The sequence below is a fragment of the Carassius auratus genome, unplaced genomic scaffold (genome assembly GCF_003368295.1).
Source record: "Carassius auratus strain Wakin unplaced genomic scaffold, ASM336829v1 scaf_tig00026611, whole genome shotgun sequence".
NCBI classification, from domain to species: domain Eukaryota; kingdom Metazoa; phylum Chordata; class Actinopteri; order Cypriniformes; family Cyprinidae; genus Carassius; species Carassius auratus.
This window is the reverse complement of record NW_020525536.1, coordinates 357,914-430,002: the sequence shown is the minus strand read 5'-3', so window position 1 is coordinate 430,002 and position 72,089 is coordinate 357,914. Positions and strand designations below refer to the sequence as shown.

The window sequence follows — 72,089 nt, the reverse complement described above, 5'->3', positions numbered from 1 at the left end:
GAGAGGTAGATGGTTCCTCTGCGCATCTGGGTGCTGCGCGCTGTCTAGTGGGTTAATGTATAATTGTTCAACTGATAGTTTAGAAGCATGATGAATTAATTTAACCAAACGAGCTAAAGGACATGTTCATGACCCCCTCTCACGGAGTTAAATGAGAGTTGCATACCACAGAGTGACATATTAACACACTTCTGAGCATTTATGTCAGTATTTTATTTGTATTATTATTCCAAATTAAACAGAGAGATTATAATTTTAATGTTCACGTGGGTTTTGTACTTTGCACCTGATTTGGAAGACATCAAATGAAGCTATGGCTAGAAAAATAGATGTATTGATTATACTGAATATATATATATGCACACAGAATATAATAATTTTGACCTAGGAAAGCATGTGATTCAGAAGCTTTTGTCATTGCATCTAATTCCCATAGCAAACATATGAAAGTGAAGTAGCATATCTTAAATCTAAGGAGGAGAATGGGTTCTTCTTATGATTGTATATAGCACAATTTGACAACCATTGGTGCTGTATTTCATTTAAAGTGTTTCCCCTATGATTACAAGCCAGTGAACCATTTATAGTGCTATTTAGCACCATGTTTGTTTAGAGTGTATAGAGGCCTACATGTATCCTGGAATTCCAGGATGCAAAAATCGCTCCTAAATGAAATATTAATGTATTTCAACAATAAGATAATATTAATCAATCTTATAATATTAAGTTATATGTTAAACTGTATACTTGTCACATGACAGTACTTAATTTAATTAAGGGGTGATATTTGCAATCTGTGATATATTTTTAGGGGGATTTTTTTTGTACCTGGTTTTGGTAAAGGGTTTATTTTGTATTATTATTATTTTTTTAATACACTTTAACAATGTTTCACTTTTTGTTTGCAAAATGTCTTTAAATGCAGTATTTTGGGGGTAATTTAGTTTTTTCCCCTACTTCCTTAGGTGTGTTTAATAAAAAAAAAAAAAAAAAAAAATATATATATATATATATATATATTATATATATATATATATATATATATATATATTATATATATATATATATATATATATATATATTTATTTATTTTTTTTATTTTTTTATTTTATTTTTCTTCTTCTTCTTCTTTTAGGAGTAGATTTTTGGATTAGGTTTAGTGTATAAAATAATTGTTATCAGCTTTATATAAAAAAGCAATAGAAGTCTGTGGCATGTCCCCATTTAGATGTATAGAGGTCTGTGGGCACTAATTGCAGGGTTTCAGAATGACTTTATGCAGGTTTCGTGAGCAGCTTTGCCTGTGTGTAGAAAGGAGCTGAGATGCGGAGGCAGGAGAGGAGGGACATGGTGAAAGTGTTTAATTCACTAACTGTAACTGCCAATTAAACAGGCTAAAAGCTCTGTCATTTCATCTGTAACCTCTGTCCAACCTCATTCACACCCTCTCTCTTTCTCTCATAGTCCTGATACCAGAGATACAAAAACCCAGTGGCTCAAATTCTGCAGAAGTGTGCACTAATCTTTGTATGTGAGCTATGGCTATTTGTGATTATAAATAAGATGATAGAAAATAGACAGAATGTGCTCCGATCACAAATAATGATGTCTGAACTTAAACTTAAACTTTTCCTAAACAGTCCTGCATAACTTGTCAATTTATATATAAAATTATGATACAAACCACAGAATATATAAGTGTGTGGTAGAATATGCAAGAGATGGGAGTCTATTGAAGAAAGTCACTCTTGTGGAGTGTGAAATGTGTGTGTGTGTTGGTGCACCCAACACACGTGTATGTGTTAACTAAATCAGAGGAAGCAGCTTGGGTAATTAAGAGCGGAGCTGTTGTCAGGTGCCTCAATATGACATGAATGGCAGTTTGTCACTCTCGTCCTACCTCAAACGGCCTCTGTCCCTTGCTGTCAGCTGCTCTAACTGTTTAGCAGTCAGTGTGCTGGCAGAACAGAATTTATTTATTTTTTTCAGGTCTGATGTTTTGTCTGTTGACAGGTCTGATTTTTCAGCTCTGTTTCTGTGGATTTTTTTCTGGTTGTTTGCCAACCTGAGAGTGAATATGAGTTAGAGAACAGATTGCAATTTTTTTTTTATTCAGAATTATGTTTAAAATAGTTTTTATGGGGTCCTTGGACCTGTGGAACACTGATGGGCCAATTATCTGAGAATCACACATCAATGTAAAGTCAAAACAAAGTCAACCGAGCCCTTAACTTCTTCACAGGGGTCCTCATCCCCTCCCCGCTTCACTCTATCTCATTATTACCTGCTCCCTCCTTCAGAGAAATCTGCCCCCCTTCCATTGAGATTACGCTCCATACGCGTGTCAAAGCAGACTGTGCTGTTAGCGTGCTGCGATACTAAGCCTCTTTTACCTGAACAATGGTCTCCAGCCGAGCACACACTGCCAATTAAGCCCAGGGCTCTTACTCCAACCGCCGTGACTGCCCATGTTCTGGCCCGATCTCGAAGGTCCCTTCTCTCACTAAAGAGACATGTAGGGCAGCCCAAAACATGATTTACTGTATAAAAGCTCCCATGTCATGTAAACGTCAGTTTAGAGAGTTATAGTCTGTAGTCAAAAAGTTGCCAAAGTACTTGTGTGCATTGTTGCTTGTGTGCTGGAGTAAAGTAATATGTCACTTTTTTGTATGTAAACCACAATACCCGAGTTACTGTGTGTCTATTTTTCTATTTATTCACTGCTTTTACTGGTTCTTAGAAAATGAAATGTTGCATCAGAGCTAACAAAGCTCACCCAAAAATAAAAATATGCTGGAAATGTTCTCACTCTCAGGCCATCCGAGATGTACAGTGGATGAGTTTGCTTGGTCACAGGAACAGTTTTGGCAAAAGTTTTGAATTACATCACTTGCTCACCAATGGATCCTCTGCAGTGAATGGGTGGCGTCAGAATGAGAGTCCAAATAGCTGATATAAATCTAAATAATCCATAAGTGATCCACATAACACCAGTCCAAGAATTAACATATTTTTTAGATTAAATATCTGCATGTTTTGTAATAAACAAATGCATCAAGACCTTCTCAATTTCAAACTGTTACATTCAACTAGAATATGAGTCCTTTATTCATAATATTGCTTTCTCCTGTAAAAGTAATTTCATCTAATCAAAAGAGATCAAGCACCATCCACAAGCAAATCCAGTTCAAAACAAATATTCTGGTGGATTTTGTTGTAAAAGTACAACAGGGGAAGGACTTTTTCAGTAGAGTGTTATTATGCCACTATTGTGTTGTTATTATGGCATATGTAATGTAAAAATATGTATAAATGCATTTTTTTTACATTTCATATGCCACTTCAGTAATGTAGATGTCATTTCTGAGGGTGTAGACTGAAGCCTCTTGCGCAACCGATGTCATGTGCACACCATAACAGCCTTTTAGCATCAGAAATAAAATGATTCATAAATTGAAATCTGAGATTTCATTCTGTCTGAGTAATGCATATCAGCAGACAAACTTGTTTGGCTGGTGCTGAGTAATATATTGGCTTGTACAATGCATTTATTAAAGTTTAAACACATTAGACAGACAATGAGGCTGAAGTCTGCCATTTAAAAACATTTAGTCTTAAAGAGTCAAATTACTAACCTCAAACAAGATATACACCACTACCGTTCAAAAGACTGGGGCCACTCTCTCTCTCTCTCTCTCTCTCTCTCTCTCTTATTTATTTAAGGAAATTAATACTTTTATAATGCATTCAATTAATTAAAAGTCATATTAAAGACATGTACAATGTTACAAAAGATTATTTCAAATAAATGCTGTAAAAAATAAAAAAAAATAAAAATAATAATAATAATATTAATCAAAATAAACCTGAAAAGAAAGAAGAAATATTAAACAGCACCGTTTTTGCAAGTTACAAGTTTCTTGAACAATACAAGTGCTTCTCAATAAATTACAATGTCAAGGAAAAGTTAATTTATTTCACTAATTCAACTCAAATTGTGAGACTTGTGTATTTAATAAATTCAATGCACACAGACTGAAGTAGTTTACGTCTTTGGTTCTTTTAATTGTGATGATTTTGGCACACATTTAACAAAAACCCTCAATCTCAACAAATCAGAATACTTCATAAAACCAGTAAAAAACATTTAGTGAATTGTTGGCCTTCTGGAAAGTCTGTTCATTTACTGTACATGTACTCAATACTTGGAAGGGGCTCATTTTGCTTTAATTACTGCCTCATTTCAGCGTGGCATGGAGGTGATTAGTTTGTGGCACTGTTGAGGTGGTATGGAAGCCCAGGTTTCTTTGACAGTGGCCTTCAGCTCATCTGCATTGTTTGGTCTCTTGTTTCTCATCTTCCTCTTGACAATACCTCATAGATTCTCTACTGGGTTCAGGTCTGGTGAGTTTGCTGACCAGTCAAGCACATCAACACCATGGTCAATTAACCAACTTTTGGTGCTTTTGGCAGTGTGGGAAACCAAAGTCCTGTACCCAAATACCTTGACACGTCTGTATGCCTTGACCCCAGCAATAGTGCATTCCTTGTGAAGTTCTCTAAAATTCTTAAACCCAGTTTGCTTTGCAATCCTCATAAAGCTGTGGTTCTTTCAGTTGGTTGTGCATGTTTTATTTCCACACTTTTTTGTTCCACTCAACTTTCTGTTATGATGCTTGGATACATCACTCTGTGAACAACCAGCTTATTGGCAGTTAATTTTTGTGACTTACACTCCTTGTGAAGGGTGTCAATGATTGTCAGAGACCATTCTGAAGGCTCAGGAAACCTTTGCAGGTGTTTTGAGTTGATTAGCTGATTGGCATGTCATCATATTCTAATTAGTTTAGACAGTGATTTGGTGGGCTTTTGTTAAATGTGAACCAAATCATCACAATTTATTTAATAAATCGTAAATAATATTCCACTATATATATTATTTATTTATTTATTTATTTATTTATTTATTTATTTATTTATTCATTCATTCATTTATTTATTTTTATGCAGCCTTGGTATGCATAAAAGGCTTCTTTCTTTCTAAAAACATTAACAAAAAAATCTTACAGATCCAAAACATTTGAACAGTAATGTACAGGACACTTTGCACCTTAATAGACCCAGTGTAAAGTCAAAATGTGTTTCTAACCCACTTTCATTAACTCACTTCACCTTTCTTGCATAACTCAATCAGTTTTGGCTTCCGGCAGGTATAGATGTGTGTAGGCCGAGTGTTTAAGTGTGGAATGTGAGCATTACTGAAACACAACCCACCCCTGTGCACTGCCTGGGATTATGTGCTTGTGTTTCATTTCTTCTCTTTATTCTAATGAAACCATTAGATGATCAGTGAAAAGACAGATTACAGTGGAATGTCTAATACCTTCCCCCAGTCTGGCACCTACAACATAAACTTCACCGAGAACACACCTGATCTCAGGTGACACCCAGCACCCGACAACACCTCCGCTCGCCCACTCTGTTCCCCTCAAACACAATGGGCCTGCCGCCTAACCATTACATAATCCTCTCCTTGGCTTCTGATTGGCTGCCAGACGGATCATATGATGTAGATAAGAGAGAAGGTTGCAGGTTGAAATTTTTAATAGACAAAGTGTTCTACAGGAGCAGCGGAGCGTGAGGAATAGAAAACTTCCTGGAAGACTTGATAGGCAGCAAAGCACGACCGGAGTGATGTCTTTGTCTTTAATCTACTACTGAGGGTGTGTGCCAGTGTGTGTGTGTTCGGGTTATGCTGTTCCTCTTCTAGGGTCATTCACCTGGGCGTTTAGTCAAAAATATGTGGATGTAGGTCAGCCCAAGATATAATACTAAATGAAATGAAGGAGCATAATGTTCTGACTGTTAAAAAAGACCAGATGAACATTGACTGGCATAAAAAAAGAGCGATATCATTCATTTAGTTCATATCACATAAATTGCAAACACACCTCATGAAGGCCTCAATTGTACTGGCCTGACCAACGTCGTGTTGTGAAGGTAACTTTTGGGGAGGTGTGCTTTTGGGGAGAGAGTGGCAAATACATTTGTCAAAAGTTTTTTGGCTTAAGAGTTTTACATTTAGTATCAAACTATTTAGACGACATTAAACAGAATTTATATTGTGGTTTGCTGCCTATACAAAGTCTGCTATACACTTTTTTTTTTTTTTTTTACCATTATTTAATCTTTCAATGCCAGTCTATTCTTGTTAAAGCATATAAAAAAGTGGACAGTTCTTACCAAAAATAAGCTGCAACAGTGTGGAGCAGGAATGACATATTTTTACAGGCCAAAATCCAGAAATAAGTTCACATTTAAGCACTTTTGGTTGGTTTTTGTTTTTTTAATGCCTGAAATAAGGTAAGTGGTTCACTAAAGCTTGAAATATTTTCACATTTTATTCCATGGCAATAGAATACATCATAACAACCCCTTTTGATTTTTTTAAAGCTTTTATTTTTTGAAAAAGGTGGTGACAAACAGCTAAATGGGAAGATTTCAGGACATAAAATAATCTCTAGTCTACTTTTACAGCCTTGCTGTAATTATCATCATGCTCTTGCAACTAATCTAACTTTCAAACTCAAACTTTCAGGGATTTATTACTATTATTATTATTTTTTTAAATAAAGACTGAGAGTTGTCGGAAGATTAGTGGTGATGACACTGAAGTCATGAAACCATGGTGTAGTTTGAGCAAACATTTGACTTCTGACTCTTATAGTTAGGATTCAAAATTCATAAAAGTCTTGTTAATTTGTGAATGCTATCATGATGTGCAAAATGTGTAAGAATGATAAACTTTTGTAGATCACAGAGCTTATTTTCTGCAATAAACCAAAAGCCATTGGAAAGCTATTGGGTTTTTGTCAAGGGAACCAGGGTGATGCAAACTTTTTTGAAGGGATACCCTTCAAAAATACATAATCACTGAGCTCCTGAGATTAGGTTGTGTTTTGCATGATCAGAAAGTGCATACTGCTGAATCTAATTCAATTTCTTTAAAGACCACTTAATTCACTTGATTTAAGATTTTGTTTTATGTCTGCAGTCCTGTTTCTCTGTAGGGATTCATAACAGTCATGCAACCGTTCTAATCCTAAAAAGAATCTTATAAACTCTCAAGCCTGCCCACAAATCTCTTCTTATTTAGTGGTCTTAAAATATTTTTGAAAACCTGAACTCAGTACTGATCCATGAAAGTCAAATTGTCAAACATAATTTACTGATTTAGTAGTTGCGTCTGGAGTTTCCCCATTAAGTTAATCCCAAATACATCACAATAGCATAGATCCATTTCTTCAGCATACAATGTTTGGTGTCTGTAAGATTACATTTCATTTTATTTTTTGCAAAGAAACAAATTATTTAGCAAGCATGCCTTAAATTGATCAAAAGTGAGAGTAAAGGCAATATTACAAAAATAAATTGTATATTTTTCTATAATGTTAAAATAATCTGATTATTGGAATGAATTTTGAAGAATCGCGACAGCGAATAGTGGAATAATGGCTGCTGAAAAGTTTGTCATCATTAGAATTATATTTATTGTTTTCACTATATTTTTGATCTAATGTATGGAAATTTGAAGAGTTTTTCAGACATTTAAGTTAAGGCACCATTTAGGTGACTTGTGATGAGACTGGAACAAAAGAGGTGAATGTTTGATACGAGAAACAAAAATCAAGAGTTGCTCACTGTAATATTCAGCATAAATGCAGTTATGCTGAACAAGACAATGAGTTTGTCGTTGCAAGTGGAAACAGTCAGGCAATGAGCTAGCCGTTAGATCAACAGTCACAGAAACAGGCCGAAGCTTGTGATTATTTGAATAGATGTACCAATAATTCAAAATGATTAAAGTTTCTAGCTAGAGCCAATATATAATGCTTTTTTTGGCGCCAGAATGTCCACAAATTGACATTTGACATTGACAAAGTGTGCTTGTGCAATCTTCCTTTAAAATAAATCTTAATTGGATTGGTATTTTGATGCATGGTTTATTTTTTAGTTGTTGCTTAAAGTCACTGTGTCATCTTAGAATTAAGTTGATATAAATACTTTATTCAAAGTTGCATACAGTCCTAAAGATTTAAATTTTTTTATAATGATGCCATAACCATATTTGGTTCTCCAAATAACTTTTCAATGAGAGTTCTTATAAGAATCAATATTTTAATGGTGTGAAAAACATTTTGTTGAATGGAAAGGCTCCATGTATGTTAATGGTTCTTTGTGGATCCATTGATATAATTAAAGAACCTTTATTTTTGAAAGTGTATTTTGTGACAAAACTGCCATATTGGCTTCAGGATCCCTATATGTCATGAGCGATGAACTGTTTCAACTTTAAAGAATAACCTTTTCACCCTAATGGGGAGGACTTGCACCACTTCTGAGGGTTTTTTATTGAGGTTAACCTTTTAGCAACCCTTGCCATTTGAGCAACTTGTTGAAGAGTCTGTTTTTCCTGAATGGTCATACACACCGTCTTGGGACGTCAGCAGTTGGGATGATCTCCCATCTATCTGATCTCCAGGAGTGTCTCTGAGACGTAATGACAGAGAAATCCTTCAGTCAGATAATCTGACACGACATAAAAGATTTTAGACTGCATTGAAAGTGTTAGAGAAAACATGATCACATAATTGATAGCTTGCAAATCCCACACACTTGTACTGATCACTGAACATTAGAGAAAAACAAATGATGCAGAAAGTGTCTTGACAGGGGGAGGATGACAGTTTAACTGTCTCATCGTTCTAATCTTCCAACAGCATCCTTCTTGGCTCAGTCTGATTCCCTTTCTCTTGCTTCTCCATCGTTTTCGAAGCTCTGAATCCTCTGAATATTTGTCTTGAGTGTAAATGCTATGCTGCTGAACTGGAACTGAGGTTTCACACATGGCATTCACAGTCAACAGACAGTTAATGAAAGGTAAATGACAAGTGCTTTTGAACAACAATTACTCTATAATTCTGTATGACTCCACCCTGATGTTTGACATGTAAAACTAATTCTCAAGTGTTATGTTACATTGTCTATGGATCATATATTTCTTTGATTTGAAGGCATAACAGAATAATGTTTTGAGATGCAGAAGCACAAAGCACAGGGTTAATGTTTTTTAAAGTTGTCTAAATGATCTAAAAGGTTCTACATTTAATAGACTTCCTGTGTAACTATCTTTTAGTCAAATGTGAGATGTCTTATCAGACTAATTGTTGGGAATTCAGATGATTTATGGGTGTTGAATGTCGTCTATTTAAGGTGACCTCTTTCATTGAGAGAGGAAGATAAAGTAAATGTAGTGGGCGGGGGTATTACAAGTCAGGGGTCTTAATCATCTTTTCTAACCGTAGATTTTTTTTTTTTATAACACTCTTTAATATTAAGTTTATTCTATGGCATCACTGCAAACACACCCTTTCTGAAATCTTATTTTTGGTATTTTCCTATAATCAAATTAAAATTTATTTTTATTTATTTATATATTTATATTCTTGAAAAAATTACAGCTCAGTCTGAATGGATAAAACCATTTATCCTTTAAGATTTTTCTTGAAAGCTGAGGTTATCTTCCCTGTTGAAACTTCCTGTTACCATCCGTTCAAAGGTTTCAGGTCAGTATTTTCTTTATCTCACCAAGGCTGTATTTATTTGTTCAAATATACTGCGGTAAAACAGTAATATTGTGAAATATTATTAAAAATTTAAAATAACTGTTTTCAGTTTTATAAATAATTAAATGTAATTTATTCCTGTGATTACAAAACTGAATTTGGAGCAGCTTAACTCCGGTCTTCAGTGTCATCCTGCTCAATATTTTGTGAAAACAGAGATAATTATTTTTTAAGATAATTTTTTTATTATTTATTATAATTATTGTAAATTTAATGCATGCTTGCTGAATAAGTTAATTAAAAAAGGCAAACTTTTAAAAGGCTGTGTAAACACATACAATTAATAATATAATCAAAGAATGACTAAATGCTTTGCATTAATGTATGTGCATTTACTGTATGTGCGTTATGTGTGTTACTAGTAGACTATTCTGCTTTAATGACCTCAGGTGACCTCACTTTATATTCATAGTGCATCTGTGTGTGTCTGTTGGAGTGTTTTTGTGACACAACATCAGAACTCTGTATAATGACATGTGTATGACACAGGTATTAAAAGGAGAGGGTGACTAATGAGGACATAACCCATGTCCCCATTTTTCAAAATGCTTATAAACCATACAGAATGAGGTTTTTTTTTTTTTTTTTGAGAAAGTAAAAATGCACAACGTTTCCTGTGAGGGTTAGGTGTATGGTTGGTGTAGGGCCAATATACAGTTTGTACAGTATAAAAACCATTACGGCATCGACCCCAGCTGCACCCCCATTAGCCCAAGACCCAAAACCAGGCCAAATCTCAAACATCCCTCGTCCAATTGAAGACTTAAGCACCTTCACGCTGTTCATGTCCTCAAGTCTGTCATGATGAGTCCTAGATCACAACATGTTCAAAACAAAACAGTCAGGCCTAAAACTGCAATAGTAACACCTTAAATTACATAATGTGTGAGGCAGAATAGTCTCTAAAGTCTTTCAGAATATTTAATACAATTATAGTGGCTCAATCTGTGTTATTGTTTCAACTTGATTAAAAAGCCAGAAACATTGTTTTTGGTAGACGTCCGGGTCCTAAATTAAATTCAGGGGGTTCCGTGTAAATGTATTGTTACTCTTGTTATATAGACAAACCTGGACAATAATATGTTCATGTTGTGTACTAGAATTTGAACCTTGTGCGTGCGTCTTGGATGCCAAGTGTGCCAGATTTAAAAGGGTTAGATCTGGACAGGGGCCAAGTCTGAAGGGGTGACATGAGAAAGAGAAGGACAATTCAGAGGAGGAAAAAGGAACCAATCCAGAAATTACAAGCCTTTTACAAACCTGATGGGAAACGTTCCCGACACCTGCACGCGTACACACACACACATACACATACACATACACACACATAACATGAATGAAATGCCATTATGATATGCAGGTGATATGTCTCCATCTGCTGGTGGAAAGTTCTGCATCAACACCCTGACAAAACAAGAAAATAAAACACCTTCAGAAATGTCAGCTGAAATTAGTAGCCTACACGTTATATTATATCAGTAGACTGTGTTATCATATATTAGCATAGAAAGAGAGTACATGGCGACACAATCTAAACCCCCTAATTTAACTCCTAATCTCGAAGACTGGGATGTCGATTTCTTAACACAAATGTGATATGTATGTTTCAGAAGAACAAATTAGCAGAAAACTACATAAAATAAACCACGAGTCGCTTTTTCCTGAGTACGCATAGCAATAGCACAATATGATCTCAGTCGGTGGTTGACTTAATAAAAACACTTTTTATTGTGGTTTTGTTCACTTATTATGTGGAATGTATATTTTAAAAAGTGTTTCTTTTAAAAACCTTTGGATATTTGACTTTTGCTACAATAATTTACACGTTTCGACAAATTTAAATCCTCTTAGCAGGCTAACTAGGCTATTTTTGTAACCAATAGAGGACGCCAAAAGCCATTTTCTAAACTGAAATGTGAATTAAATGCATTGTGTTTAGGCTATACTTTACGAACCTAAATGCCTCACAGTGATTTGTAATAAACAAATATAGCACTTTAGGAAATAAAGGACATTAATTCTGATTTACAAAACCATTTTCTTTATTTTTGTGCTCATTTGTCAAAAAGTTTTTCTTTCTTTTTTTTCACCTTTTAACATTTAAATATTTAAATTCACCTCAAAATCTTCAGAATTTTCTAGTTAAAACAGGTCCATGACTGAGAGCTGTCACAGAAAACTAATAATTTTTTATAGATATTATATATATATAGAATGAATGCAATGTAGCATTGTACACCAGTTTTGTTTTTGTTTGTTTGTTTGTTTTTAGACAGTGTGTCTTTTAAGTATGTGAGCATGTGTGTGAGTGAGACTCAGAGAGAATGATCGGCAGTGCGGAGGGTTTTAACACACTTCATAAATTGTACTGTGTGTCAGTAAAGCTGTTTACAGCTGATTGTGGCTGTGATTCAGCGAGATCCCTGCAGCCTCTCACTGTTTGCAATGCAAATCAGTCCCATCAGTAAAGAGCAAGACAGCTCACAGACCATCTAAAGCTGATACACATGTTGATTTAAGACACACTAATATACACACACAAACACATATATTACATATATCACAAATTACATTCGCAAAACTACATTTTTTGAACATTTGCTAAAGAAAAATAATAATAAAAATAATAAACAAATAATAATAAAATGTCCACATTGCTGTATTTGGTGGTAGTAATCATATAAATAAGTTTATATGAAATTAGACATTTTAGATGGATGCTATGTTGTTGCTAGTGTGTTCTGGGAGGTTGTTAAGCGGCTAAAGTTAAAAGATTCTCCGACTTTTTTCTTGACTCAGGTCTGCCTGTCAGTGTCACTCTGAGTTCTGTAATTAACAAAAACCTCAAATTAAACATTTTAACATACAGTATCTGAATATTTATCATTTGTTTAGAATCTTTAAATTCTAAAGAAGAAGTCTTATGTTTTTGCTGCTTAATACCTTTCGTGGAAACCGTGATACATTTTTTGGGGCATTCTTTGATTAATGAAAAGTTGAAAAGAACAGCATTTATGTGGAATATAATTTTTTTGTAACATTATACATGTGTTTACTGTCACTTTTGATTAAATCAATGCTGATAAAAGTTGTATTTTTTCTTTTAAAATCTTATTTACCCCAGACTCTTAGTATCAGTATATAGTATCAAAATCAGTTTCCACAAAATATCAAGCAGCACAACTGTTTTCAACACTGATGATAATATGAAATGTTTCTGAGCACAATTCAGCATATTATGATTTCTAAAAGTAAGAGATCATTTTGAGTGCTGTATCTGTAATTAAATAAGCATCACTAATTTATTTATTTTTGTTATATGATGCCATAATCTAATAGCTGTACCTAATACCTCAAAATCATATTGATTTTTAAAACCTCTGTTATCAAATGCAACCATAATCTGTCTGGATTATAACCTTTACTTTAATCAGCACTAGTCCTTTATCTTCACATCTTGTGAGAAACTTTATTTATTTCTCTTCTCTCTCAGGCCCGCCGTCGATCATGTGCACATCTTTATCCTGTAACCCTACTCAAAATTCCCCTCACGCATGATGAGTTATCTGATTGGCTCTACAGCCACACACTGTGGTCCATCAGTGTTTTTGAGGAGCCCTAGTGGGTTTCTGGGAAAGAGGAAGCATAACTGTTTTTCTTGTCAGCCGATGTTTACTCAACAATGAGTGCAATCACACGGCTCAATGGCTTGACGAACCTCAGGACCCTGACTGCACCTTGAGCTCCCTCTCTTTCTCATTCCTGGGTCACTCTAGGAAATTGTGCCTTTTAAACATTAAGTCAAATAATATTTTATTTATTTATTCAAAATATTGAAAAAAAAATGAATACTGAGAAATTTGAAAGAAATTAACACTTTTAGTCAATAAGGCATGTATGGAATTTACCAAAAGTGACAGTAAAGACATTTATAATGTTATAAAAGATTTCTACTTCAAATAAATGCTGTTTTATATCAATCAAAGAATCCTGAAAAAAAGTATAATGGTTTCCACAAAATATGAAGCAGCACAAATTGTTTTCAACATTGATGATAAGAAATATTTCTTGAGAACCAACTCAGAATATTAGAGTGATTTCTGATCACTCTAATCTTCATGTGAGATTGAAGACTGGAGTGATGATGCTGAAAATTCAGCACTGAATCACAGAAATATATTGCATTTTACATTGTACATTGAACAGAGATGACATAACTGAATTCAATGATGAACTGCCTTTAACTATCATTTTGCATTATTGACACACTGTTTTCCAAATGAATGTTGTTCAGTGCTTTGACGCTATGTATTTTGTTTAAAGCACTATATAAATAAAGGTGATTGATTGATTGATTGTATTAATATCTGACCATGTATTTTTGATATTAAGCGATCTTAAGAGACATTTCAAAAACAAAAATAAATAAACAATCCTACCAACATCAAATCGTGTATTCATATTTATTTATCTGTACAAATACATTGTGAGTTTGGCATCAGCTAATCGTTGTTATAATCATTTATACCCATATTTATGCAAAGGACAAAAATGGTACACATTTAGTTGAACAATCCTCAGATATTTCCATCCTCTTTCACTCCTGTCTACACCCTTTGACTGCCTTCACTCCATCCTTACCTCTCTCTGTGTGTCTTTCTCTCAGTCAGAGCCGTAACCCGAGGCACTGCTCTGGCTTTGGTTCCCCTCAGAATAAATGTGGGGAAACTTTAGATTTGGCCCTCTGGTGAGAGCGTAACCCCAATTTCCTCCCAGAGAAGCAGAGAGCTGGAGTGGGGAGGTGGGTGGACGGGAAGTTTACCTTAAACTGGGGTAACCACTGCCCGTTTCCAGGGTGACGAGTGTCATCATCATTTCTCTCGTTCTGTTTCTCTCTGTGAGGTGGACTCAGTCCCCAGTGGTTTGGAGTAAGTGATTATGAGTTCAGATTGGGGAAAAGTGTGTCACGCTAATCGCTTGCTTATTTTTCCATTTCTGGCAATTACATATGGCTTCACTCTCACTTTGTCTGTTCTTCTGAAATGCTGTACTATTATTGACACTGCCACCACACTTATCCTTCATTCTGTTTCTTTTTTTTTTATTCTGCTTTCTGTCCTTTATAACTGTTAGCAAGGCATGCATCAGTATTAGTATTCCTCCTAACACCAAGTATGTTTAATGATTAATCAATGCCAGTGTGTGTTATTATTTTTAAGCATCTCAGTCTCTACATCAACTGGTTTCAGTCAATGCAATCTATAATTTCCGTGCATACAGGTGCATCTCAATAAAGTTATTAAACTCAAATTGTGAAACTTGTGTATTAAATAAATTCAATGCACACCGACTGAAGTAGTTTAAGTCTTTGGTTATTTTAATTGTGATTATTTTGGCTCACATTTCACAAAAACCTACCAATTCACTATCTCAACAAATTAGAATATGGTGACGTGCCAATCAGCTAATCAACTCAAAACACCTGCAAAGGTTTCCTGAGCCTTCAGAATGGTTTCTCAGTTTGGTTCACTAGGCTACACAATCATGAGGAAGACTGTTGACCTGACAGTTTTCCAGAAGACAATCATTGACACCCTTCACAAGGAGGGTAAGCCACAAATATTCATTGCCAAAGAAGCTGGCTGTTCACAGAGTGCTGTATCCAAGCATGTTAACAGAAAGTTGAGTGGAAGGAAAAAGTGTGGAAAAAAGAGATGCACAACCAACCGAGAGAACCGCAGCCTTATGAGGATTGTCAAGCAAAATCAATTCATGAATTTGAGTGAACTTTACAAGGAAAGGGTTGAGCTGGGGTCAAGGCATCAATAGCCACCACACACAGACGTGTCCAGGAATTTGGCTATAGTTGTCGTATTGCTCTTGTTAAGCCACTCCTGAACCACAGACAACATCAGAGGCGTCTTACCTGAGCTAAGGAGAAGAAGAACTGGACTGTTGCCCAGTGGTCCAAAGTCCTCTTTTCAGATGAGAGCCAGTTTTGTATTTCATCTGGAAACCAAGGTTCTGGGGTCTGGAGGACGGTTGGAGAAGCTCATAGCCCACGTTTTTTGAAGTCAAGTGTTAAGTTTCCACAGTCTGTGATGATTTGGGGTTCAATGTCATCTGCTGGTGTTGGTCACTGCACCCGTTTACCAAGAAATTTTGGAGCAATTCATGCTTCTTTCTGCTGACCAGCTTTTAAAGATGCTGATTTCTTTTTCCAGCAGGATTTGGCACCTGCCCACACTGCCAAAAGCACCAAAAGTTGGTTAAATGACCGTGGTGTTGGTGTGCTTGACTGGCCAGCAAACTCACCAGACCTGAACCCCAGAGAGAATCTATGAGGTATTGTCAAGAGGGAAATGAGAAACAAGAGACCAAAAATGCAAATGATGAGCTGAAGGCCCCTGTCAAAGAAACCTGGCCTTCCATACCACATTTTCAGTGTCTTCAGTGTCACATGATCTTTCATAAATAATTATAATATGCTGATTTGCTGCTAAAGAAACTTTTACTATTATTTTCAATGATGAAAACAGTTGTGCTGCAAACAATTCATTTTTATTTATTAACATTTGTAACATTATACAGTAAATGCCTTCACTGTCCTTTTGATAAATTTAATACATCTTTGCTAAATGGAAGTCATCTCCCAAAAAAAAATTAATGGTAGCCTATTTTAACACATTTAACCTTGACACTGATAATAAAATGAAAAAATATGCACAGTTTTTTTTTTTCCAGGTTGTATTGTCTTTTATCTTGTGTAGTTTTTTTTTATGGTTTTTGAGGAGGAGGTCATAATGCGCAACCTTTCCAACCGGTTTTGTTCTTCTGTCCATGACCCTTACAGACCAGACCTGCGTGCCAGCAGTTGAGCACCATTGCTCTACAGAATGACGTTTCTTAAGCTTAAGCTTCGAACAGGTGCACAGAACCCTGCAGCCGGCCAAATGACAAGTCCCATCATACAAAGGTATTAAGTGGAGAGTGGGAATTTCTCTGCTTCTCAGGGTCTTCTCACACAAAAATGGAAAAACACACACATGGTTTTTCTCTCAGTGGCTAAAACAACAGCCTGAGAAAACTATCTCGCTGTATCTGCAGACTGAAAAAAAGAGCCTTCTTTCTCTCATTTTCTGCACCCTGTTTCGTCTTCTGTCCGGACTTCTCATCCGATCAGGTTTCCTTCCCAGAGTCACTCGGCACAGCTGCGCGCTTCTTTTAATCCTTTCGCGCACACACCGCTATCATCTGTATTTAAAAGGATCGCCAAGAAAACAGAGCACTTTTAAAGAGAGAATCCCATTGATGCATTCCAGGATTTTTGAAAACACCAATTGAAATCAAGGAAAAAAAATCTCTGTGATTGTAAACACATGGGCGGAATTACCATAGAAACTAGCTAGCTGCATTAGCACTAACATCATGTCAGTTGCCACAATTACAGTGAACTTTACAAGAAATTTGCCTCAAAAGTGACTCAAATATACCACTGAGACCTTTCTTAAAGGTTGCTACAGAGTGCATCCAAAAGACAAGCTCTTAATAGTTTTTAAAGCTGAGGTTATGTTCGAATGAGTGTGTCCGGCTAGGCTATCAAGCATAGCACATAAAACATAATGACCCTACCTGCAGGAAACTAAATATAGATGGTGTTTTGATTACGTGAAAATTGACATTTTAAAGGAGATTAGGATCAGACCACTAAAACAACACAGCAAAGAGCTGGGAGGCAGAAGCTGGGAGATGTAGCCACCTTTACATGCTCAGCGTAGCACGTAACATGCTCACTTTTTCCAGCTCGGGCTACTGTGAGTGTGTTTGTGTGCGGGAACATCACTCCGGTGACCAGTTTGGCTACTCTTAGCCTTCCTTTCACGCGAACACTAAGTGGCTGACCCCATGACCCCCGTCTCCTTGGAGCACACGGAAGTCCTTTCTTTGCTACGGCAGTTGGGATGGATGACATCATCATCGGAGAGGGTCCCATTAATGACTAGCAGGGGGATTGGCTGTTTTTTCCGACATTATTCTGACATTACCTGAACATTATTGTTGTATTAGTAGTGTCATTATTAGGCCAGGTGTGTTTTCACAGTGAGCAAACGCTTCGTCGCTCTGAATGGACACTATGTAGGCCAAGTATGAGATGGGACAGGGCGCCGCTTTGCCAGCATCAGTCTTCTCACACGCACATGTCCCATGAATGTACAAAAGTCAAACTAAGTTCACAAATGCAACATCTTCGAAACGGCGACATAATGTGCATTTATGCACAGACACCAGTATTCATTTTTACAAATTTATTTTTACTTTAGTCATTGTTTTTATGTCTTGATGAAAATATCCCTTGTCATTTTCATTCATTTTAATTTTACTAAAATAACAATTCATTTCAGTTCATTAAAATTACATTTTACTTGACAAGAAAGTGCTAAATTAAAATGAATATTCAAACATTTTATATGTATTACTTTAAACATTAACATTTAAAAAAATCCTGACTTCATTGATTATGATTAAATAAAACATATTTTCTAGATCATGCTGTATTATTTGTTCTTGTCATATTTTGGCCAACAGTATGTTTTATAAAAAATTTTCCTTATGGTCCATCTCATCTTCATTTTTGGTGACACATAATGTACATTTATGCATCTACCGTACTCCAGTATTAATATATATATATATATATATATATATATATATATATATATATATATATATATATATATATATATATATATATATATATATAAATCTTTTATTTTATTTTATTTTAATACAAAAAAAGTAATTTTAATAATGAGAAAGTGCAAAGTTAAAATGAATACTGAAACATTTTATTCATTATGCAAAATCCTGACTTGATTATAAATGATATAATATATTTTCATAATTTTTCATTATGGGCCATTGGGCCATTGCATTGCATTTTCACTATTGGTGACACAAAATGTATAAGTATGCCAGTATTCATTTTTATACATTTTTGTTGTTGTTGTTTAAAATACATTTAAAAATCCTTTATATTTAGTTGGTGTTTTATCATATATTAATACATTTTAGTACATTTTAGTTAGAAAAATTTGACCAAATATTCAAACATTATCTATATGAAGCTAAACATATCAAAGTAACAAAATCCTCAATGTTTGATTATAGATTTTGTTATATGACCATCATTTTGGGATCATTGTTCAGAACTTGAGATGTAGACTGATGTATGCTTGTGTATGTTGGTGCACCGGAGAATTATCTTATTTAGCGTACTTTCAAAACTTTCAAAATCACTTGCACTCTCATGCGACGCCTGGATCACTGTGAAAGCTATCATGTTCAAGAGAGCATGGGGATCCTGAAAGCTCGGGCCAGACATGACAGTCTTCCTCTTTTAAAAGAGCATCGTCATGGAGACGCTTCCGACACCACACAGCATTAAATGGCAGAGCCACATGAGATATTCAGCTGCACACACACACACACACACACAATAGCAAATGCGTGCAATTAAAGAGGTGTTTTTCATTTCACATCCACCTGGATGCAAGAGTCTCAGCGAGAAGCTTGCCAACTGATGGACTTGAAGATAAGCGATCAAAAACAGATTCGATCTCACGCATCTTCATGTCTGATTAAAGTTAAATGGGGATGTGTTGAGTCTGGTCGCTATACACACAGATCTGGCCTCACCCTAAGGATTTTGGGTAACGGAACACTGCAGATCCACATCTCAATAAGTGTAGAAACAGGTTTCCTCTCTCTTGCTCTCTCGTTTCATCCTGTTTCTTTCTTTCAATCCTTACTCTTCACTTTTCTCATACCATAACAGATTTTGCTCTTCTTCTTGTTTTTTTCTGTATCATGTCCATAAGACTTAGGTTTTAACTAAAGAAAACAAGATAATTCACCCATAAAACAAAAACATATTTACTCACCATAATGCCATTCCAAACCATGACTTTTTATTTACTTCTCTAAAACACAAAAGAAAACATTTGGAACTTTTTTAATTCAGTTGGAGACAGGAGCTTTCAAAAGCATTAAAAGCATCATAAAGGTGTTATAAAATGTGTGTGCTAGACCTCTAAAGCTGTACAATAGCTTTGTGTTCCAAACAGACCAGATTTAACTTGGTGATCTTTTTCCCTTCTAATGGGCTGAAACCAAATAACTGAATAGTAAGTTTGAAAACTGATACAGTCTGATTTGTGAATTAATTGGTGAATCATTCAGGTTTCACAAACTGGATGAAATGATTAATTGAAAATATATTTTTTAAAAGAATAATTCTTTCACAGATTATAAACATTGCTACTGTTACTTTAATTGGTTCTTCTAGACAGCAATGAAATTAGATGTACATCAATTGGACACATTTGCTTTAAAGTTGGTATGGAATGAAAACATTTTTTGACCTTGTCCTTTGTAATTAAAATACCATAACTTGATCCAGGTTATTATTCTGAGAAAATACCTTTTAATCTCACAAATTTCTTCAGATTTTCAAAAGATATCCGAGTTTGAAGTCCCATACTATCCTCAGTTTTCAAGATTTCAAAGTATACCATCAAAGATTTTTCATCAAATTATACCAAGACCAAATAATCTGAGCTATGTGAACCATTTAAGCTCTGCACTGACTGTATAATGTCAGTTGTTGTCAAAAGACAACTGTTGTCTATTTTCTATTGTCTTATTAACATTTTGTCTATTTTTACGTCTTCTAAGGAATTGTTGGAACCCCATTGCGCCTCTTAAGCGATGAAAGAGCAATACATTTTTTCTCTGGTAAAGACAAAGACACTGATTATATCAGTACACGCACACATGCACGTCTCCTGGCTTCCCCTCTTTGGTGTCCTCTGATTTTCCAAAACATCTTAGCGAGGGAGAAAGAGAGAGCGAGAGAGGGATCATCGTAGGGTCTCTGTGGAAATTTTGGTGTGGTAGACAGGCCTGCGTGGTCTGCTCTTTATTTAACAGTGGGAGTAAAGAGAGATGAGCTCTGTGTGTGCAGATAAATATAGTGTGAGAACAGGCAGTCTGCTGGGGAACTGTTCACAACCTAACACCACCTAACTTTCTCACTCCAAGAGAAAAGTTGAGTGAATTACAAGATGCAGGTCATCGAGGACCATCAATACACACACTCATGTGGCCAGATACAGTGTAGTTTATACACAAGAGATAGGATTGCATGCCAAAGAGAGATAAACTACCTATAAACCCTGTCCTCCTACACACACACTCTCTAACCTGTGGAAACACAGAGGGTTCTCAGTTAGAAGCTGACCTTCCGGGAACTTTTGGTTGTGCAAGTGTAAGCCAAGAAAGACGGACAGAAAGAGACAGAAGTGACACGCACATTCAAACGTGTCCAGCTGCTCCCTCGGGTTGCTATTAGTTGGTAATCATAATGAAGATGAGAGAGTTGGGGAGAGCGGCTTCAGGGCGAGCCACAGTGGAAAACCTGCAGAAATGATGTCAGAGCAACCGCGACCACCGATTGGAGTGGAGATTCCCGGCGAGAGCCTATAAAACCGGGAAAGACAACAGCAGGAACCAGCGAAGGCAGAGAACGTGAGAAATTCCAGGAACTGCACAGTGTCCATCTGTCCATCCCCGTGTGACTGAAACCGAATCAGATTAAGGGTAAGGAGCCTTGGAGAAAGACCAACCTGCATGTTCCTACAGGGCTGTGTGAGTGTGTGTGTGTGTGTTTGGGTGGAAAGGTGAGCAGACAGGTGTTGGAGATGTATTTGAAGACGTTTGTTAGGAGTCGCAGTTGAATAATGCTGGTTATTGGTCCAGAATCTGCTGTTTGATAAGCAACTGTGAATTTGTTTGAGCTCCAGGGTTACAGATGAGCCAGTATCGGAAACATCCTGTTGATGTTGCATTACTGCAATAGTGACACAGAGGTGTGAAATCATGTCTGGTATCAGAGAGCTGTTGAGTGTCTTTGAAAGAGCGAGTTTGTGTGTGTGCAGGGTGTCCAGTGAAGTGTGTGTGGGCAATGGGAGATGGCTGGAGTTGTTTATTTTTGGGGACGGAAAATGCTAAAGTTAGCCCATGTTGCTGGACAATGCATTTTCCCAGTCGTGGGGCAGGACAGGGGCTGCATCTCAAATGCCAAGGACGGGACACTCTGGGTCAACTGATAGGTGGAAATGCATTATTGGGCATTTTTGTAAAATAATCTACAATCCTGCAGAAGAGATTTAAAAAAAAATCTAGGAGGAATACTGTGGCAGGTGTTCATATTTGGTGAGAACATTTGGGTTTTGAAACAATGGGTTATGAAATCCATGGATTAGAGGATTCAAGGTCAGAATTTCACAAACTATTTTAGCTATGTTTATCTAAATGCTGAAAAAATAATTTATGTAGAAACAATGTTCACTAAAACATTTCTAGCAAACTTCACAATTAATTACAAACACATGGTAAGTAACACTTTAAAGTAGAAATAAATCATATTTTCTTGCATGCTAAAACATACTCTAACAATCTATATTTTATTTCTAACTTAAAAATATTTTTTACAATGTATCTACATATAGATTTATGCATTTAGCAGACACTGTTAAGCACTATCTATCTATCTATCTATCTATCTATCTATCTATCTATCTATCTGTTAGGTTACCTATTACTATGTGGTAGAGGTTCTTACCAGTCACTGGACTTTGCATTTATTTAATTTATATCAAATTCATTTAAAAATAAATGTTTAAAGGAAAGTGTCACAAATATCATGTCATTTCTATAGTTGCAATTTAGCACTTCTCCAGCAAGCGGCAGTCAAAATGTAAGATTCAGTGCAGCATCATAATCTGAATACTGCGGTCAAAAATCTAAATAAGTGTAATGGCTAAGACACTGGTCTTCTAATATTATATATACTGTAAATAAATTGATCATCACTATAAAACATTTACTTAAGTGATGCGAAACTACAGTAACATGCAGTCCCGCCGTAAGGATGTTTTTGTGTGATTGTGGTTAAGAGTGTGTTTTGGGGACACACAGGTAGGGGTGCAGGTCAGAGTGTGTGTTTGGGCTGAGTTCATGTGTTTGTGTAGAGGGTGTGTGTTAGAAGCATTCTCACACTCTCACGGCTGCCGGACCGCCCAGTCAGAGTGTATTTTCACAGATGGAGTCTAGATGAATGTAAACACCGCCCTGTATCACAGTAATTCAACACGGTGCTGAAGCTGAAGTGTGTGTGTGTGTGTGTGTGTACGCTCAATTTACAATGCACTGACACAGAGAAATAAAAACTGTAATCATTGTAATCGTTGTAGCATATTAGAATGATTTCTGAAGGATCTCGAGCAATGGCTGCTAAAAATTCAGCTTTACCATCGCAGGAATTTTTTTTTTTTAAATAGCCTGTTAAAATAGAAAACAGCTGTTTTAAACTGTACAACTATTTCACAATATTACCGTTTACTGTATATTTGATCAAATAAATTCAGCCTTGCTGAGCATAGGAGACTCAAGTCCCCAAACTTTTTCATAGTTTTATATAATATTGGTTGTCAATAATCACCTTGTTAATTGTATTTTAATTGTATTGTAGATGATGGGCTGTGGATGTGTGATGCTCTCCGGTCTGCTGACACTGACCTTGTTCCACTGCAGTGCAGAAAGCCTTCACGTACCCCAAGAAAGATCAGAGGTGAGTCCAGGTCTCGCTGATATATAAATATACATACTGTATATGAGAGAGAGAGAGAATTAGGTTATATTATTTGTTTTGTGAGGGAAATTCACCCTGCCTGTCTTCAGAAACACAAAAACAGACTTCATGTAGGTGATGAGACTAACTGGTACAAGTGAGAGATGATAAACTGTCATCAGTCTGAGTGTTCAGTAAATACAGTAGGGATTTCCCTAGAAAGTCTCCCCAGGAGAACGCAAACATCACCTTCTCCTGAACATAAGCTACCTGTCTGACAACTGACCCACGTGGTCACCCAGTCTCCCTGTTTCTCCATGTGAAATAAAACTTTATTATTGTGTCTTACATGATTAGTATTTCCATTTCTTGGTAATCTAGTATGTGGAATCATCTGTTGTGGAGGGCCGCAGTGTCCAGCGAGGCCAAACCGAGCAGAAGACATCAGGAGCCGTGAACGCTAAACTCCTCCTGCACGACCAGCTGGTCCGACTGGAGAACGATGTCATTGAGACCAAGAGGAAACGGAGCTTTCCCGGATCCAACACGCCTCTTGATCGCCTGTCAATCAGCAATATGGATCCCAAAAGCAACAAGCAGAGGTAAGAGACAGGAGTAAAAGGAAACTATCATCTTTTTGTATGGAAACAGAAATAAAAATAATTCCCTCCTTAGACTGCAAAATAATTGAAATAACTAATACAATATTATTTTTATTATTAAAATATTTAATGAATAATAATGAAACCATATTTTACACTTTGTAGTACATTTTTAAATGGATACTTTGGATACCTTATTGGTGTTCTTTAACAATAATTGTTCATACTGTATATGTCATGCATATTGTCTCAAATGAATCATAGCACTGTAAATTTTCTTTTTTAAGTCTGAAAAACATACAAAAACACATTTTTTAATGTGCTATGATCCCGAACAGATGATGAACCGTAGGTAGCTTTGGCTCGATCATATACAGTTTTTATTGGCAGAAGTCTGTGATGCACAGCTTGATAGCTTTGCGTGAACCTGTTTGTGCTTTTACAGTTCACTAAGTGCAATTAATGTTTTGTCTGTAGCCTACAGTTAAAGTTACTTCTATTTCTTGGGTGGAGTCACTGTGGTGTGGATGGAGGTTTTGTTTGACATAATAAGTGTCTGATGCTGATTTATGGGAATGGACAGTCCAACTGTGCTGATGACTGTACCATCGGACTTCCAGTCAATGATCAAAACTGTTTTATCACTGTGAATGATTTGATCTCCCTGCTGGAGAGAACATGCAGCGTAACTCAGCATGGCCTAGGGCTCCAACAAGGCTCTATCTAAATGATCCTCAGCACTTGATAAGATCAGGACAGAAGCCAAGAACAGCAGCGAAAGCACCACGCCATGCATTATCAAATCTCAACCCCCAAATCTTCTGTCATGAGCCTGATAAACACATGAAATCTTACGAAAACCACTGCATAGCTATGTGACTGTTCCATGTGTCCTCAGCAAAGATATTCAACTTGAAAGTCAATGTTGGATTTTGTGACTAGACTTTCACATTTTCTCAAGAAATCTTCCATATCTTTTTTTCCAAATCTTCCAGGTTTTCCAGATAAAAATCAAGAGATTACTGTAGAACAAATATGGGTTTAAGAAAAACCTTTTTGATTCATCACTTTGGAAATGAAAGGTTTTTCACTAAGATGAAATGTTACAAAAATATGTTAATTTTGATTCATCACTTTGGAAATGAAAGGTCAAGTTGAGTGCATTGCAAGTTGTCCATGCTTTGTATATAGTAGGCCTATTTGATTTCACTTAATTGGCTGCTATTGATAACCAGCTAGAAGAATAAGGAAGTGCAGTAAATGGTAAAAATATTTGTGCTACAAACCAGTGTGTTTACAATTATGGCAATAAATTAATATCATTTTAGAAATATCAGTTTCTTAGAAATATAAAGTAGCATAACCAGGTGTATTGTACAGATTAAAAAAATGGAAGTGGGTGAAACTGGAAGCCTCGCACATTCAAGTAACAAATGGCCATGCCCGCTCTTACAGTACTTAGAAAGTAAGGTGGATACACAGAGTGGTATGTTAGTATGCTATTTTTTTAACACATCCATACATGATACTTCCTCTTTTTATCGTTTTATGGTGGTTGGCAAACCAGCTTTGGGTGCATATACTACCACCTACTGGGGTGGAGTATGGAGCATCGACCTTAAAGGGTACATAACATAAATAGTTTCACCTAATCTCATGTTAATCTTGAGTACCTATAGAGTAATACTGCATCCTTCATATATCCAAAATGTTTTTAGTTTTATAATATTTATTTAAAAAAAAAAAATACAGCTTTCCGATTCCCTCCGGAAAAAGCCGAGCTCCTGGAGGCGTGCCCTGGGCGGAGCTATAATACTGATATTTTGTGTTGTTTCCATTAACATGTATTCACTTATGTGCTGATTTCCAACAAAATACAGAAATCTGATGCAATTGTACTTACATGAATGGGGTCTTTTATCACAGGGACGGCTCCTTGTTTTAATAGAAAAAAAAAACGATGTGCAAATCCAGCGTCGACCTGGGCTTGTTTATAAAACATTCGTCACTCAAATGACCAGAACACACACAAGCACTTGATACACTCCGTTGCTGCCCCAGAAAAACAAACTGCATCCACTGTTCATGTAACGCTGGGTTCTTTGGGAATCTGAACGTGGTAAACTTTCCCTGACATCCAAAAACGCTGTTACTTTGAGACATTCTCGAACAAATCCTATGCAGCGCTGGCGACGATTTCTAGAGGAAGCGCGTTGATGTGCACGGTCTTGCTCTCCTTTGGTCAACGTGTGCGTGGGCCCACTTTCGCGAGATAAATGCTCATATAAGGAGTTCCACTTTCGTCTATGTCATTAAATCCACAATCGAAAAAAAACAACCAAAACTTGTACCAACCCGGAAGTAAGATTTTCGGCACAGAAATTCTCAGTCATTCTTCTATTTTTTTTTTTTTTTTTTACTTTTGCCATGTTTAGCATGAGAATCCATTTCTTTAACACTGTGCACAACTCTGAATACATGAAACACCATTGTACCCCCCGTAAGCGAAGACTAAAAAAACAATACAAAAAGCGTCTCCAGTTTTAAATCTTTGCAATATTTCAACAGTATATGCTATTATGCACTTTTTTCAATTGCATCTTTGTTTAACAACTTCTGAAGTGAAAACTGATTCTGTGAAAAGTGCTTAAGTTGTCATCTTTCATTATCAAATCCTTTGCACTTTATTGAAACATGTTCAACTGTTTCTGGAAAATCACGTCGAGATGTTTTTCAATCATGTATTCGTGATACTTGCCTTAACTTCGCTTGACTGACCTGTCTTTCCACTCTGTATTATTGTGAAGGAAAAAGGGAAAATGGTAATCCACAATTGTGAGTGATCGACTAAAGCAGTAATTCTTAATGAAATCAATGGCTGATTACTTTGCGTTATGTCCACAGGAAGGCCGTTGAGTTGCCAAGGCGACGAGTCAGCAATCCGATTGACCGGATTGGTGTAGGCCGTCTTCCCAGCAGCCGAGGATAGACTCCGCCTCTGACCACGCCCCGATACACAGGTGCGTACCGGTAGTCACGGTTGTTTATTCTCACCTGTTATGTAAAATGTATTGCAAAATGAAAATATCACGAATATACTGCAAATTGTAATCAAAACCACACATATGTTGTTTGTTCTTTGTTCCACAGAGGGTAATATCGAAGGTAGATGATATGCATGATAAGCACACCAGCCAACACATCTCACTAACCAATGAACAATCTCAGCGTTCTCAACACACTTTTAAACATCGCTGCCCCAGAGCTGTTCTTTCTCACTGATTTCTGATTTAGACCCATTCAAACGGTTTATTTCCAGTTCTAACTCATCTTATAAATTCAATGGCTAAACTGTATTGCTTTCATGAAATGAGTTCCGTTTATGATGTCAGAAGCATTAGCCAATCAGAGAGGAATCTGCTCATGGCATCTATTACACATCACAATATTTACTCCAGTGCCTCACGACTTCTCGCTTGCTGTAAAATACATAACTAATCATGACATGTTCTCACTTTGACTGGAGGCTGTTCAGCCTTGACAATAAAACAAATGAAAATCTACAATCTGTCTGTCTTATTTGAACTTACATGAGCTGGAAAAATATTTGCAGAATAAATGAGATTTGATTAGTGAACATACCTAGGCTTTTTTTTTTTTTTTTTTTTTTTTTTTTTTGAGTAAATATTTTCTTACGGAATAGAAGGAGACAATGATATTAAAAGTGGACTCTAGTTTGTGGTTAATAAGCTGACAAAGACAAATACTACTAATAAAGCTAACACACAGCATTAGATAAAAACATCAAGAACCAGGTTTCTTAAAACATTTATTTCATTCAAATTATATCAATACGTGGAAATATAACAAAATGTGTGCATTTCATATATAAATGTCTAGTGGCTTTTATTAGCAGTGTAACCATTTTTATTAAGTATAGCCTTTTGCTGATATATTATGTATGTGTATAAAACTACACATTTCATCAGGTTTAAATGAATTATATCAATATAATATTTTTGCTTATGTACTATATGGTGTCCTTTAAAAAATGGTAAGAAACGTCAATGTTTTTGAAGTATCCTTACAATTGCAAATAACTTTTTTTTTATATTTGAATATATTTTAAAATGTAATTTATTCCTTTGATGGAGAAACTCCAGCTCCAGTCTTCAGTATCACATGATCCTCCAAAAATCATTCTAATATGCTGAATTTGATGCTCAAGAAACATTTATCAGTCTTGAAAATGGAGTTGCTTACTATTTTTATGGATAACGTTATAAATGTCTTTACTGTCTCATTTGATCAGTTTAATGTGTCCTTGCTGAATAAATGTATTAATTTGTTTAAAAAATTTTAAAACTCTTACAGACCCCAAACTTTTGAACATTAGTGTAATATGGATGCTGTCTTGATAAGTCCCTAACCAGTACTGAAGGACGATACAATTTTAGTTTCAAGTTCATATCATCTGAACTACAAATAAATTCACAAACTGCTAGCATAAGTTTTTGAATTTTAAAAAACAGCCAAATTAATAAAAATAAAAAAAGTCCATAATAAAGAAAGGAATCTGACCAAATACAAGAATTAACACTTCTGGGTGTAACTCTCGCCTTACATTAAGTTCAATTATAAGAATGGCAAAATAAAATGACAAAATAAAAAAATAATAATAAGGAGAGACTTCCAGCTCCAGCGCACTTTTCGGACTTCTTCACCACCAGCGGTCCACATCCATGTGCCTGTGTAGCCAGTGGACGTAGTTTGTCACCCGAGTGTACACCCCATACATCCTCTGACTGCCACAATCCTCTGGCCCACCCCAGGACACCAGTCCTTGTGCCACCCATCTGCCACTGCGGGTGTCCTGGGTGACAAATGCTCCCCCACTGTCCCCCAAACAGGTGTCCTGACCGCCTTCGTAAAAGCCAGCGCAAAACATATTGCTGGTGATGTTGTAGTTGACAGAGCGTGACACATAACTGGCTTCACATTCATCCTGCGGCACAACCGGGAGCTTCACATACTGGAGCAGCTCGGAAACGGTGCTGGAATCGGAAGTCAAGCCACTGGAGGAGCCAGAAGCATTGGCCATGTTAATGCCCCAACCGGCAACTATACCCAGTGTGTTGGGCAGAGGCATTAGGGCATGACCATCTACACCAGGCCTTGGTAGACAGACGGGCCGTATTAACGCAGACAGCACCACCTCCTGGCTGAGTTTAACCAGAGCAATGTCATTGTTGTAGTTTTGAGGATCAAAATGAGGATGGAGGATGACTTTTGCTACGGACCGGTTGGTGGCCAAGTGCTTATTCCTTACATCCGTGAGGCCCAAGTGCACACGGATGTGTTCAGAAGCAACAGGTACAACGGAAAGATCAAGGCGGTGAGATCTGAGCACATGAGCGGCTGTGAGAACCCAGGTTGAGGAGAGGAGAGCACCGCTGCCAAACAAGCAGACCTTAGGGACCCGGGACATGTCCTCTACTGAGAGCAGAACCTGCCAGGGAAACAGACCTGGAGATGCTGTTCTCCCACCAACGATTCGCTTCTGCTGGTCTGGGAAGAGCTGTGACTGCTCACCACATGCTGAAACAAAGACATGTGCAAGTTGGATATGAGTAAGAATCTTAGAAACAATACAAGTGACTTAACAAAAACAGAGACCCCCAGGGTCTCAGACCCCCAAAAAAAAATAATAATAAATAAGGCTGCTAAATTTTAACATTTTATTAGACATATTTCTTTTTTAGTTGACAAATTTATGGAATAACTGGATAAAAACAGTTGTTGTACTTTGATGAAGGGAAAGTTTAGTATATATATATATATATATATATATATATATATATATATATATATATATATATATATATATATATATATATATATGAACATTATTTATTAACCAGCAAGTTTTTTCAGTTGTACTTAATATGAATTGGTCTGACAAAATGGAAAAGTCAATAAACAGTGTTAAAAAAATATTTTGGTGTCTGTAAGATTTCTTTAACGTTTTTGAAAGAAGACTCAATGCTGCATTCAATTGATAAAACACACACACACACACACACACACACACACACACAAAAACAGCAATACTGTGAAATAACTATTTTTATATATGTATTTATTCTTTTATGTATTATAAGTGCATCTGTGCATCTGTGTATTGAAAGTGTATTAAAAGTGTTTTATTTTTGACATGGCAAAGCTGAATTTTCAGCAGTGTCACATGATTATTCAGAAATCATTCTAACATCAGTGTTGTGCTGATTAATATTTTAATATTTTTAAGCTGATTAATACACTTGTGCTGATTAATATTTCTTAGTAAGTTTAATAAGTTTTTTCTGAATTCTTTGATGAAAAAATATTCAAAAGAACATTATTAATTTGAAAAAATATATTATGTAAATAAGTATTTAGTGTTGCATCAACTTAATGTGTCATTGCTAAATAAAAGTATTAATTTATTAAAAAGAAAAAACTTATTGACCTCAAACCTTTGAAAAGTAGTGTACAGTTTAATATATATTTAATATGAATAATATATATATATATATATATATATATATATATATATATATATATATATATATATATATATATAGTAAAACAAAGTTGCATCTTTACTTGTCAATAAACAGTATACAGAATGATGTCTCATGAACCTAATGTGTAACTCACAATATTTGTTCCCAGTCAAGTCTCAGTCGAGTCAGTTATGAACTGTGTAATGATTTTGAATGAAAATCTTTTATTTTTTTTGTCAGTCTATTAGAAAGCTTTACATTCTAAGTTTGAGTCTTACCAAGAGAGGTGTTTGCTAGAGGAGTAGGAAGTTGAGATTCGGGATTGGTACTCAAGGTTCTTTCTAAATCTCCTACAGTACAGAAAGAACAGTGGCAGATACTGTCATGTAGGTTAGTAACATCCAAAACTATGAACATGAAGTCTGTTTATAATAAAGCGATTAAACATAACAGAAAAGTCATTAATTAATACACGAGTGATTTTAAAGTGAGTAACACACCATACCTGCTGGACAGGAGGGCAGTGGTGTCCCGTCCTCACTCACCCATTCCCCGCTCTGATGACAGGTGTAAGTGTCTGTAAGGACAATCAGAGTCAAATCCACAGTGACATCCATAATTATAACTTTCAGTGTCTGACAGTGAAATACTCACTGTTGAGCTGGCGAGAGTCTCTGCAGCTGTACTGGATTCTGGATCCAAACACGGTACTGTTTCCAGAGCTCTCAAAAACCACCTCACCCAAAACTACATCCACTGGACCACAGTCGACCACTACAGGAGATAACGAGAAAGAAACTGAGTTAGAGAGCTATAGTATTTATTTTTGGATTCGTTGGATGACGATTTTGGTTTGATTCATATTTTGATTTCATTCTTTTCTTTAGTTCTTGGATGTTTTCTTTTCTTTTAAAAATTAAAAAAAGAGAGATTCTTTAAAAATATTCAAAAATATAGAAATTATAATTTATATAAATGTAACACAAAGTACAGTTTTGATAGAATACAAGCATGCTACTATTGGTTTAATGAATTAGATGGGAGGATTTATTCGAAGAGGATGAGATGAAAACTGTATGATTCACAGGATGTTAAGAATTAATCATGAATTATAATTACAGGAATTCTCAAATGTGATTGGTGGAATTTACAGTAGGACATGCCATGCATATAATGATAGGATTGTTAATGGAAGGGATGAACCACTTGAACCATTTAAATAGTGAAGATCACAGTCATACCAAACAGTAAGTGTCCACTCTTCAACATGTGTTGTCCGTTCCCAACAGGTGAGGAAGTTTGGTAGTCTGTCCTGTCTGAAAGTCTAAGTGCATTTATGTGTATGTATTTCTGTCTTAAAATGAACCGAATAGTGACAAGACTGTGCACTACTGATTAAGGGATGTATAAATATATATCTAAAAAATATCTGATGAAAGATCACGTTCACATCCATACATGTACATGTAGCTTATTTTATAGAAGCCCTATTTATGAAACGACATTAATAACCAGTAGATGGGGACATTCTCTGATACATAAACTCAATGTGGCCTTTACAACCACTTTCACTGGCAGAACAACAAAACTAGACTTGGGCATGAAGGATAAAATGTTATATTCATAATGTTTATCATAGACGGCTTGTATTAGCTGTAGTACAAAATGCAATATAAAATATTTAATAAAAATTGCTTTTAATGCTGTGAAATTATCAAAATTTGTGCTTATAAATAAAAATGCATCTTACATACTTAGCTGAATTGAGCTGAATTGAGTGCAAGTGTTATTTATTTAACTCTGAATTCATCAATTTATTTATTTATTTTTATTATTATTATTAAATGCATTTTTGTCTTTTTTCGCAATAGATCCAATCCTCAAACTACAATAAATTCTCAATAAGAACAGTTATAATTTTAAGTTTGGTTCTATTCACAGAAACAAATTAAGGCTAGGTCTGAATGAACCTAAACAAAATACAGATCTAGTCCAGGACTAGGCTTAATATGAGAAGTAAACTGGGAAGCAAAGTCAGCACAAATACAGACATTTAAGATTTCATCTTTGCCAAGAGATACTTAAAATATGCGTGAAGAATACCTGCATGCTTTGTAGTATGAAAAAGTAACACAAAGCTGTGTTAGTTACAGTAATATAACAAAAACATTAAGCCTGGGCATTAAAGGAGTAGTTCACTTTCAGATTTGACAAAAGAAGATATTTTGAAAAATGTTGGACCATTTTCCCACCATTTTCCAGAATATCTTCTTTTGTGTTCAACAGAAGAAATAAATACATACATGTTTGGAACAAGTGGGGGTGAGTAAATGAAACAAACAGTAAAAAACAGCATTTATTTGAAATATTTTGAAACAATATTAATGTCGTTACTGTCACATTTTATAAATTTAATGAAAAAGCTTTATCGATAGAGTATATTTCAATCTCTACATACACAATGTACTATGGGGGTTGTAGTTCATAGTGAAAGGTGACTGACTACCAGCCAGTCCCTTCAGATTTTAACTCAGTATCTGATTGGTTAAAATGCTTGGTAGGGAACGATGCCTCCTTTGAGATTCCTTCTCTGGCGACAGCAAAGAGGGGCAGAATAAGAAAAGAGAAAGAAAGGGCAAGTGAGAAAAAAGACAGGAGGAAAACAGAATTAGAGTCTCTGTTAAAAGACTTACTTTTACACAGCAGGACGTCACTGCTCCATTTCCCATCCCTCTGACACTCAATCTGATAGTGCTCAAATTCTTTATCACCCTGTAAGAGAGAATGTGAGTGTGATGAAAAACAGTACTGATTTGTTTCAATTGGCTCGCGTCAGTCACTGGCTTTATCAGCACAAGTGAATGGCAACCTTTCCCAGACCTGTCTCAGCGAGTATCCAGGGTCACAGGTCAGCATAATGTGATCTTTGAAGACGTAATTAGACTGCAGAGGCTCCAGGTGTCCATTGAGGGGCGCCGCAAGAGGAGAGCATTCAGAACCTGAAGATAACAACATTTGCATCTCTGCCAATGCACCATATACACAAAGAAATTAAAATGATGTATTTAATTTTTTTAGCAGGAATATGCATCGGTCAGTCTCTGACCAGTGGAGGTGTAAGTGAGTTTCCAGCCGAGATTCTCTCCAGAGTTGTCACTGTGAAACAGGACGCTGGCTGTGTTACTTCCTGTCTGGATCTTCCCTGGTGACTGCTCACCACAAAACGGGCCAAACTCCTTGTCTCCTGCATTAATCTGAGGATGAAGCATCATTATCATCACAAAGTTTATCTTTTAAACTAAATCTGTCAATATTTATCAGAAGTGAAAAGAGAAATTAAGCTTTTTGAAACACTGACTCAATTGAAGCAGTTGCTGTGCAAAATCATTTGCATTTCCAAAGCGCTCAAACCAACTTTAAATGTTTTATTAAAAATCTTTTAAATGCAATTTAATCTAATCTAATACCATTAAATCTGTATTTTATGCATTATTTTATTAATGTGTTAATGTGTTTGTTTTACGGAAAGCTTGGTTAATCAAGGCCAATAAAAGACTGAACTACAGTATAATTATTCCTTTGTATAATACAGTTGTGCAATTAAAAACCACAGAGACAACAGTACACAGTTTGATGTACTGAAATTATGTTTTTATGAAACACTGAAACTGAAAATAAAAATTGTATTTAGCCAAAAACCGGCAGCAAAAACATTTATTTAATAATCTATTAATTTATCGAATTGATTTAATATTCAATAATCAAATAAAGCACATAAGGCTTATTATTACTTATTAAAAAAATTGCTGTTATAAAAAAACTAGTTTTCATGACAAACATACGATACATAATGAAGACAACAGGTTAAGTTAAAATATAATGAATTCGCTACGTCTTTTTTTTTTTCTAGCTAACTAACAAGCTATGGACATTGGCTTTCCTGAGGTAAAGGTAATGTTAAGTGAAATATTATATTATATTAATAAATAAATAAATTATTAACAACATATATTTAAATATATTAACTAATTCCAAGCATGTTCTGCTAATATTTCTGTATGATGATGATGGCTAAACTGTATATGTGTTTATAAAAAAATAAAAAATAAAACACCAAAACAAAAATCACAGATATGCAGTAGGGTTCTCACTTTGATAAAGTCATAGGGGCAGGTGACTTCAGGGTGGTCTTCAATGTCAAAAGTGTCATCAAACTCCAGGGTGATTTGAAAACCCTCCTCCACCTCAATGCGGTACATGCAGTCAGAGCTTTTGGGGTACGGTTTAGGGAAATCAGCACTGGTGATCACTCCAGAGCGCTCGGTGTACACGTTTTCATTACACTCCACTGCAATGATTGCAAACACACACACATATATATAATTCATTCAGTTCAGCAACCAAAAGTGGCGTGCACACACATGAAAAGCGATCATAAAATGACTGAACAATGATTCTTTCTACTCATTAAATACTCAGCTAAAAATTTCTCAAACATAAGAATTACATGTTTGCACTGAAATGCATGAAAGCTGCTATACTTGCTCCCGTTCTAATCGGGTGTTTGAAGTTCACAAGTTTATCCACATCTCACTGACCACCACAATGTAAATATTTAGTCGTTGTTTCTTAGCTACAATCAGCTGAGGAGGGGGCAAAGGCTAGACATAAAACAGACACACTCCAACACACACATTAACTACTACTACAACACATTACAGCAACATAAATCAAGATAAAATTTCTCAATTCTACGTGAGCCAACATTATATAAATGTGTGCATATTTGTAATTAGTTGACTTATATAATGTGGTTTTAAATCAACCTGCTGCAAGGTTTTTCCTAAAGTACTGCTTTATAATTAGGAATTCCAGCAACTAATCCTGGATAATCCAATGGTACGAGATTTATTACAAAAATCTATGCAATTTAGAGCAAATGTTTGTCAAGTGCCCACCTACACAGCTATACTGCCTTTGGTTTTCATACTTGTAATCAAATATGTCTGTGTTTTATACTGATGTTAAAAAGTATAAAGCTAGTGTGCACTTATAAGTGTGTTAGGTGACAGGATTGTGCACATTCACACACACACACACACACACACACATGTTGGTATATGTGGTTTATGGGGACTCTCCATAGGCGTGATTGGTTTTATTCTGTACAAACTGTATTTTCTATTGCCCTACACCTAAACCTAACCCTCACAGGAAACTTTGTGCATTTTTGGATTTTCAAAATAACTAATTCTGTATGATTTATAAGCGTTTTGAATTACGTGGACACCAAAAATTTCCTCATAAACCACCTCCTCATTGTAATACCTATGTCATTATACAAATTTGTGTCCTCGTTAACCACATAAACAAGCTCACACACACACACACACACACGCATATACAAAAGGACTGATCTCTTTAGTTTTGACATGAACTTAACCAACCAACATTTTCAGGAGTATTAGGAGATTTAAAGGATTTTCCTCATCAAGCCACATATAAATAATGTTTAAACTATGCCACTTTTTGGCACCAAGAAGAAAAAGAAAATGGGTCAAACTTCTGTTTTAGTGAAAATAGTCTGAGGGCACCATTGGCAGTGCCCTATTATTTTTTTTATTTTTTTTGGCTGACGTGAATTACAACATGTATTGAACAGGAGCATCCAACCTGAATCCAATCCAGGTTTTTCTGGTCAAATATAGAAAATATAGCAACTTTTTTTATTTTGAAATGTGACCTTTGCAAGTTCTGTTGTCAGAATGAAGCAGGAACCCGTAACGACAAGAACAGTAGAAACCGCTAATGTAGTTATGACAGAAATGATCACAGGCAAGATCTTCATCATTCCGGTCTCTGCATTCATCTACATCTGTAGAAAGAAGAATAGAGAATAGAATAAAGAGAAATAGGAATGGTGGAAAATGGTTTTGTCACTCCAAACACTCACCAATCGCACTAAAGTGAGCCTCGAAGCCAGAGTAGCGTTCCTCATTGGAAAAGTCTGAACGGAAGGCCACACTGAGCACGTTCCTGGGGGAAATGATGACATCACCAGCGGGGACCTGTTCTGTGTCTGTATTCTCTTTTCCACAAAACACGGCCAGCTCTTCAGTGTCTGAGTATACCTTTGTGAGCAAACACAAAAGATTTCTATTTCAAATTAAAGCTGTTCCTTTGAACTTTCTATTCAACAAAGACTCCTGAAAGAAATCGATCACAGTTTTCACAAAAATATAAAGCGGCACAACTGTTTTCAACACTGATAATAATAAAAAAATGTTTCTTGAGCAGCAAATCAACATATTACAATGATTTCTAAAGGATCGTGTGTCACTGAAGACTGGAGTAATGATGCTGAAAATCCAGCTTTGGATCATGGAAAAAAAATTACATTTTGAAATATATTTAAATAGAAAACAATGATTTTAATGTTTTCACTACAATTTTAATTACCCGTATATTTCGGACTATAAGTCGCACCTGAGTATAAGTCGCATTAGTCCAAAAATACGTCATGATGAGGAAAAAAACATATATAAGTCGCACTGGACTATAAGTCGCATTTATTTAGAACCAAGAGAAAACATTACCATCTACAGCCACGAGAGGGCGCTCTGTGTTTTCAGTGTAGACTACAGGAGCACAGAGCAGCATAGAGCGCCCTCTCGCGGCTGGAGACGGTAATGTTTTCTATTGGTTCATTTCTCTCGGTCATTTGACAACCTTATTTTGATAATTAAATCGCACCTGACTATAAGTTGCAGGACCAGCCAAACTATGAAAATAAGTGTGACTTATAGTCTGAAAATACAGTAAATGAATCCAGTTTTATTGAGACTTCTTCCAAAAACATCTTACCAACATCAACTTTTGAAAGATTCTGTATATATACTTAAACAATATAGGTACAAAAATATAGGTTTCTGTGCAACTATGCAATTTAAATGAATAGATCACCCACAAATTAAAATTCATTTAATCACCTTCATGCTGTTACAAACTGGTATGACTTTGTGTCTTTCTTTATACACAAAAGGAGATGTTGTACAGAATGTCCATGCTGTTTTTTACACAGCATTTTCCCTTTTCTACAGAAGTAAATCAAACATGAGGGTGAGTAGGCCTAAATGACACAATCAGAGGACTGAAATTGTTCTCATTTTCTAAATGTACCTGCATGAACATATAAAAACCCACACAATTTAAACACTCCCAGCTTCTTGCTTTGAACATACCCACACAAATTACCCAAAAGAATGCTGCCAAACCCATAATTTAAGAAATATCTGCACAAAGTACACAAAAACTGGCAACCACATGAACACAATCACACTCAGCAGACAGACAAACTGTCAATCAAACCAGAGTCTTTCACACAAACACTGCAGACCAAGACCACAGTCAAGTCTTCATTGTGCTCCCACAAACACACACATATTCACAAAAACATCCCTAAATTTGTCTCTTATCTGGCTCGCAGCTTGAGTGTTTACTTTACCCATGTCACTGAACGCAGGGTAACCTACGGTTACCAAAGATGTCCATAGGCAATTAATTCCTGAGCACAATACACGAACATCCTCACACACACAGAAAGAATTCAAGAGATAGAGCAATTAAAAACAAATATAAGTGGAAGACAAGCTTAAGCCGATGCAAGAATCCTAACAACACAGCTATTTCACCAGACACACCTCAAGCTAAATGGTGGCAAAAGCAGGTAGTTTATTAACGCATGTAAAAGTACAAAAGAGTTCAAGTTCAGGACATGCTGCATTTTGTTGCAATCTCACACAGAATGCATAAAAACCCTATACATTAAATCCCTAAATGCATTTATATGGATATGTGTGTAACGGTCATTATGTGTATCTGATTTTTGTCTGTGCCCTTTTTTGTCAGCCACCCGGTTTTTTGGTCCACTGCATGGCTTGTTACCATAGCAGGTTGCTGTGGCACCCACTGAGGGTATTTGAATATGAATATGCCCCCCTGTGGTGAGGGGGTAACACATTGGCTCCTGTGAAATACATGCTGTTAACTCCATCCACCCAGGGTACCAGGGCATCTGCCACAGACCTGTCCGTCAAACCCTATTCTCACCCGTTCTTACCCATTTAAACAATGAGATCCTGAGACTGGAAATAAGATGCTTATAATAAAAGGTCTGATAGTGCGTCTAGACAGATCGAGCTGCTCTTTATCTGTCGGAAATGAAGAAATCTTTTGAAATCAACACCACCATGGGTCATTTAAACTTTTGAAACACTAACATATATGTGGCAAAGTACTATTACTGTATGTGTTTTAGACATTCACAAAGGTCCAAGTCTTGCTTTCTGAAAAAAAAAAAAAAAAAAAGTTCAGTAGACAAAGATTCTACTCTACTTTTAAAAAAAAGTTGTGATTCAAGAAAATGGCATAATCATCAATATGGTGGTCTGCCATTTTACAGAGTGTAAGACCTTCACAGCCTCACATTAAATTTAATATGGCATTTAATTAAGATCTATACCAGACAGCATTTTATCACTTGCTTTTGAAAATCTGGTACGGTTAATGTTATTTTGTAACATTTATAAGTAGTACAACTAGTACTACACAAGTAGTTGAGAGAGATTGAGAAAATCTGTAAATATTGACTTACCTTCAAGTAGTCATATTCACACAAGTATGAGGGCTCAATGTCGAAATGCTTAAAATAGAGTCGGATTTGATATCCTTCTGGCACAGTTATATTCCACTGTAGATCAATCTCTTTCGGATAGGATTCAGGAAAGTTTGGAGACTTGATGGTCCCATACATGTCCGTGAGGTGGATGACTTGAGTCCACGAGGGCCATACGCACTGGGCCAAGATCACAATGACACTGTGTATAAAGGCATTAAGGATTAATCTCAAGGATTAAACAAAATGTGTCAAATATTCCATTAAGTGAGTTTAATTCCGTCAAATCGAATTAGGCTAATTCCTGTAAGAATCTGCGTATGGGGGGGGGGGGGGGGGGGGGTTAGGTGAAGGGGGAATAATTAGTGTTCAGTAAAGCCTTGATAACCAAAGATATAAATGACAAGTTGTTCAAATGCGCTCAATATTCGCAAGCAAACATAAATAGCGTTCGCCTGAAGTGGTAACCACAGCAACAGTACTGTAAGTTCTTAAAATACAAAAAACACACACAATTTCAGCGGGAAAATTCTGACATAAATAACTTTACTCTTAAATGACGTCGACCCCCTAAAAGGAATAGTCCCCAAGCTGACTAAATACGTCATGGTTAATCATTCATTCCGAGCTGTTTGCTGAAGATTATCATCAGTGACTGATTTTATTTTCGCTACGTCTCAGACCAATTAATTTGAATCTACAGGCTATAGGCTACCCTACTAAAGAAGAAATGTTGAAGAAGTGTAAGAAAGTTCTCACCGTGTAAGCTCCATGACTTATTTCTCTCTGTACGTTGGAAAGGTGCTGCGTTCCCGTCTGAACTCTAGTTTTTCTCCACAAGTCACATTGCATGTTTACAATGAGTTCTCCCCCACGGACTGTGTGTGTGCGTGTGGGTGCGTGTGTGTGTGTGTGTGTGTGTGAGTCGGGATTCGTGGCGGGGTGGAAGTTTGTTTTCTCACGCAGCTACAAAAGAGACGCCACATTTCAATATAAACATCAATAAAAACAACACGTGGATGGCGTTTTTAACAACTTAGCGATTTGCAGAAAGAGAAAGACATCATGGCAGGATAAATTATATCTATGCATTTGAACAAATAAAAAACAGCCAAACATGTTCCCGTCTCAGTATGTGATGCTCACAAAATAATATATTATGAACAGAAAGCGTTCATGCTCAGATCTGTCTTATCAACAACAGACGCATGTAGATTAATTAAACTGTTGTATGTGATGGATTTGGATGACGTATATCTGCATTCATTTTCTATATTTATCATGGTTTTGTGTCACTTTCTTATTAGGACCAACTGGTATTAGGACAGAGCTGGAGTATACACTGGGCCTGTGTGGCCAGTATTGGTAGGGGCCTCCAGAGCCTCAAGCCATATGTTGACATGCTTAGATTATATTATAATCATATTTCATATGATTTCAAGATATTTATGCTAGTCAGCCAAGATTACAGTTAGAAAAACTTATATATATTACAACACACATATATAACCTAAACTATAAACCTCATAACAGCCCTCAATGATCTTTTAGCTCTCAAATCACATTTTGTGTAATGTGTTCAATGGCCACTAGCTAACTCCTGTCCTTGTTTGAGGTCACCTCCGTGTATGTTTGTGTCTAATCCAGATTTCTAATGGATTATCACTGTAGATGATGGGAGCTGATTAATGTGTTTAAACCAGAAGTTCTTTAATTCCAGAAAGATCCCTATCCTTCTGTTTTCTCTCTCAGTGTGAGATATAGCGAGAGAGAGGTAATTGGACTGTTAGAACAACACTGTTATAGTCGACGGGTGGGTAATGAGCTGTGTTAGAAAAGCAATGAGAGTGTATGAGAGACACTGAAAACATAAAAGAACAAAGGGTACAAAAAGCAAAATGATCTTTGTAAATATGAACTTTGTAAAAGTAGATCACTTGGTTGTGTGTTGCCTAATCATTAATGGGTGAAGGTCCAGTCACAGGTCATGATAAGTGAGTAACTAAGATCAAAATCCAGCATTACTAGCAAGGCACTTAAGCCCAGGTGCTTTAGGAGGATAGAGTAATAGCACTGTCACTCTAGATAAAGAATGTCTTCTAAATGGCAGCTGTCACTGTAAGATTGCCTTGGGTAATTGCAGTGGATGGGTGACAGCGTCAATACAATGGAATGGAGTGCAGTTAGCCTTTTGACCTCTAGAGGGAAGTGTTGACCACTTCTGCAAGCTTCCGTTTACTGCTTGACTCATGAAGTTTAATTAGTTGTCGTGACTGGATGCTTTAGGAAAGTTATAACACAACACCGCATTGCAAGATTAATATTCATGAGCGAACTACTAGTCACTGTGAGTTTAGCCTACTTCTCATAAATGTTTATAAGAAAATTGAAAGAAAACATGACAAAGTAGGAAGAGAGAAAAAAGTTTCAAAGTTTAGAGTTGGCCAATAATGCTAACAAACAGCGCAAGGTAAGGACTTTACAAAACTAAAACATGGGAGATAGTCTGGTACATAAAGATCATAAGAAACTTAATTTGTCACGCAATTAGCAACCCTGTCTTTAAATAAGACATGAAATAAAATGCCAGACACTAAAGCCCGGTTTCATAGACGGGGCTTAGCCTAAACCAGGATTAGGCTGTAGTTCAATTAGGACATTTAAGTAATTTATGAAAACATGCCTTAGAAGAAAGCTTTACTGGTGTGCATCTTAAGACAAAACAAAGACACTGACATGCAGTGAGATCAGTCAGTGCAAGTTTCTTTCAGTTGAAACAGCTCAGATTTACATTTTAGTCTAGGACTGGGCTTAAGAGTCATACTCTAATCGATTCGTAGGAGCTAGTATTTTAAAGCAATTTCTGCTAAACCAGGCTTGCTCAAACTCAGTCCTGGAGGGCTGGTGTTCTGCAGAGTTTAGCTCCAACCCTAATCAAACCTGTGCTAATCTATAGCTATGCTAAAGGTAGCATACAATGATGCAATGAGATTGTTGCTCCGTGTCCCTAGGTGGCATAGTGCCAGTCATTTGTTTGTGTCTAATAGAGTGCCAACCTGTGACTCGACAATTCAGTGAACCATATAATCGAAGCCCTAGTCAGTCCTCTGAAAAGCTGTTATAGATACAATCCCAGGCTTAGACGACACTGGTGTAATAGCCTGTATATTCTACAGGCTATTATGGAAATTTTATGTATTTTTTTTATCTCTTTTTTGGTTGCACTTCATTTTACAGTACGTGTACTAACATGTACTTATAGTGTACCTACAGTGTATTTATCTAAGAAAGTTCTGGTAATACAAGGTAACTACATGGGGTAGGGTTAGGTTTAGGGGTAGGTTCAGGGTTAGTACCTAGTTATTACATAGTTGTTGTAATTACTATAATAAGTACTGTACATAGTATGTACATGAGGAACAGGACTGTAAAATATAGTGCTACCTCTTTTTATGCTGTATGTTGTTTTATATGGACCTGTGTCTGCAATAAAATAAAATAAGATTTATAGCAGGTTCCTCATGTACTGCCATTGAACACGTAGCCCCGCCCCTAACTCATGTCAAAGAGAAGAATTCGTCATCAAGTCCTCTGATTGGCTAACACGCATGTAAGAGCCTGTGGCAGAGGCAAGTGTGATTTCAGGACACATTAAGTGATATTTTATGTGTGGTATTCTTTACATTGTCCTTAATTTCTAATGAGTTTGCAGTAATTGCCATGGTAATGTTTGCTAAGGGCAGAGTAGCAAATTGGCAACAGGTTGAAGTTGTACCCATACGTTATGCACACAATACAGCAGACAACTTGGGTATTGTGCATGTACTGTTTCATGAATAATCTTACTTATTTACAGTATATACTGCTGTTTACTAGTGTGGAGGTAAATACACACTGGGATTGAATATTAAATATAATAAATATATTATATTATAATGAAAATATACGCGCTTAGAGCAAATACGTTTTTTATTTTAACTGTCCAACTTTACACATATGCACACCTCTCTTTCATTGTGTGTATAATATGTCTTTGTATTACTTTATCTCTTTTAGTCTGACCTGACTTTTAGAAAACTTTATTTCCAATAACTCCATTGAAAGCTAATTACTCTTATTACAGTGCTAAAGTTTAATTGCATCTAATGAGCTGTATGTGTGCAGGTCTAGAGCTCTTTAATCTATTTTACCACACATTAAACTGACCCTGTTTCCATCAAAAGCTTAATACTTTAATCAATAACTATCCAAGATAAATGACTCTACAGCAGGCAAACACACACACGGTAAACAGTTCTGCTCAATATTCTTCTCATTTTGAGTCATGACTGACTTTATGAAATGAATCACACATTAGTCACATATTTAAGCCTGTCAAACACTATCAGCCAGTTGATCTTTCAACCCAATCCGTGTGTGTGTGTGTGTGTGTGTGTGTGAAAGTACAGGTGAAGTGTTTTCTCGTCAACAGTCACAAGAACTTTTTAGTTGTGAAAGATGATGAGGTTTGTTCTTGGCCATGATGAAAATGCGGTGTGTTTATATATATATATATATATATATATATATATATATATATATATATATATACATATATATATCTGGTTTTAGACATTCCTTACCACAGCTTTGGAGAATAAAGATGATAAAATGGATGATTAGCATATGGTAGCCTACTCAAACACACAAATACAAATATTCTGGAATCAAATATTGATAATGTGTGAGACATTATGATATATAAATATGATATGAGTGGGCAATGTGATTTGTTTGAAAGTGCATGTGTGCAAGTTTGTTAGAGTTTGTGTATGTGCATATGAACACATTATGTTTGTGTATGTTTTGATTACGTGTGTGTGTGGGGGGGGGGGGGGGGGGGGGGCTTCAGGGTTAAAGAGGCGTTCTATCAGCAGGCTCCTGCAGCAGTGGCTGCATTGTCTGCTTGAATGGCTGAATTAAAGGACTTTGTCTTGTTTGTGAGGGTAATGCCTCCTTCACACAGACAGCACCACAACAATGGAGACTGAATAGAGGAACCTCATCCCTCACCCTTCACCCCCTCCCACCTTTTACCTCTTCTATCATTTATCTTCCACACTTCTCCTTGCCTGCCTCTTTTTCACCCTTCAGGAAAACGTGACATCATCCAAAAACTTATTTACATAAATGTCACTCTCTTTCTGTCAGTCCTTGCTTCATTTACGTTTAAATTCTGGGTACAATTTTTATGGTATTCTAGTTAGATTCAATATAATTGACCATATATAATTGACCTTGATAGTGGTAGAGCATTGCGTTATCAAGGGCAAGGTTGGGGGTTCGATTCCCCGGGAACACATGATAGGTAAAAATGTATAGCCTGAATTCAATGTAAGTCGCTTTGGATAAAAGCGTCTGCTAAATGCATTAATTTAATTTAATATTGTATACAGCAGAAGTGTGGAAAAGCACTTATTCTGTGTACTTTCCTCAAGCTCAAACAGTAGTGCTGACCACGCCATGGGCTTGATTCCAAGGGAAATTAACATACATCTACTGCATGAAGACCATCAGTATAGAGCAAACTTATTCAGATAAAAGCATAAATGCATTAATGTACATAAAAACACCCTTATGAGTTTGAGAAACTGACATAAAATGCAATAAAATTGATTATATATATATATATATATATATATATATATATATATATATATATATATATATACAGTGGGGATCGAAAGTTTGGGCACCCTTTGCAGAATCTGTGAAAATATGAGTGATTTTCAAAAAATAAGAGAGATCATACTAAATGCATGTTATTTTTTATTTAGTACTGTCCTGAGTAAGATATTGTACATAAAAGATATTAACATTTAGTCCACAAGACAAAAAAAATGCTGAAATTATTAAAATAACCCCATTCAAAAGTTTGGGAACCCTTGGTTCTTAATACTGTGTGCTGTTACCTGATGATCCTCGACTGTCTTTCTGTTTTGTGATGGTTGTGCATGAGTCCCTTGTTTGTTCTGAACAGTTAAACTGAGCAGCGTTCTTCAGAAAAATCTTTAAGGTTCTGCAGATTCTTCAGTTTTCCAGCATTCCAGCATTAAGAGCTGGGGGTGAAAACTTTTGAACATGATGAAGATGGCCAAATTTATCTTATTTTGTTGAAATATAATTTTTTTCCATTTAGTTCTGCCCTTCGTAAGCAACAGAAGATATTTGTATGTTTCCCGGTACACAAATTAAGTACAATTTACATTGATCTTCAAATTCTGAAAGTTTTCACCCCCCAGCTCTTAATGCATCTTGTTTCCTTCTGGAGCATCAGTGAATGTTTGAATCTTTTTAAATAGTTGTGTTTGAGTCCCTCAAATGTCCTCAGTCTGAAAAGATGTATCTCAAAATCATAAAGTCACTGCTGGAAAGGGTTCAAATATGTAAAGATGCTGGAAAACTGAAGAATCTGCAGGAGCTTAAAGATTTTTCTGAAGAACAGTTCTCAGTTTAACTGTTCAGAACAAACAAGGGACTCATGCACAACCATCACAAAACAGAAAGACAGTCGAGGATCATCAGGTAACAGCACACAGTATTAAGAACCAAGGGTTCCCAAACTTTTGAGTGGGGTTATTTTAATAATTTCAGCAATTCTTTTGTCTTGTGGACTAAATGTTAATATCTTTTATGTACAATATCCTACTCAGGACAGTACTAAATAAAAAAGCTGCTGTCTATTATATAATCATAATCATAATAGAAATTCCACAGCACTTTAGTGTATTGAAAAATAGCTTGCATGTTCATGATCCTAAATAGGAAAAAGTGACAAAATAAGACTTCTCATTTTACCATTATTAAAAAAAAAAAAAAATAATCAATTCAGGACAAAGAGATCTACAACATAATACAAGGGTTAATCCCTTATTTTTGATTTCACTCTCGATATTTATATTTATTAAATATATTTCCATTGAAAAAAAAAAAGAAGAAAAATGTGTCGTCTCCAGCTGAGATGAACACCATTCATCAACTAAATGTTGTTAGTCAACATATTCAGTTTTCTCTCTTTTTCATTTGTGTGTTCGGCTTATAAAAGTCTCAGTGTGCCCCAGTGGAGATGTTCACCTCTATTACCCTTTTCAGCCTCTTTGCTGAATCCCATAATTTTGTCTAGGTCAAGCACAGCAGCACCTCACATCACTGTCCGAGGCCTCAGGGAAAAAGGCATAGAGGAAGATAATGATGATAAGTATTAGGAGAAAGAATATCTGATGATCTTATCCTTGTGCTCCTTCAGATAAAGTCATGAGGCATGTCCTGCCTGATCTCTATCTGCTCCCATAATGCTTTTCACCAGCAACCCCAGTCCACTCATCACTGTAGCGATCAGAGACAATCATCTTCAGGCAGATCCAGGATAAGCCTCTTGTTGGTCTGTGATTGGCTTTATATATTGAGATCATGTAAGTGTGTGTGCTGAACAATGTACATTTGATGTTAAATTCAGTTCAGGTTTTCCACAAAAGTGATATAGAATGCTAAAACAATAGGTTTTTATAGGTGCAGAAATATTGTGAGATCACATTAATTGTGAATTCAAGATTTTGCATTTTAAATTGTGTCAATATATATTGTGTCAGAAAGAGGCTTCATTGGCTACGTCAGTAATTGATTCCAAGAGAAATACAAATAAACAAGTCACTTCAGTGGATCCCTGGATCAATTTTTATCGGTTAAGCATATACCATTCCACTTAACACATACTGTGCGGAAATGAGGATCTCCAGCCTGGCGCTGCTGCTGTCTATTACCCACAATGCTTTTAAGTAAGCTGCGATAATGGATATGCAAATGGTATGTAAATACAGCTAATTAAAATGTTTAATTTGTCAAGACTTGAAACGAGTCTTGATTTGCTGGGGAAATACCATAGATGGACAGTCTAGAGAAATGAAATTTATGCCATTTTTATCATTTCAGTCACAATGGCAGTTTATGAATACCCAGGATTAACTTTTAACAGCACTGTGAAACATAAAGCAAGATAACCCGTGATTCCATTTACCAGGGTTTAGAATGACCCAGGGTTAACTATTTCAAGTGTGAAAAGCCCTATAGAGCGGGGGTGTCAAGCTCATCTCAGAGATTTCAAAGGCTAGTTTACAGAAATACATACACACACCCTTCACAGAGAGGAAAAGAGATTTAATGAGTTATGAGGAACGTATCCCATTAGGAGAAAGCGCAAGGGGTGCTATGTCATCAGCACACACAACCCGCAGGCCACTGACCCCCCCAAGCCCCCCGAGAGCTGCTAATGATGGAGAAAAACGCAGGCAGACCAACCTGGTCGCATTTGTAAAGACTACACATGCAAATATGCACACACACACACACACCTGCTGAGGCTCTGATTGAGTTTTCAGCTCTCTGTAGACATCATTACTAACCCATCATAGATTTAGATTCTCGTGATTGCACTTTGTGTATTTGCATGTGTTGTGTATGAGACAGACAATGCTTATCTGTTCGCATTATTAAAGCATGGCGAAAGATCGGTTTAACACTCTAAGACACTTATGTGTTTTTCCATGAGAACTCACACAGCCAAAGGCCTTTTCTCATCATTCACACAGCAGTGTGTCATTCTCTGAGTTTGTTTCTGACTTTTTTTAAATTCTAAGTTTGGATGTTTTCCTCTTGGGGTCTGTCTTACGTTGGTTGCTCCCCCAAAAAGACTCAGAGGCCTGCGCTCTCTTCACACCTGCATCCAATTATTCTGATACTGGCAGTTTTGGCTCTCAAGAGAGAGGAATCCAACTCAAATTTGAATCAGTTCTGAATCCCCAAAAGAGACATGAAAGTGCTCCGGGATGCGAGAACATGAGCAGATCTGAAGAATGCTTTTGAGTTTGACGGGGAACTAAATTAATCTCCCCATGTTTCAGGGAACACACCTCCCTTCAAGAAACAGCGTTTAATAGATTCAGAAAAAAAGAGCGTATATGTGTTAGCATGCATGTTTGAAAAAAAAGTTGTTTATAAGATGCTGTCAAGTGCTTTTGGGCATGAAATAATGGATTTGACAAAGTTTGCCATGTTAAAAGGTATTCAGAGTTTTAAAACACTTGAAGCAATAGTTCACCCAGAAAAGAATCTGTAATCATTCTTTGTTATAAAAAAAACTATATATATATATATATATATATTGTTTTTTTATAACAAAGAATGAGTTATGAGGTTATGAGTTTGATTAAGACTATATGTAGTTTTGATATCTTCTTTGTGTTCCACGGAATAATGAGTAAATTATCTCATACATTTTTTTTTTTTTTTTTGATGAACTATCACTTTAATATCAAGGCTGTAGAGTGACATTAAAACATTGAATATTATTTTATATAATTTTTACACTGTTATTTTTTTAAGTTGTAAATAAAACAAAGATTATTGGAAGAAAATTGTATTTCAGTCTTTCTACTTCAAAGTGTCAGATTTAATTATATCTTTTACTTGCCATTTCTTTGTGAAATTTACTAGCAATTTCTAAAGTGTTCTAAAGCATATATCATAACATTATTAAAATATATAAAATAATAATAAAAATAATAATAATAATAATAATAAACATTCTTTTCTCCAATTTTCATTGTGTCCTGGACATCACTGTGCATAATTTGAGTTATTCTCAGGCAAATGCAAATATCAACATTTTATCAAATTCATTTTTATGGCATGGCACATAGCAACATCCTAGCAACTGCCTGGCAACAACCTAGCAACCACCCAGAACACCTCTGCGACCACATAGTGCTGAGTTTTGCTCTGGCAAGCACCACTCACATTTTCTACAGAAAATGTACATGTCTAGTTGTAAATAATAATCACCACTTTGCGGCGATGTTGTTTTTATGGCAACTTAATCAAAGTTGAAGGGATACTCCCCTTTAACTTAAATTTTGACATTAATCACCTACCCCCATGTCGTTCCAAACCTGTCTTTCCAACATAATTTAAGATATTTTAGTTGAAAATCGGCAGGCTTGTGACGGTCCTATTAACTGCAAAGTAAATTACACTGTCAAGGCCCAAAAAAAGTATGAAAGACATGTTCAGAATAGTACATCTGCCATCAGTGGTTCAATCTGAATGTAATAAAGTAATAATAATACTTACGCGAAGAAAACAAAAAATAACAACTTTATTTAACAATTCATCTCCTCTGTGTCTCTGCATCATCGTACCATTTTGGAGAATATGAGCTGAATGCAAGCAGCGTACACTCTTCTGTGTCAGCTGCATCAAAAGGATATGTTTTCTATACGTATAAGCTTTGATTTGAATGAAAACAGCGTATCCGTGCAGTCCGGCTGACACAGAAGAGTGTTAGCTGTTTGCATTCAGCGGATGTTCTCCAAAATGGCGCTACAGTGATGTGGAGAGACACAGAGGAGACAAATTGTTGAATAAAGTCGTCAATTTTTGTTTTCTTTGCGACAAAAAGTATTCTTGTCGCTTCATAACTTTGTTAAGGTTGAACCACTGATAGCAGATGGACTATTCTGACAATGTCTTTCATACTTTTCTGGACCTTGACAGTGTATTTTACTTGGCAGTCTATATATGGGACAGTCACAAGCCTCCCGGTTTTCATCCAAAATATCTTTAATTGTGTTCTGAAGACGAATTAAACTTTTACGTGTTTGGAACAACATAGGTGGAGTATCCCTTTAAGTAAGCAAAACAAGGAATTGGTTTAGTGAGAGAGAGAGTCAGTAAATAACAGTAAATTGGATGAATTAACATGCTAATGTCTTTGTTTACTCAAAATATTCATCGTCATCATCGCCCATGTATGAAATCAAAATGCACACATATTACAGACATTACACAGTGCAATTTAAAATCAAAATATAGACAATTAGAGCAAAACTGCATAATGAAAACACATTGTTTACACACCAGTTAATCTTCTCCTGGAGAACTGCTTCAACCGCTGGGGTCTAATGGACCCGGAGTCATAATACGTCATTAAACGAATATTGACTTTGCTTTTGAGTTGTTATATGAAGCTCCAGCAGTGTTGAAGAATTTCAGATTCTATGTTTTTTGTCTTGTGCATACTGCACTTTTATGAGATACTAAACAGTGTTTAAACAAAACATTTCTGTGTTTCTCTCTGTGGCGGTCTTCATAACGTCTGTACAGTTCATGCTGTCTTTCATTTCCATTTCTCTTTTACCTTATGTCTAAGAGAAAGTAAATCAAACACATACATATACACACACTATTAAACAACAGAGGACTAACACATACTCACTCACACCAACACATACCTTCCTCGCTCTTTCTGGAAAGTTAAAGTGTGGTGTCATTAAGCAGAGAGATCAGGTGGGGCTGTTTAAACTCTTTTGCTATTAATGCCACCACAGGAAATATCAAACACGCAGAAAGAACAAACCGACGCCACCTGTTGCCCCCGGAAATGTGCCTACCTTTTCAACCAAACCCCCCCCCCCCCCCCCCCCAAAAAAAACTAGCCACTTTACCATGTAATATTGGCAATTGTAGATTGAATTAAATGCGACAATCTTCTTTTAAAGTCTTTAATTAGCTGTAATAAATGGAGATGCTGCAGACTGACATATTGAAATGCATTGAAGGCTTGCTAATCACTTTAAAAGCTCTGAGGCAGATGTCAGGATTGGTGAGACGCGTGGCATTAAAATGTGAACCGTTTAAAAGGATTTTTTGTCTTTGTGTGTGTTTGTATGAGGGGTATATTTACTGACGTCTTTTGAAATAGAGAGATTATACATGGGTGGGTGGATATGGACCCCATGAACGGAAGGCTGTTGCCACAACATTCATATGCACACATATTCACCTGTACAGTAAATGTATTATATTAAAATATTTAATATAAATATAAAGAAAAATGCATATTCATTATCTATATAAAAACTAAATATATATATCATTTTAAAATAGGCCCTATATAATATAGAGTGGAAATATAAGTGTAAAGTCAATAGCTAAATTGTTCTTATCTTTTTTAACAACATGTCTGAATATGAATTTCTGACCTGTTTATGGAAATGAAAGATTATAGAGCTATGAAGCCTAGTAGTACACACACACACACACACACACACTTTACTTGGCTTCATACAGCTTTGCAAAAATTATCATTGAGCTGCAAAGTAACATTAAGCCAATTGGTGACAAAAATGATTTTTCTCAAGTACAACCCATGAAACTGATAAATATAAGTTTATATTTACATGGTTTTCTTTGTAGATACATTTAAAAGAGATGCGTGCAGTCAGGGATGAAGGACCAGAAGAAAATGAGACAGTAAAACAACCGCATCTGCTGTCTTCATATGTCCTATTTTCTGTAAATGTCAGAGATAATGATGTGTTTTAAATGTAACTGCGCATACCCAGAATGAGGGCAGTAAGAGCAGTGACCATATATGTGTCAAAAGTAAAAAATGCTGATGACATGTTTATAATATAGAACGGTGGTCCTCAATTCTGATGGCTGGTCTCCGTCAATCTCACAATCTGTATTCAACCTCAAACCTGGCTGCACTGGGAGATAAGCCTAGCACACACACATACACACACAGTGGGTAAAGGACCTTTTAACTGGCAGAAAGACACACACACAAACCCATAATTTTTTGAGAGCTTCTTAACTGAATCTCTTAAAGCTGAAAACGAAAGGTTATTAAGAGCCTTTGTAATTCATTTGCCAAACAGAGTTTCTCTCTCCATCTTTCACATTCACTTTGGGTCTTATATGGGACTGAAAGATTTCCACACAGTGCAGGTTACCATTAAATTCAGCCTTATTGATTAGCTCCCAACCTCACACCTGCCATCCAAAATAAAAATAATAATAAATAAATAAACTTCTGGACTTTCTTTCCAGATAAAATCAGTGTTATCAGTGTCGTATGAAGAAGTCTCTGTGTGTTTACATTGGTGGGACAAAGTTGCATTATGCATTGGCTCTGAAACATAGATTTTATTCAAACCAACAATTAAAAATAGTGATATCTGCTAAAGTACAATTAAAAGCAGATTCGCACACATCCGCAAAACATTCTTTCCGATGACACATCAATAGCCTTGAAAAACATAGTCAATTAGAGCTCTCATCGTTGTTAAACGACAAATATAATCGCTTTTATTTTCTTATATACAGTTTAGATATGATGAAGAATGCAGGAAAGACGGGAAAAATAAATGTGAAAGATTAAAAAAGAATAAGTCAAAAGAAAACGGTTCGCGGTGAGAAATTAACACGACGTGAAAGTTTTCCAGAAGAAGTTCTTGCATCCCGCTTTGCGCTCGCGAGGTGCCAGCATGGGACCGGCGGCGCGCTCGAGCTCCAGACGGACGTCATCTTTCTCCACAGCGCGGGACAGATCCTCGGGCTCCAGCGCCTCGTTTTCTGCTTGCACGAGGTCCGAGAGCAAGTCTGCAAGTGTGTATCTGGCGAGTTCCTGAAGAAATTAAGAGAAAGTGTTGGCAAAGGTGCGTCTAAAAATGCGAACAAAGGTAAGCTGTTACTGAGTTGGAACCCTGCAGTGGTTCCCAATCCTGTTCATGAAGAACCCTCAACACTGCACGTTTTTGGTGTCTCTCTTATCTGATACACACATTTGAGGTCTTGGAGTCTTCACTAATGAGCCGATGAGTTGAATCAGGTGTGCTTAAATAGGGAAAAAATCTAAAATGTGCAGAGTTGGGGGTTCTGCAGGACCAGGATTGGTAACCACTGCCCTAAAAGCTACAAGTTACACCTTTGTAACTTATTTACTCCTAAATGGTACATATTAACAACTTTATTATTATTGTTTTCGAGTGAATAAAGAGAAATCGAAATGAACGTTTGCACAAAGCAAATGTCTGTCTCAAAATTAAGGGACTGGGTTGGATCGAATTCTTAAGCGTTGTGTTGATAAAAGCAGAAGTTTGCAACTCATAATTTTGCTCTTTTAAGTCGGACTGTCTGACAACAGCCATTTGCTATCTATATAAACGTAACGAATTATCTGGATTTATTTCCATTTTATATTGTAGGCTACGATGCACTTACGCGTTTAACACTTAATATATAACTTTTTTTTTTTTTTTTGCCTTTTCTGTTTCCTGATGTTTGCATGACCATTATTTTATTTTTGGGTGAGCTTTTATTAATCCTAATCAACATTGTGCAAGTTCAAACGCCCTGAATTGTAGAACTTCAGTCTGAAGATGTAGATGCTTTCGTAAATTTCAGCACCATGGACAGTGATTTAGTTCATTTGCTGACATTTCATGATTCAATATAGTCATTTATAACGCATATACAATTACTAAAACTAGTAATTTATTTAAGTATTAGTTTACCTGTTTTCCAGCAGGGTTGAGGAGAGATCTCTGCAGAAATTGGCGGAGTTTGGCGTCTGTCGGTGCTGCTGAGACACTGCTGACTGCGAGCGCAAGGGACAGGAGCGCTAGTGCGCACTGGATACGCGTGGAGAGCATCTTTGAAAGTAATGATTTGGGTAGCGTTGCGCTAGTTGTAAGTCGCCTCTTCTATCTCTTTGCTCCTTCTGTTGCAGCTCATTCCTGCAAAGTTGCCTTTTATAAACGATTCGCCTGACGTCAGAAGGAGAGGGGGGTTTCCTCCGCGTGCGCTCGAGTGATGCTGAGTGAAAAAGATGACACCGGTTAGGAGCGTGAATCCTACCGGAGTTGAAAAGGATTAATGATCGATTTAACCTGCAATCGTCACTCCAACCCCACACACATACTGTATTTTGTCTGTGTGTGTTTGTTAGAATTTGCCTATATTGACTAAGAGTCTTGCAAAAGTTTTGCTGAAGTGGAAATATAGCATTAACAGAGTATAGGGTTTTGAGATCATCATCCTATAACACTGCATCTGAGATGTCCTCACTAACATAATAAAACCACTATGTGTTTGTGTTTTTGGCTCAGAGTGTGAATGAAAGGGAGAGACGATCTTATCACAATATATCACACAATATATAATAGGTTATGAAAAAAAGACCCTCAGAATATAAAGATAAGTATACAGTTATTCACTGTCCTTGAATCTAACAAGAAGTCTGTGGGGATTTTTCAGTGACTATTTGTGCAAGTTACATAATTGCGCCAGAAGGTTGCGACAAGTGAATCTTAATGAGTGAGACTTAATCATTCTTCAACCGATTCGTTTACAAGTGTTGATTAAATCTGGAAAGAAAACAGTCACTCAACCGATTCACTCAAACTACTGATTCATTCAGGAACCAAAATAGTGATATTATATAATTTAAAATAACGTTTAATTGAAATCATGAATGCAACAGATTTAGTTCAAACCTAATTACTCAATCATGGACGTATCTATCGGGGTTTGTTTGGAACTTAACTTGAATAGGCCTACTGTCTCTAAAAAGTTACTTAACAATTTAATAGGCCTATTACATTTTTGTTTATTGAACTTTAAAGCATATCGCACAATTGGTCTGCCTGTAAAACCACTTGATGCCATAACACGCTCTTGTTATATTGCTTTATCAAAACCTATTCGCCCAGGGCAAAGATATTCATTGACGGTGGTTTGGTTCACACTGCCTAATGCGTGTGCGCATTGACGTCAAGTTTTCCGAGAAGAGCCTCGTGTCCTACTGCTTTCTTCGGGCCGGGCGGATAGTGGATCTGTTTGCCTCTTTCCTCTGTGGGGGTTCTCGGTCGCTCCACTCTTCTAATCAAAACTCAACCGTCGATTAAGTGATGGTAATGGCCAGCCATGATCCACGCCGCGCGCGCCTTCTGATACGTGATGTGTTAGAGGAGAACACTCGCGCTAATTCCATTGAACCCGTAGGGACGGTGTGACGGTGGCAGCCGCTCTGCGAACCCGGTGACTTGATACGCATCCAAAGCACAATTATTTAGTAACTATTTTTTTCGCACACTGCGCACGCTGTTAAGTGCAAATTAATATCAGACTAACCCTTACCGTTTTTTTTTCAAAGCTAATTGCAGTCAAGTGTGCTTGGAGCGCATGCAGTAGGCTAGCCTTTGCCGGTTGAGACTACAAACATATTTAGACATGGCTAATGGCAGAGATTTCTATTAGTGCTATAGAGTTTGGCAGAGGCCACCGAACTGCATAGGCATTCATGTTGGTATGTGGTTTATGGGGATTTTTTAAAAAAAAACTAATTTTGAATGATATTATAAGCCTTTTGAATTACGGGGACACTGAAAATGTCCTTATAAATCACCTCCTCATTGTATTATGTCATAACCATTATACAAATTTGTGTCCTCATAAACCACATAAACATGCTCACACACACACACACATACACACACACACACAGTTATACAAAAAAGGGCCTGAAAAGTATTTGGAATTTATTTGCATTGATATGATCAAACCAAGTGGCATTTAAAAAAAATAAAAAAATAACAATTTCACAAAAAAAATAAATAAATAAATAAATAAATAAAGATGAAGCAGTATTGTTCAAAGGTGAAACAGCAAAATATATAAATACATTAATACAAAAGTTCTGAGATAATCATAATTTGTTGCAGATTATAAAATTCATTAAGGGTGCACTTTTCAAATAAATCATTTTTTTTAATAAATTTAAAATAATAAAACAATAAATATTTTACAAATGGAAGATGAACATTTTGACACTTTTAGTGAAATTTTGGGATGTTCATTTTCACCTTGAAAACATTTAAAAGTTATTGCAAAAAAGCAAAAAGAAAAGCTGATTTTATTTGAAGATGCCACCTGATTTTATATTTTTGCCTCAGTAAAATTCATACATTAATGTGCATTTTAAGAGTTCAAATAAGTTTAAGTACTTCAACACTTGCAGATACAGACACCCTTTCCAAGCACTCTGCATTGGGTTAACAAATCTGTAGTGTTTTAATTAAAGCTTGGGTTTTGAAGGAAGTTTACAATCTCATTTTCTCTTTTCTCTGTAAAGCTGATGTTGGACTTTCTCATTATAATGCATTTTTATACTGAGGTTTAAATTGAGTGGCTGAAATCATACAATGCAGCATAAATTTTAGCTTAATAAATCTAATCGCTAATCAGAATTGGGCTTCAAACAGCAGTCAGTCAACTGCTTCCCCAGTCACTTTTCTGTTTGATTGTGAGTCAGCTGCATCAGTTGGCAAACTTAATGCTTGTTTTAACTTCTAACATTAAGTATTACACTTTATAACTTGTCCTGAGACATGAATGAGAACACAAAAATAATTATTTTCTATGTAAAACCTATGACTTTCACGTGATGTTGCAACCTACACTTAGGCCTTTTAAGGGATAATTTAGCAAAAAAAAATGTATATACCCTTAAAGGATGTATAAGTTTGTTTCTTCATTGCAATTTAGCATTACATCACTTGCTCACCAATACATCCTCTCTTCAGGGAATGGGTGCCGTCACAGTCACAACTGTAAAATGACTGTAAAACAAAAACATGATTTACAGTTCATGTACAAAATGTTCTCATTTAAGAAAACAGATGAGTTCAAATTACAAATTATTATAGCCTATTAATTGTAACAATTATTATCAATAAATTGATATTTTAAATAACATCTAAATAAATTTTGTCTGTCTTCTGTCTTAATTGTTTTGATATTATAATGAATATATATATTTTTTTTGATCCACAAGTTCACATTTACAACTTTGCCTGTTTGCTGAATTAAAAACATGGGTTGATTTCCACATTGGTCTGAACAAAAACAGCAGAAGCTGTTTGAAAACGTAGACTCATTCTCTGCCAGCAGGAGGCGCTTTTGCAACGTTAGATAAAAATAAAACAGCACAGCAGTGACTTATTTAATTATTTAATGAAATCATAATTTTTTAGTTTAATCATCACTTAAGCCATATTGCAATCCTTGTCTTTCCTTCGCCAAATTTAAGACCTCCTGAAATCCAAAACAGCTGATAAAAACATCACGATAATCCACAAGTAATCCACATGACTCCAATGCATCAATTAACGTCTTGTGAAGTGAAAAGCTGTGTGTTAGAAAGAAACAAATCCATCAAGACATTTTTAACTTCAAACTGTTGCTTCTGGCTACCATAATAATAAAACCATAATGTTGAGTCCTCCAACCATAATATTGCTTTTTCCAGTGACAAAGTCATCTTGCCTGAATCAGGAAACATGCAAGGATTAAACACAATTTATAAGTGAAACCAGTCCAAAACATTTCTAAACAAACATGTTGTTGGATTTTGATGTGAGAAGACAACAGGGGATGGACTTCCTTTAGCCAGAACTGACAGTCTAAAGTAAATATGCTTTACAATGGATTTTTGTATGCAGCTTTTCACTTTTATTAACTCACTTTTACTAATTCATGTACTGGAGTCGTGCAGATTACTTGTGGATTATTGTGATGTTTTTATCAACTGTTTGGACTCTCATTCTGACGGCACCCCGTTCACTACAGAAAATATATTGGTGACTGCATTTCTCCATATCTGTTCTGATGAAAAAACATCGACATCTTGGATGGCCTGAGGGTGGGTAAATTTAAATACAATTTTAATTTTGGGGTGAACTATTCCTTTCAGGCAGGTTAAATAAGACAAAATGACCTGGAGAAAAATGTGCATCAAGTCAACTCAAAGAAAATCCACTAAAGGGCCCATTTATTAAACCAGCATGAAAATGATAAGTCAGGGGTAAAAGGATGATATGAGTCATATCTACTGACCAAAATACCAAAGAGTTAGGGGTCTTTTTTTTTTTTTTTTTGTATTTCAACTAGAGAGCTACCAGTGAGTTTTAATATAACCATGAAAAGTTATGTTCACATTCCCAAACATTTCAATTCCAGTTGCTTGGCGAGCACATCTAGCCAAACATCTTTGCTAATGGGCACTGAAATAAACAAATAAGAGCATCTTCAGTAAATGTCACTGATTACAATGGAACTACAGAAAAGCAATAGGTTAAAAACTACTCAGAATGATGTAGCCACTGCAGAACGTATTCAATTAAATTGCTTGTAGCTTTAATTGGAATTTGTGGAGAGTGATTTTCGAGGAAACTGGGAATTTTAGAAACATAGAGATGTTTGACTAATGACGTGCTAAAAAGGCACATCTGTTTTACTGGAAAGGTCATCAACCTCTGTCAAACATACACACACTAATACAAACTGTGGTCAGGTCCTCAGTGGGACTCCAGGTGGCCATTGCAGTCTGGACACACTGTCCATCATCCCGCAGAGGCAGCCTGGCTTGTCCACAAACACCTTTCCATTCATCTGTCCAGCGGTTTAAATTTAAATCATATTCACCAAGTCATGTCACCTATACACACATACCCACTGTGCTACTACAGATACATTTATATGTGATGATGAAGTACTGGATGGCCATCTGGCTTAGGATGATAGTGTGTGAGAGAGAGAGATAGAGAGAGAGAGATGAAGGAAATGGCATGAATGAATATGTTTACTCCGGTGTATATATATTAAGATTTTAAGATCTTAATCTATAAATTGTAAATTAGTAAATATAAAAAATTAAAAAAATAAAAACTATTCAACATAATGACAATAACGAATTTATTCACACACACTTCACACACTTTTTATTGATATATCTTTAATTTAAAATATATATTTATATTATTTTAATTAGAAATTACACACACACACACACACATACACACACACGTTTATTTTTGTGAAAAGTGGGGACATCCCATAGGCGTAATGGTTTTTATACTGTACAAACTGTATATTCTATCGCCCTACACCAACCCTACATCTAACCCTAACCCTCACAGAAAAGTGTGTGCATTTTTACTTTCTCAAAAAAAAAAAAAATCCATTCTGTATGATTTATAAGCGTTTTGAATGGGTTATGTCCTCAAAAGTCTCCCTCTCCTTGTAATACCTGTGTCATACCCATGACATTATACAGAGTTGTGTCCTGATGTGTCACAAAAACAAGAGCACATATGTGTGTGTGTGTGTTTGTGTGTGTGTCTATCAAATCTATCTAATCTTACTTAAAAAAAATTTTTTTTTTAAAGATTTAGATCGTGAATTAGAAGATAGATTAAGAGAAAGAAAGGTGGAGATTAAAAGAGAGGTGGATGCAGATCAGATAAATAAACACTTTGATTTGAATTGCATGCTTAAATTCATCTGTCAGGTTTCAGGCTTGTCAGAGACTTGAAGGAATTACTCACCCTGCCCTGCATCCACCTTGCCGACTCGTCCTCCTCCGCTGGCATTTCTCTTTCCACACTTTCACACACACATACAAAGCGTGGAAATTTGTGTATGAAAGTGTGAAATGACTTGCAGCCACACACACACAAGCTCACAGAAGCATAAGTGAACAGAGAACCTGTCATTCTCACAGCAAACAATTGAAGAATCACCTCAAACACAATTAAATGCAGTCTATTCACCTGTGCAATTAGCCCAACAGCACAAAACAGATTTTTATATTTTCAGAAGAGTATCTCTTTGATCTGTTTAATCACCCAAAAGGTAAAAACTGCATGTCTACACAAGTATGATAAAATCCCATAGCTATAATAAAAGTAATTTATACAGAACAGCAAACATATAAGCTTCTGATCTTTACTGGAGTGAAATTAAGGCCAATCTGTTCCACTGCGTTGGTGTGATCTGTTTGTACTTTTTCTTGGTTCATGAAATGATCAAATCTTTCTGGTTAGATTTCCTATCATCCATTCTTGTCATCTCTGTCCCCATCAAAAGATTTTTAATAATGCTGGCTCATTTCTAGAAATTACACAAAGTTGAGCAAAGTTTAAATGAATTAAGCATGAGAAATGTGAGTGGGTCATACATTCTTCAAACTGGAAACAAACCCATAAGTCTTTTAATTATGTTAAAGGTCAACTTGCTGTATTAGGGCTTCATCTCATTCTCTCTGTATATTTTTTCTCTCATAGGCATTATGAGATAGACCATGACATGCCCAATACCAGCATCAATATAATGACAACATCTTTTACATCTAAGTATATACAAAACCATGAATATGTACAAATCTGCACAAATCCGTGAGGGTAACTTCACAGGTGAGTGGGTTTAATGCTCAGAAACCCATGAGCACAACACTCATTTATTAAATGATGGAAAATCTTTATCTGAGAATGAGCTTTTTAATGGCAGTGTTATTAATAAATGAAACCCAGAGAGCCTAAGATAAGTAAATCTTTGTTTAGATTGATTTAATTATCATCAAAGCTCATTAAGTATGAAATAAGAGTTTAAAAACATTGACATTATGGTAGACAGATTTGTGTGTGTGTGTGTGTGTGTGTGTGCTCTTGTTTTTGTGACACATCAGGACACAACTCTGTATAATGACATGGGTATGACACAGGTATTACAAAGAGAGGGTGACTTATGAGGACATAACCCATGTCCCCATTTTTCAAAACACTTATAAACCCTACAGAATTAGTGTTTTTGAGAAAGTAAAAATGCACAAAGTTTCCTGTGAGGGTTAGGCTTAGGTTTAGGGTTGGTGAAGGGCCATAGAATATACAGTTTGTACAGTATAAAAACCATTTCGCCAATGGGATGTCCCCACTTTTCAGAAAAACAAACATGTGTGTGTGTGTTTATTAAACATTACATTTTTCAACTTTGAAAAATATATGGTAACTACCTTTTATAAAAACCCATGCAATTACATTGCATTCTCACTCATATGCACATCTTTTTCACTCTCTTTCATTTATAAAGTTTAAGCTTTTATATACTGCATTCACATTTTCACAGTTTTCACTGTGCATTGAAATCTCTGAGCTTCAGACACCTGCCCTATGATACAACATCACTTACTGTATTTCTCATCAGGCTCAAGCAAACATACTCACACAGTCTCAAACAAATAAATGGTACTTCTGTGAAGCGGTACACCCCGTGTGTGTAATAGCAGAATCAATGGTATTTAGTGACGAGCAGTCAGGCAGAGATGAGAGAAAAGAGCACCTGGCAGTGGAATCATTCAGCATTGATATTTAAACACAGCCTAGTCGAACCCGTCTACTCACCCTTACACTGCTAATCAGCTCTTCAGCTCAGATGGAGAGAACACACTTTCATGTATATATGTGTGTGTGCGTGTTTGTGTGTGTGTATAAATGTCTTTGAGCAGGTCAAAATGATCTGAGCGTCTCGAAATAAATTGCTTTCAAACTTTTCATCTCCGTTTTTGCAACAAAGAATAGGCTGCAATTTAACCGCTGTGATTGTTTTTACAGTATGCAGCTCAAATAACACAAATTTAACCAGTTTCGGGAGCTATTCATTCATATGCAAAATTCATGCTAATCGGCTGACAGCCCCAAACTTCTTTGCTTGTTTAACAAATTACGCAATTATCAGTTTTTCATCACATTCACTTCTTTATTGCTTAATTTATTTAGTTCCTTTTGAAGCTGTCGCTACAATCAGACACAGTTTGCCATGATGTCACTTCCTACGGTCACCTTTGTGATTTACATATTTATTTGAATGTGAGTCATACTTACATATTCCATTCTGAGGGTTTTAATACTATATGAATTGCAAAGGCGTCAAATCGCATTGTGTCATCATTCTACATTCCCACTAAATTTATCCCTTAAAACTCATCACTGATAATCGAAATGACATATTTAAACATTTTCCAATGAAAATAACACCTTCATGACTTAAAGGGATAGTTCACCCAAAAATGTTAATAGTTTTCATTTTTGAGTGAACTATCCCTTTAAATGGCTTGAATATTAATTCTACTTCCTTACCTCATTTAGTACAGATAGACCTTATCCGTCAGAGAAACAAGTGCGCAGCCATCTTTTGAATTTCATCTTTGAACTTGAGTTTTGTGGTTAATCTATATAGTTTTGTACTTCTAATTCATGACCTGTGTTTTGTTTTGCTTTCTCTTCTTTGTTTAAGCATGAGACACTTCTTATTGGAACTTATACGCCTACTGTACGTCATCCATCAAAGCAGCATTCTATTATAAACACATGTATGACAGTTAGTGAAAGCTAGAGATTACTGTTTATAAAGTTTTAAATATGGATATTTTTCTTACAAAATGCATCAAATCACTTCAGGAGACCTTTATTGACCCCCAGAGCAAATATGACGGATGGATGCACTTTATTGGACTTCTTTTGGACTACTGAAAAATAACACTCATTCACTGCAATTATAAAGCTTGGAGAAGCCACAACATTTATATAACCCCGACTATATTCCTTTGAAGGAAAAAAAGCCATATACACCTAGGATGCCTTAAGGGTGAGTAAATCATGGGGTAATTTTCATTTTTGGGTAAACTATCCCTTTAATTAGGGTTGTAGCTAAACTTTACAGGACAGTAGACTTCCAGGAACTTCCAGTTTTGGATAAACCTGAGCATCACTGTTGAATAGTAATTAGCTGGTGAAGTGCATTTACTTATTGTAGAGTAAATGAAAGTTATCATATGTTTGAAGCGCATCACGAATGAAAGACAGAAGACAAGAAGTGCAGAACAGGGCGGTGCTATATAAGGCCTATACAAGAAACCATGAATATGCAAATTAGCCCCAGCCTGCACCAATCACACCAGTTCAGACTACCTGCTCCAATTAAACTTAGTTAATCTTCGTATTAAATGCTAAAAAACAGAAAATGGCAATATTGGATTAAAAAAAGCCATATACGCATGTTTGAACCATAAAGTGATTCTGAAGAAGTAGAGGAAGATTGAATTATACAGGGTTGTTTTTAAGTCGGTTTTGCATTTTGAGGGTCACTCTCTAAAACGTTGGACACATAATTGATAACATTAGCCTTTGGCCTGTTATGAAACAGCTAATAATGTGTTGCTAATGTTACACAAACCATGTCCCTGGCTGTTCACCATCACAGACAGCTACTCTCTAGAAATCAACATGATATGAAAAGCTGACGTGATTGGTTACATCTTCGTGATGTTAGGAAACAAGAACTTTGGTATTCTGCAGAGAAAATACCCAACAATGGGGTTGACTGATGAAATTGCACATGGTTTCCCTTGAAGCATATCAAAAACACCAGACAGACATGTAAACAACATTAAAAACTAGATTTACACCACAGGGGGTCTTTAACAGGCACGTCAAACAAGTTCATACTTACATCCAGGGGATCCATTCCCAAACACTTTCGCAAAACAGCATGACCACCAAGATCACAGGGAATCAATTCCATATTTCCATATCTCAATACATTCACAACTTAGCCTTTATCTGGCTCTAGTGCGGATACCAGCTGACCTATCAGTCTGTGTGTCAACACATCTGTCAGCCATACACACGTCTGACCTTGATGGAAATGAGAGTCGTGACACACCTTATTCAAACTGTATTTGCAATAGTTTGAAGGCATATTACAGCAACTACAGTATCTGCTCAATGAAAGTTAGGCGGTCTCCTCTTTCTATATCTCCTTTACAAAAATAGCTTCTATCTAGTTTTCCTATAGGACAGCATTATGATTTAACAATATTTTAACATAGATGTATCACCAAGTCTGCTTTACGCATCTGTGATTTAATGAGTTTTATTTGTTGGTGTGAAGATGACGAAAAGAACCCAGACACATTTTTCCACAGCCTCAGAGGACCAACACAAAAACATAAAAATAATAAATCAGAAAAATAACAGTCTTTACTTAAATATATATTTAAAAAAAAAAAAAGATTACACAAAGCAGCATAAAATAAATAGTTTACAAAAAAATCTAAATTTTCTGAAAATTTGCTCACACCCAGGCCATCCAAAATTAATTTGTTTCTTCATCAGAACAGATTTGTAGAAACTTAGCATCACATCACTTGCTCATTAATTGATCCTCTGCAGTTAATGGGTGCAGTCAGAATGAGAATCCAATGAGAGTCACTTCTGACCAAATTATGAATCCAATAATACATAACGATGAAGAAACAAACTCATCTACATCTTAGATGACCTGAGGGTCAGTATATTTTTAGCAAATTTTCACTTTTGGGTGAACTCTCTTTAAATACAGAACACTGCATGAAAAATATTTAGTTTGATGTATATTTCCTCTATGATTCATCATTAGTGAGAACTGGTCATTCAAAAACAAAGCATTCATTCATAATGTTAATCTTAAATGCTCCCACCAGCATGATAATATGTGTGTGTGTGTGTGTGTGTGTGTGTGTGTGTATAAATGAATGAATTAATGAATTAATGAATTAATTTTGAAGCCTCTGTATCGATGTACGTTGCATCATGTCATGGTAGAAACATTGGGCCAAAAATCTTACTGACCCTCAATGACCCAATTTTTTTATACACTACAAAAACAATGCAACACAATAAAAGAGTCCATCAAATAAAAGTATTTAAATGATGGAGGAAAACAGCTGAAACAGTTGAGTGTACAGTCTGGTTTCAGTTTATCCTACAGTAATTTTCCATATGAGTCACAGAGGAGGTAGAACTTTAAGCGAGTTTAAATGGGGATTTGGAGGCAGAAGTGGACATATTTGTGCCGGCTCATTTCTCTAATGTTCTTTTCCGTGCTGATGGTGCAGTGTACTGGTAATGAAGTTCATTTAATGTCTGTGTAAAATGACTAGGAGGCGACGCTTCTCACTGCCTTGCGCTGAACACTTTCTTAGTAGATACAGGACCTCATTAGAACTTTGCTGCGGTAGGAAACTTTCAAATAAGATGCATAATTGAAGGTCTCTTCGGTAATGCAGATAAAACACGGAACAATTAAGATAAAAGCCATGTACCAGTGTTGTTTCGTTGTCAGCTGGCGCTGCCCTTTGATGAATCTTCAACTTCACGCCAAATTATATATGCGCAACCAGTGTAGACAGATTCTCGAACAAATGACTCTTATAAACCGGTTTGTTTAATGAAAACTATAGAGTGCGACCAGTGTAATACCCGATGCTCAAACAAATGGCTAAAGAAATGATTGTTTTTAGTTAATAAAAATCGTACATCGTAACCAGTGTAGGGTGCGTATATATATATATATATATATATATATATATATATATATATATATATATGTATATGTGGTGTATATATGTATGCCCATATGCATGAGTTCAGTTGTGTGAGTGGTTCTCAGTATTAGTTGCTAAGGTGCGATGTAATAGACCTCTGACCAAGTCACTGTCTGTCATCAGTTGAGTCAGCTTTCATCTGCATCAGAGCATATGAAACCATACACACACACAAACACACACACACATGCAGAGAGATATTGATAGGTGGCCTAGCAGTGGGAAGAATGTTAAATGGAGTTTAATGGGATGAATGGTAGGGAGTGTTTAAGGCCTCAAAGGCTAATGGGCCAGCTCAGTGTGTGAAGACATCATGCTGGTCTCCTCAAAGCAAACATAAACATCCAAATGCACACACTGTGTTTAGGAAGCCATGCTGTGTCTCTCAAATGGATGAGTGATTTTGATTTGTGTCATTTGAATAATTCTCTGATGACTGCCTGCATCGTTCACAGACTAATGATTCCGTTAAGACCATGCACACATGTACATAATCACACTCACTCACACACATTTATCTAAATGAGACACAAAATATTTATCTAAATGAGAACATAACATAAAGTTCTGTTTTTAACAGTTATTATTATTATTACAAGTACTATTTATTTATTATAGGAATAATCATTATTATTGATTATAAATATAATAGCACAAAAATATAGTGATTAATAATAATAATAATAATAATAATAAAAATGATGATAATAAATGACTAACAGAGCTAGAAACTGAATACATGTAATCTGTATTTTGTAATCAGTTTAAAAATAAATCAGGCCTACTCGTGATTAGAGTATAGGCCTATTACATTTTACAATGCTCATAATCAGATTACAGTTACAGTATAGATTTATATTTTTTATAAGTTACATGATTACATATTCACGCAATGGCAGTAAAAAAAAATATGTTTCTTTCTAATCCTACTGAATGTCACACCGTTTAGCTTTGACTTTATATTTATAAAGTACAGTAATCATGTAAGTGTTGTATAAATACATTTTCAAACCATGCTTCTGAATTTGGCTGAAAAAAGCACCTCTCAAGCAATTAGACCATGTAGGAATTAAACAATTGTGCAAGCTACTAAACACTGCATGGTGACCTATGGCTGTGAAACATATGCTGTCATCATATACAGTGACTTTTAGTAACTGTTGATTCTGGAAGTCTGGACAAATATTTCTGAAACCTGTAAGAGTTGGTTGCGTTGCAGACAGTGAGAGCGGATAAAGAAAAAAAAAAATTCAACCAGCTGACACGATGACTCATTACATTCACTAATTTCTTTGATTGACAGCTGCAGACACAGTAGCCAGTGTATCTCCATTTGACCACACTGAAATAAAGAATACTTAAGTAACAAAATACCATATATAAGCTGCACTGCAATGAATTTCAATAACTTTGGCTGTGTGCCTGTTTTCCTTCACTATGCTGAGGGGATCGTGAATCACAGTAATGAGTCTTTTGTTCGGAGAGCACTGGCTTTGCTAGAGCTGTGTGGACGGTGAAGATACACTCAATTCATGCTTAAGGCCTATTGTTTTCCTCAAAACAGGGATTGTGAGATATTAGTGTGTTGTTTAAGCTGGATGAGGGGAATTATGAAGATGTATGTGTGTGTGTGTGTGTGTGTTTGTGTGTGTGTGTATGTATATATGTAATTATGATATTATATATTATTATAGAATACATGATATTATATCACATTAAATTTACATTTATTAGTTTTCTAAACAAATAAATTAGAATGTGATGGGAAATATTTAAGTTTATGTTGAATATCTTGTTTCTGAGCCCAGTTTGGGAATTGATTACAATTTCTGTGGTCATTTAGGAGAAGCATCTGAAAAGCAAGATACTTCAACAAAAGTCTCATTTGATCTCAATTTAAAGTCATTTCCACTAGGAGAAGGTAAAAATGTTAAAGAGATTCTTTATTAATATTATCATTATTATTCTTATGAGAACATTCACACTCATTTTCCCCAAACAAGTACTGTTATACAAACACACCTATTATATGTACGCACATATGGTTATTCTGATGCAAGCTCGTCAAAATGATAAGTGTCAGAATGACACGTCAACACACACACACACACACACACTGTGAAAATGTCTACTTGGTACACACAGCAGCAGAGAACCGTTCATAATGCCTGATGGAAGTCTCTTCTCAGGCTTGCTAATCAAACAGTCCATATCTGTCGAAATATTTGCGGTGCTTTCAGGACCATAATTAAATAACAATTACATCTGACTAACAGCCTTTTCCACCCTGTCTGCGCGTTCGTGCGCGAGCCTCAAGGGACAGAGCTGGAGTCATGGAGCAGTGTCTGTTTTCACTGCCAATAACACGCTAATGAAGAACACATCAAACTGAAGTGTGTGCGCCGGAGAGACCAAGAGAGCAAATGATGCTTGAGTTTTGTTCCCTTCATAGATGTTCCTTCAGCAAAGCATGCTCATCTGGAGATGCGGACACGTGGCTTTTAATGGCGGAAAGGAGAAGGGGGTTGTCCACAAACATTCAGAACAGATTGTTTTTCATCGTTCTCACTCATCTGTCATTCTTAATCATATTGGTGTGTCGTGCCTCTCACCATGTTTAATAGAACGGATGATCCCTAATGCTTGTCAATTACCACTAATCACCATTGTGACATTACATAAACAATCACACACACATACACACACAAATCATTAATGTTAATGTTCCCGCACAAATATAGTCCAGAGAAAAGATAGCATTATAAATGTAGGCTATGCACCATCACATCATCCACAACAAAATGCTCTTTTATTTTAATGTTTCTTTTATTTTGTGTTTTATTAACTTACATTCAGTCAGTTGACTTGACAGAACCAATTAACTTGTGGTTTGACCACAGCAGTTAGCTTAGCAAGAGATTGGAGAGGATGTTAAATAACTTCAAGCGAGGGCCTCAGCAGGAAGTGAAGCCCTTCCAGTAGAAGTTTTTGCATCCCTCTTTGCGTACCCGGGTGGGCAGTTGGTTTGAACTTTCTGCCGAGCGTTCTTGCTCCAAGCGCAGGTCCTCGCTTTCGCTTGCCATTGAAAGGCCTTTCTCACGCATCTCCATTTCAGGGATGGAAAGCAGGGAAAGGAGCTTCTCGACGTCTCTCTTTGTAAAGTCCTGAGAAAAACATTTTAACGTGATGGGATCAACATTTCAGTGTCTTGTAAAACTAATGGTGCACATTCATTAAGATCAACGTATACATGAGGTAACAGAGTCTAAAAGAGAAAAGCCATTTTGTATTTATAGTGGAATGTGTGTTTGATTAGAACTAAATGTATTCCATTAACTCAGCGTTCCTGTATAGTAAAATACAATGCATTTACTTTGCAAAGACGTAAATGAGAAAAACAAGAGGGTCATTTAGAAATGTGTGTGGGCTACATGACTAAGGGAAAGAGGTACTGGAAGGAATGATGTCTTCCTATTGAATTAGATGAGGATCGTAGTAGTTTCCCATTTAAACGTCTATTAAAAGCAGAATGAACTAGCGCATTAAACAAACTGAGCATTCCAGCAACCTAAAACTGAAATACGTGTAATCCCATTTGTTTGAAGCAATAGTTCACCAAAAATGTAAAACTGACATTATTTACTTACCCTCAGCTCGTTCTAAAATTATATTGATATTATTTCTTCTGCAGAACAAAGAAGAATTTTTTTTCCATACAATGAAAGTCAATGGGGTCCAGTTTTGTTTTGGACTCCTTTGACATTTAATGTGCCGACAAAGACTGTTGAAATCCTTCTTTTGTGTTCCACAGAAGAAATTGGGTCTGTATCTGTTTGGGGTGACATGAGGGTGAGTAAATGACAATTTTTGGAGGGGCAATCCTTTATTGATAACTAATAATTGATAGCTAGTTGAATGTGAGCTTAATTGGCAGCCTTGAACATACAGACAATGGAAAACTAGAATCCAGGAGATAAATACAAGCCGTATTTTGTCAATGTTCGTTTGAGACTCACCTGTGTAGCCTGTCCAGTCGCTCTTGCTCTCTGCAGAAGTCTGTGATGGCGGAAGTCCAGGTCCGGTTCTAGCTGTGAATTAGCACAGCGACCACACAGCACAAGGGACAGACCCAACAGGGCCAAATAACAGTGCAGCTCACACAGTCTCATCTCAAACCTCTGTGTTCAGCTCACGGAGTGACTCTTTGTAGCTGTGATTCGGGTTCTGGACCCTTGGAAAAACCAAGCGCTCTTTTTAAACTCCTTCCACTCATATGGTTGACTGACAGCTGCCCAGGTTGCTCGGTGATAGTGGAATGTGATGTCGTAAAGCATTTAGATTGTTCTGGTCCCACAGTAATGGGAAACACTCTCATTTAGATAACACAAACGAACAAATTGCGACTTGACAAAGGGGGCTACAATAAAAGCATTAGACTGAATGGATTCAGGTTTGTTCAACTAATTTAAAGCAAATACAACGGAGAAATGCCTGAGTGTGCGTCTCCATCGCTCTGAAGCACACACACCGTGGCAGAAGTGAATAATAAAAGCTTTTAGAAACTTAATTGATTCTGAAGTAAGACAATAATGTGTGTTTTCCTGAAGTGTTAACTCAAGAAGTACAAACATTTGTGCTGTTGGGAACATCTTCTATTTGCTTTGTAGAGACAAATTGATGAATTAAATTATTAGTGAATTCTCAATGAGGTTTCAAAGCATTGATGAAAAATAAAGTGACAGGTGTGATATGCATTATAAAACAAAACCCAAACGTAATATATATTTAAAGAGGAAGATACTTTATTATACTAAGACAAGTATCACTTCATTCATATGGATCTTATACCTCTCAGACCATATTTCGAGACCAGAATACAATTTATGGGATTGGGCTCTTTTAAATATGGGCTAGTAAGCAACCATCTACAATCTTAAAAATAAAGATTCTAAAAGGTTTGTGGAGTGATGCCATAAAGAAACCATTAGAAGAATTGAAGAATTTCAAAGTGGTAGGCCACCTATAAATACTCTAGCAACCACGCAGAACACCCTAGCAACAACATAACAATGCTTTATCAACCACGAAAAAATTCTGCATCTACAATCTTAAATAATAAAGCTTTCAACAGGAGGTTTACACAGTGATGCCAAACAACATTTCAGTGAACAGTTCTTAACAGGACCATTTCCTTTTTTAAGAGTGAAAAACATTTTAATAATCTAAAGAACCCTCTTCCATTATTAACAACCTTTTGTGCAATGTAAAGTTTCTACAGATGTTACAATTCTTTATGAAACCATATATGCCATTAAAGAACCAAAAAACTATGGAGAGTTAAATTTCCTTTCTTTCAAAGACGGCTTTCCAAAAAGGTTTTTTTTTTTTTTACTATTTCATAGTATGTTCCAGGTTGTAACATTTAGTGAGAGAAGGTGGCACTGGGGCCTTTGAATATGAGGTCATGTTCCAGTAATGCCACATACAGTTTGATCACCACTTTCTAGAAAACGGAGTCAATTTTATAAACTAATGTTTTTAGAGACTTTTCAAAGCCAAACTGCCAGTGGAAATTCACACAAAAACATTTGCATTACATGTAGGTATTCAAAAGAGACTCTGGCCTGACATCTTGTGGTCGGCCTTAAGCAGTCATGACTTAGGTTTATGATTACGAAGCACATCGGATCATGCACTTTTCCAGCAGCAGCTAACTTTGTGTCCTTATTTTTATTTGATTTGATTTTTTGGTGTTATCAACATCACAGCATATCAATATAAACTATATTGTCTCATCCTTGGGGGAGATTTAGAGTTTGAAATGTCATTCAGCATGCAGAGAAGTTGCAGTGAAGTTGCACATTCAGTGATTATTACAACACTGTATTTGTTCAGTAAATGTTTGGTACAAATACGTGCCATAATCAAAACAAGAGCTACATATTAATGTCATCCAAAAGATTATTTAGTCAAGTAGTGCAATGTTACACATCCAAACACAATGATCTTTATTTATGAACTGATGGAGTGTTTAACAAGAAAAAAGTATAATTAGGCCAATTAAAATCTGTACATAAGAGATATATTGAGATCCTATACTAAACATAGACACTTTCTATAGAAATATTCAGTTGCTTTGACCATTGACCAAAAACCATTACAACATTTTCAGTTATACAGTACTCGAGCTATTAAACATTGCAGTCAAAAAAAAGACTATAAAATATTTTAACTGCACTAAACTTCTATTATTTTTCAACTATGAAAGCACAAAACAGTATGTGTGATTCATATGCACACATAAATCACAATTATATAATGATGACAGATTTTATATTTTATTCAGAGGAAGTGTTTTATGTTTTCTTCAGAGGACGATTCTTAATTTCTTCCTAGTTGATTTGGCATTGACAAGCTTTTATATTTTTGTAATAATTCATTTCTGTTTACAATGTACAAGTGAACTGAATATGAGTCATGGGGAAAGCTTCTTAATGCAATGCTATAGGCTGAATTCACATAATGACTACACATACACACACTTTGTCTCTCTTAACGTCTCAAGTTTATTTTCCTTTTTTCCATTAATCTAACAAATAGCACCATTAACTCTGAGTCATTCAGTGTTAAATAAGAACAAGCTTAAATATGCTTTGCAAAACCTCATCACCAAAAATATTGTCAAATAAGCTTTGTCAAATTTATTTTGCACACTAAGAAACAGACTTTTGATTCTTCCTTGAATAAAGTTCCAA

General features: G+C 36.0%; 4 protein-coding genes across 5 annotated transcripts; 1 reads left to right on the top strand and 3 right to left on the bottom strand.

Annotated features, from left to right (window-relative positions):
- The first annotated feature begins 21,264 nt into the window (after nt 1–21,264).
- LOC113078804 (osteocrin-like) lies at nt 21,265–27,451 on the top strand. The gene is made up of 5 exons (XM_026251117.1): nt 21,265–21,344; nt 23,278–23,376; nt 23,758–23,978; nt 26,883–26,998; nt 27,129–27,451. Exons 2-4 carry the CDS (start codon nt 23,278–23,280, stop codon nt 26,965–26,967), a joined length of 405 nt encoding a protein of 134 aa, XP_026106902.1. The 5' UTR covers nt 21,265–21,344; the 3' UTR covers nt 26,968–26,998; nt 27,129–27,451.
- Nucleotides 27,452–28,697: 1,246 nt separating this feature from the next.
- Nucleotides 28,698–40,066, bottom strand: LOC113078811 (mannan-binding lectin serine protease 1-like). Of its 2 annotated transcripts, XM_026251124.1 has the most exons (12): nt 39,957–40,066; nt 39,177–39,399; nt 36,477–36,654; nt 36,267–36,398; nt 34,675–34,871; nt 33,630–33,777; nt 33,404–33,522; nt 33,217–33,295; nt 31,178–31,297; nt 31,029–31,100; nt 30,802–30,873; nt 28,698–29,576 (listed from the first exon to the last, which is right to left on the bottom strand). In XM_026251124.1, the coding sequence occupies exons 1-12, from the start codon at nt 39,968–39,970 to the stop codon at nt 28,699–28,701; spliced, it is 2,232 nt and encodes a 743-aa protein (XP_026106909.1). In that variant the 5' UTR covers nt 39,971–40,066; the 3' UTR covers nt 28,698. The 2 variants fall into 2 exon arrangements, with proteins under 2 accessions (XP_026106909.1, XP_026106910.1); XM_026251125.1 differs by lacking the exons at nt 28,698–29,576; nt 30,802–30,873; nt 31,029–31,100; nt 31,178–31,297 and adding an exon at nt 32,867–33,113.
- Nucleotides 40,067–52,490: 12,424 nt separating this feature from the next.
- LOC113078806 (somatostatin-1A-like) lies at nt 52,491–53,733 on the bottom strand. The gene is made up of 2 exons (XM_026251119.1): nt 53,591–53,733; nt 52,491–52,701 (listed from the first exon to the last, which is right to left on the bottom strand). Exons 1-2 carry the CDS (start codon nt 53,726–53,728, stop codon nt 52,495–52,497), a joined length of 345 nt encoding a protein of 114 aa, XP_026106904.1. The 5' UTR covers nt 53,729–53,733; the 3' UTR covers nt 52,491–52,494.
- Nucleotides 53,734–68,270: 14,537 nt separating this feature from the next.
- LOC113078812 (somatostatin-2-like) lies at nt 68,271–69,550 on the bottom strand. Its single transcript, XM_026251126.1, has 2 exons — nt 69,351–69,550; nt 68,271–68,498 (listed from the first exon to the last, which is right to left on the bottom strand). The coding sequence occupies exons 1-2, from the start codon at nt 69,501–69,503 to the stop codon at nt 68,289–68,291; spliced, it is 363 nt and encodes a 120-aa protein (XP_026106911.1). The 5' UTR covers nt 69,504–69,550; the 3' UTR covers nt 68,271–68,288.
- Nucleotides 69,551–72,089: the final 2,539 nt, after the last annotated feature.

What these genes read in the sequence shown, in the direction of transcription:
- LOC113078804 (XM_026251117.1), top strand. Translation starts at nt 23,278, where the DNA reads ATGATGGGCTGTGGATGTGTGATGCTCTCCGGTCTGCTGACACTGACC. An exon ending in TACCCCAAGAAAGATCAGAG is followed by an intron (nt 23,377 to 23,757) that starts GTGAGTCCAGGT and finishes TTGGTAATCTAG; the next exon opens with TATGTGGAATCATCTGTTGT. An exon ending in CCCAAAAGCAACAAGCAGAG is followed by an intron (nt 23,979 to 26,882) that starts GTAAGAGACAGG and finishes TTATGTCCACAG; the next exon opens with GAAGGCCGTTGAGTTGCCAA.
- LOC113078811 (XM_026251124.1), bottom strand. An exon ending in TGACAACAGAACTTGCAAAG is followed by an intron (nt 34,872 to 36,266) that starts GTCACATTTCAA and finishes CAATCATTGCAG; the next exon opens with TGGAGTGTAATGAAAACGTG. An exon ending in TCTAGCAAACACCTCTCTTG is followed by an intron (nt 29,577 to 30,801) that starts GTAAGACTCAAA and finishes TCTTTGTTTCAG; the next exon opens with CATGTGGTGAGCAGTCACAG.
- LOC113078806 (XM_026251119.1), bottom strand. Translation starts at nt 53,728, where the DNA reads ATGCTCTCCACGCGTATCCAGTGCGCACTAGCGCTCCTGTCCCTTGCG. An exon ending in TCAACCCTGCTGGAAAACAG is followed by an intron (nt 52,702 to 53,590) that starts GTAAACTAATAC and finishes TAATTTCTTCAG; the next exon opens with GAACTCGCCAGATACACACT.
- LOC113078812 (XM_026251126.1), bottom strand. Translation starts at nt 69,503, where the DNA reads ATGAGACTGTGTGAGCTGCACTGTTATTTGGCCCTGTTGGGTCTGTCC. An exon ending in CGACTGGACAGGCTACACAG is followed by an intron (nt 68,499 to 69,350) that starts GTGAGTCTCAAA and finishes TGTTTTTCTCAG; the next exon opens with GACTTTACAAAGAGAGACGT.